The following is a 72,089-nucleotide window of genomic DNA, read 5'->3' as shown; positions in this document are numbered from 1 at the left end:
CTCCCTATCACTATGGGTGTCCTCGCGTATGGGTACACGTAGTGATAGTGAGCGTACAGGCGTGTGTATGGCCCGTACCACTACGAGTACGCATACGCGAGGACACCCATAGTGATAGTGAACATAGGCACGCGTGTACGGGCCGTTGCTATGCATTTGGGGTGCCCTAGGGCCCCGGAACGCACCGTACCTATGTGTGAAGCTCCAAATTACATAGGGGACACATGAGGGACAAGTATTAAGGCCTACATGCATGCTGGTTGTCATGGAGACCAAGTTCAAATTTTGATTTTGTTCAGGAAGGTGCACAGCAGAAGTCAGTTGGAATGAATCTACATTGCTGCAATGTGTTTGTGGGGCTGACATCATGCAGGAGAAAAAAACTGATTCAGAACCCACAGACTGCTAGGTTTGAAGGGATTGGAGGAAACATAGGATGCATATGTGAGTGACCAATCACTCTGTACTCCTGTGCATGAGATGGGCCAGCAAGGCAGATATAAGGCAGCCAGGTCCCATGAGGGAGCACTTGCCTGCACATCTCTGTATTCCACGACCCAGCTGCTGCTACTGATTCCCTGGAATCATGTCAAGGGCTGTGGAGAGGTCACAGCCATTCACCCTGGACGAGAACATGGCTTTGGTGGATGTGATCCTCCCACGGTACCCCATGCTGTATGGGCGACCAGGTTATCAGGTGAGTTCAGTGTCCACTGGCACAGACTGTGTCCCTTTTTTGTGACTGTGACTTCTGCCATTGTGTCCAGGTGTGACACACATGCTATGTACTGTAGGGGGGTCCCAGGGGGGGGAATGCCTGATGTCTCCCAGCAGTGCCCAGAGACAGGAGGGGTGGGTGCAGAGTCCTCCCAGCAGTGCCCTGAGACAGGAGGGGTGGGGGCCTATCACTCCCAGCATTGCCCAGAGACAGGAGGGGTGGGTGTGATGCACAGTGTGAGCCTGGAGCATTGCTTGTGTAGTTGCCCTCATTCCACCTGTGTCCTTTAAATGGCACGTACTGCTTTTGGCCTTCCCCCAGAGGATCATGTCCCTATGACAAAGGTGCAATGCGTTGGATGCATACTATGCCTTGTTGGAAACAGCTAATGTGTTATGATCTGTGTCCCTGTGACATGTGCCAGGTGTATTGAGGTTGTGTCACTTGTCCATCCTCACAGGTAGACGCCTCTGCCAAGGAGAAGATATGGCTGGACGCCGTCAGCGCCGTGAGGAGTGCGGATGGTCGGAAGCGGTGCCTGCCCCAGGTGAGGAAACGCTGACAGGATATCCGGTGCTGGATGCGGAGGATCGCACGGGTCCTGCTGGGGGACTCACCTGAGAGCCATAAGAACCGCGGGCGCCGCCGTCTCTCCCACATCCAGAAACGTGTGCTGGCAGTGGTCTTTCCTGACTTGGACAGGTGCCTACAGGAGATGCAGCAGCCGGAAGGGGGTAGGTACATGTGTGTGTTTGTTGTGTTTCACCAGCATTTGTAAGTGCACTGTTCCATGGATACACTTCCAGGGTTTATGGTGCTGTGCAGATCCTGTTACCCACAGTGTTGCAGGCCTCTCCTGCCTCCCTTCCCCACCTTGCAATGTGTTCACTGGTCTCTGTGTAGTCACTCCATCACAAAGTTATGTAGCCTGACACATTCTCCAAGTGTACAATGCCTGCAGCATCATGTGTGGGGGTGGTGTGTAACAGGTTTAGTGACCTTGCCTGTGCCCTGTCCAGTTCTGGACTTGTGGGTTCCATGTCAGTTGGCACTAATGCTGATTTCAGACATGGGAGTTAATCTCTTGAGTGCGAGGCCTTCCAGCAGGCATGTCCCATGTGGTGGCCTGTGACATGATGTGCATGAGTGTGCGTTACGCATAGTGCAGGGATGTTAGCGTGTGTTGCAGTCATTTCCATTCAGGAGCATGGAGTTGTGTGGCCACTACTGTCCCCAGGGGCATCTTTTCCTAGGTATCATGTGTGTAATCCGAGAATGTCGACAATCTCTGTGTCTACAGCATAGGTTGTGCTCTGTGCCATTGTCCCCTGGCACCATGTTTATTGACGTGAGATGTATTACAAGTGTCCACTGTCCAGCCTGACCTGATTTTCAAAGTACATACTCACAGTGGCCATTGCCTGTGTGTCTTGTAGCAATCATCTGATGATGCCCATTTGTACATGATTCTTTGGACAGGCGCACCTTGGGTATTTGGTGTGCAATCTTGAATTATTGCATCCCATGTGTATTTCACCCAGACTAAGAGATGTAAGTGCTTCCTGTGTCTCCACAGATTTGTCTCATGTACGGGGTGGGTGGGGCGGCCATGGCCTACATGTCAAGACCTGTCATCTCCTTGCTCGGACTGGCCAGTGTGTGATGTTTGTCTAGACATACACTCAAGGTGCAGCGTGCCAGTCAGGGTGGGCATGTTATCAGTATTACCTATGCTGCATGTGCCTCTAGTTCCTGGATTTGGTCCCTGCTCATCCCAATTTCCTGCCACGCTGTGTGGTGCAGATGCAGTGCTGTATTGTCCCCAGGGCCTTGCTCCTCAGTCAGAATACCATGTCATCTCATTTGCTATTGTGTCATGCTCTCCATAGTTTTTCCATGGCATGGTGGGTCACACAACTGTGTCTTGCAGGGCCTACGTATGTACCTTGTTTTGTAGTTGTAACTCATCCTTTGTTTCAGGCTATGCACTGTAACCTACGTAGATTTGACTCATGTGACATATGTTTCATTTTCATTTTTCCAATCTTTATTTCGACCATTTGGTCATAAAAGATACACATACATTAAAATCACAAAAATTCTGTCACATTTGATAAAACATCAGTGCGTGATTTAAAAATCCACTTAAAACATCAGTGCGTGATTTAAAAATCCACTGTGACATATGTATACAGGTGTATGATTAATTTCTGTCTCTTCACCCTGCCCTCAGCATCGTCGGGGGACACGGAGGGAGACATGGACACAGACGGCGCGGAGGGACCGAGCACCAGTGCCAGCGGTGACATCGGGGCTGGCACTTCGAGTGGGACTGAGGCGGAGGAGAGTGAACCCGGGGACCTGTCGACTGGCACCACAGAGTATGAAGCTGACGGGTCCGAGGATGATCTCTCCGAGTGGGCGGTGGCTGCACCACCATCTGACAGCAGCCCTACATCTGGCACCGCCCCCTCCATTGGCATCAGCCGCCTCTTACGTGCTCGTGTCCCTTCCCAACGTGACCGGTCACCACATGTCTCCTTCCTGCCAGGCACCGCACCCCCTGCCCCTGTCTCCACTGCTGCCGCCAATGCTGAGTCTGTGGACATCCAGCGGCAGTTGCAGATTGGTCAGACTGCGATCCTTAATGTCCTCCATGGCCACAGCCAGGTCCTCAACAACATGGAGGCATACTTGGAGGGCATTCATTCATCGCAGGCTGACCAACGCAACTTGCTGAGGTCCATAGACTCCACACTGACTGCAGCAGTGGGTCTCCTGCAGCGCTATGTCCCACCCCCTACCCCTGCTCCTTCCACAATTCCCACTCCCATGCCTGTCCCACATACACCCAGACGTAAGCATGCATCCACCACAACAGACACAGGCACCACACCAGCAGGGAAGGTCCGCCGCACACCTCCTGACACGCACACACAGGGTGCAGTAGGCACACCCACTGGGTCGGGGGGCAAACGTGTGACACAGCCAGAGTGGGAGTCCGCATTCCACCCAATCCACTCCCTCCATATCCCCTCCCCTCAGCTCTCCTGGCCACATCTCCCCCAAAGACTCCTTCATGGCCGCTCTGTCCCTGAGCCCCACAGTGACACCACCCCGCAAGCGGTCAAGGAGGTCCCCGGTCAGGGTGCTTGAGTCCCCCCCCCTGTCCACACCCTCCCCCAGTGGCGCTGCGACCCATCCCTCTGCCCCCCCCCCTCCTTGGGGCCTGTGGTTCCTTCGGGTGCAGGGGAGTCCCTGGAGGACCTTGCTAAGGTGTGCAGCGAGATCCTGGCCTCCGCCTTTGGCCCTCCCCCACCCCGTGTGGTGGAGTCCTCCATCCCTGCACCCACGATGCCTACCCTTCACCCTCCTGTCCCTGCGGTGCCTGTTTCTTCCCCCCCACATGATGCCCTCACCCCTGTGGAAGACAACGGATTGTAACTGTGCAGGCAAGCTAGGGGACACGCATCCCACTGTGTCCCCCATCCAGCTGGGACTCCTGGACTGCCCTATGGCCTGTGTTAATATTGGACTTACGTCATACTAGTTTTTTGCTCATGCTGAATAAAGCTATTTATTTTTTGCCCTTGGAACACTCCTGCATTGCTGGCATTGCTGTTGGTGGGGCTGCTACGTGGTTGTGGGTGTTGGTCATGTGTTGGGTGTGTGGGAAATGTAGTAGTGTGCTGCTCATAGGGGGGACCCTGGGATCTGTGTGCCATCACACAGTGTTAGCTACCTTTCTCCATTCATGTAAGCAGTTGCTGCATGTTGCAATTGTCCCAAGGTGTATTCCTTCCTCTGTGTACCCTGACTTTTTCCCTGCAGGGTGTCCCCTGACTTTAGCGCAGAGCTGTGTGTCCATTAGCTGGGTGTGTGACGTAGTCCTTCACCTTTGCACATGCATGCTGAGCGATGTCTCCACCTGCATCATTCGTGGCATCCTTGGTAGTCATTGTACTTGTGTATGTGGCCTATTGACATGACTTCATGTGTACATGTTTTCTTTTCTGCGCTATGCATGCGTATACTCCCAGCCTCGCACACATGTGGTACATGTACTGCAGGGTCTTTGTGCACCTGACTGACATTTGTGGGCATGGTATCTGTGGCTACTCCACCCTTTGCTTTCCATGGGCACTGCTGGGAGTGATGGGCACCCACACCTCCTGTCTCTGGGCACTGCTGGGAGGACTCTGCACACACCACTCTTGTGACTGGGCACTGCTGAGAGTGTTAGGCCCCCACCCCTCCTGTCTCTGGGCACTGCTGGGAGGACTCTGCACACACCACTCTTGTGACTGGGCACTGCTGGGAGTATTAGGCCCCCACCCCTCCTGTCTCAGGGCACTGCTGGGAGGACTCTGCACCCACCCCTCCTGTCTCTGGGCACTGCTGGGAGTGTTAGGCCCCCACCCCTCCTGTCTCAGGGCACTGCTGGGAGGACTCTGCACCCACCCCTCCTGTCTCTGGGCACTGCCAGGAGTGTTAGGCCCCCACCCCTCCTGTCTCTAGGCACTGCTGGGAGAACTCTGCACACACCACTCGTGTGACTGGGCACTGCTGGGAGTCTTAGACCCCCACCCCTCCTGTCTCAGGGCACTGCTGGGAGGACTCTGCACCCACCCCTCCTGTCTCTGGGCACTGCTGGGAGTGTTAGGCCCCCACCCCTCCTGTCTCAGGGCACTGCTGGGAGGACTCTGCACACACCCCTCCTGTCTCTGGGCACTGCTGGGAGGACTCTGCACACACCCCTCCTGCGTCTGGGCACTGCTGGGAGGACTCTGCACACACCCCTCCTGTCTCTGGGCACTGCTGGGAGGACTCTGCACACACCACTCTTGTGACTGGGCACTGCTGGGAGGACTCTGCACACACCCCTCCTGTCTCTGGGCACTGCTGGGAGGACTCTGCACACACCACTCTTGTGACTGGGCACTGCTTGGAGGACTCTGCACACACCCCTCCTGTCTCTGGGCACTGCTGGGAGGACTCTGCACACACCACTCTTGTGACTGGGCACTGCTGGGAGGACTCTGCACTCACCCCTCCTGTCTCTGGGCACTGCTGGGAGGACTCTGCACACACCCCTCCTGTCTCTGGGCACTGCTGGGAGTGATAGGCACCCACCCCTCCTGTGTCTGGGCACTGCTGGGAGGACTCTGCACACACCCCTCCTATTTCACAATATGTACGCTCATGGCATACACGGATGTGGGTACGCTCCATGCATTCGAGGTGGGGGTACGTGTCGTACTTACACTGTTGGGGTGGGGGTACGCTCCATGCATTCGAGGTGAGGGTACGGGTCGTACTTACACTGTTGGGGTGGGGGTACGCTCCATACATATGCGGGTGGGGGTACGTGTCGTACTTACACTGTTGGGGTGGGGGTACGCTCCATACGTACGCGGGTGGGGGTACGGGTCGTACTTACACTGTTGGGGTGGGGGTACGCTCCATACGTACGCGGGTGGGGGTACGGGTCGTACATACACTGTTGGGGTGGGGGTACGCTCCATTCGTACGCGGGTGGGGGTACGTGTCGTACTTACACTGTTGGGGTGGGGGTACGCTCCATACGTACGCGGGTGGGGGTACGGGTCGTACTTACACTGTTGGGGTGGGGGTACGCTCCATACGTACGCGGGTGGGGGTACGGGTCGTACTTACACTGTTGGGGTGGGGGTACGCTCCATATGTACGCGGGTGGGGGTACGTGTCATACTTACACTGTTGGGGTGGGGGTACGCTCCATACGTACGCGGGTGGGGGTACGGGTCGTACTTACACTTGGGGTGGGGGTATGCTCCATACGTACGCGGGTGGGGGTACGGGTCGTACATACACTGTTGGGGTGGGGGTACGCTCCATATGTACGCGGGTGGGGGTACGTGTCGTACTGACACTGTTGGGGTGGGGGTACGCTCCATGCATACGGGGTGGGGGTAGGGTCCGTACATATCCGTCCCCACGCTATGTGATGCTTGTGCGGCCCGTACCCAGGCCTTTGCCACGTGGGTACGAGCCGTCCCGCCATTGTTGGGGTGACATGGGTGTGGCGTGGGTACGAGACGTACCTGTCTGGTTGTGTTGCCGGTTCGCGTCGTGACGGACTTCCGTTGTGGCGGTCGCTGGCTTAGCTGGACACGCCCCCACCCCCTCGTAGTGACCAGGGCCTGGGAGTCAGGTATGTCCAGGGCATGTGTGCTGTTTGACTTTGGTGGGGGGTTTGTGGCCTGCCCTGGTCCTGCCACCCCCACCCCACCCCACTTTTCCCCCTCCCTTAGTTGTTCTGACCTTCTGCGGCGTCTGCGTCCGAACCTGTAAAGGAGGTCGACTGCTATGAGGGCCGGGATGACACGTAGGTTCGGGTCCATGTCTGTCCGTCGCGTACGGGTCCTCCTTGTTCGCGTCGTCCTGTCTGTCCGTCGCGTACTGGTACTCCTTGTTCACGTCGTCCTGTCTGTCTGTCGCGTACTGGTCCTCCTTGTTCGCGTCGTCCTGTCTGTCCTTCGCGTACTGGTAGTCCTTGTTCGCGTCGTCCTGATTTCCCGGCAGTTTTTGGCAGCCGGAAAATATTCACCGTGCGGGATGACGTCGGTGCGAATCGTAATTCCTGGTTCGTGAATGGCAGGCTGCGAGCGTCCCGACGTCAGGTCGGCGCTTTCCCGGATCGCATTTCTAGGTTTATTTTGTTCGGTCAGGGTTTTTTACGATTCGTACGGAAATGGTGTTCCCGTGCGAATCGTAATTCCATGTTTGTATATTTCGACGACCGGGTACGCGTCGGACGGAGAATATGCTCCGTCCGACGGTTCGTACCCGGTTTTTACAGGATCGTGATCGGCGCCTATGCGTGTCTATAACTTTCCAAAATTGCCATTTTCAAAATTGTAACTTACAATCCGACTTTACCATTAAAGATGTTTTTAAATTACAATTCTTTTATGACCAAACGGGACATTTCTACCTACTTTTAATCAAAATATATTACTTATTAAATTTAATAAGATAACCCAATGTTATCCTAAGGGAGATGGAGGACTTACAGTAGTGAAAAAGGAATTTAAATATTTTGCACTTCCCGGACCTGTAAAACTTAACGTAAATGTGCAACCTTTCATATACGCGGGACCCTGCCCTAACGGCTTTCGAGGGCCTACCTTAGTGGTGACATATGCATTAAAAAGGAAGGTCTAAGCCTAGCAAAGGAGTTTAAAACTCCACACAGGCTGCAACGGAAGGCCTGTGACATGTTTTGAAGGTCTTCCTATGCGGGTGGCACAACAGGTGCTGCAGGCCCACTAGTGGCATTTAATTTGAAGGCCATGGGTACATGTAGTACGACTCTACTAGGGACTAAGTAAATTAAAAGTGCAAATTGGGTGTAAGCCAATATTAGCATGCTTTGGGGATAGAGCACATGCCCTTTAGCAGTGGTAAAGTGACCTAAGGCCAACAAAAATAGATTTCTGAAAACAGAAGCAATGTAAGCAACAAGCTTGGGGGAAGACCACCCTAAGGCTGACAGGTCCAACAAAGGGGCAGATTTATGTTTCCTGGCGCATCCCTGCATCTCAGCAGGGATGCACCAGGAAAGATGCGTCGCGCAAGTTTACCCTTGCGCCACCACAGATGCGCCGCATTTACAATGCAGCACATCGTGGCGCAAGGATAAACAGATGCGTGACGCATCTGATGGCATAAGGGTGGCGCATTGCTGGTCGTGTCGCAAGCACGAAGCAACTCCAGCAATGCTCAGGGGCTGCCCATACCAAACATGCTACGTCATGCCTTACGCCTGCTTCAAGCAGGCGCAGGGTTTTGACGCAGCAGCGTCGGAAAAGTGACTCAGTGAAATCTTGCAGATTTCACTGCGTCACTTTTCCGAGACTTCTTCCGACGGAACGCCCACCCTGCATACATTAAACCTGATGCAGGTTTAATGTAGCGCAGGGCTTTACAACGTGACGCAAATGTCTCGCAAGGGGCTTGTAAATCTGCCCCAAAGTATATACTGTAAAGTAAGTCTGTTAGAACTGCCTAATTTAATCAATTTCTCACAAAGGTGCATAGACATTCTTAAATGTTTGTGTATATCAAACTCATTAACACATTTTAACATAAAAAGGGCTCGTACTGACACAAATAATTACCCCCTTGTGCGCAGCCCCACAATTGCTCACAGGTAACCTGGCACAGAGGGGATTTTGAAAGAATTACAGAAGGAGTGAAGACTACTTCCATTTAGCTAGATGTTTAGATGATCACAGCAGCAGTTTTAATCTCGCTCCAGAGAAAGGTTTTTAGGGAGGCCATGGATAAGGGCAGTTTTCCTTATTATTACAACAGAACATTAACCTCCCTGATCTCCAAGCCTGGAAACCATCCATTAATCTGAGAGAACTATAGATCGATATCATTGATCAGTGATGATAGTGGGGGCACGAAAATGTCGATTGAGAAAGGTTAGCAATTATTTATGTGATTATTAACTTTTTTCTTTGAATTGTGTCGAATTTGACTTTCTAGGAACAGAGATTGGGCAATTCAACATATAGAGAATTGTAAACACAAGCATTTCAGGCACAAATGCTCAGCTCACACATAAACCATAATTTATGCACCTACAGTTTTACACAGAGCATCCTGGCTGACACACATGACCGACAAGATAAATGCACTGAAAAATGCAAGCACCCTTAAAGCACGTGGATGCCTTCTATTTAAGAAAGCATCTCCTAATGTTCCCCCATTCCCACAATCGACATAGATTCACACACTAATACAACAAATATTTGTGTACAGCGCCTCGTAGAGGGCTAAGGAAAGCTGTAAGAGCATAAATAATAGAAATAATAAAAAAAAGAAAGAGGTGAAATATATAATTAAAATCACACACAAAATAAATGCGTAATCCCAAATATATTACGCAGGTGGCTGGATGCATCAACACTCAGAATAGTCTCTTTAGTCATACACGTGTGTTTCCCAGTTGATTTGTTTTACTTTAAATCAACCATCTTCGCCTCTTCACCTCGATGTGGATTCCTGGGCAAATCACTTTTTCCTTTGCCCCATTCACTTCATCACCTAATAAGAAATTATTACCACCCATGCGTGTCCCTACTTAAATTGACATGCACAAATATTAAATTCACCTTTCATTAGATAAAAATTCCCTAAATCTCCTCACATTGCATTATTGCTGCATGCCTATGTGAAAGTTGGGAAGAGTAGAAATGATTGGACAGGGTTGGGAATGTGTGAGTGTGCTGAAGGTCAGGACTGAGGTACATAGACAAAGCAGCAAGTAGTACAAGCATGGAACAGATGGAATTAAATTGATTCAGTACTCAGATGAAGTGGCAGTGTACATACAGTGCTGGCAATGGCAGTGCTCATGGCGGATATTATAAAACTATTTTGCAGCAAGGCACTCACTAATAGTTTACAAATTAAAACTTAAGCCAGGTGTCACAAGGACAGTGTGGGGTACCAAATGGCAAACCAGTGGTAGCATTTGGTGTCCCTGGCAACTCTTAATTAACATTCACGGCGAGTACGGAGGAATTTGAAAATTTGCTTTAACATCTCTTAAAGAAGCAGAGGGATAGTGATACACCCGCAGGGAGCTGGCCCTAAAGACATGAAAGCAGATGGACAGTCCATCATTAGACAGACTGAATGGCTATTCCACTACTGGTGACAACAGCACATATTGCGAATCCTACATATTCCTTAATTGGGAATCGCAAATTGCGATTCGCAATTAAGGAATACCTCCCTATTCATTCCTATGGGTGTAGAGTAACCCTGCGCACTACGCGAGCTACGCGTAGCACTTCGCGAACTGCGTAGTACCTTGTTCGCACTGTGCCAGATGTCGTTTTCAATGATTGCACAGTGCGGACAAGCAACCGGCACTGTGCAATCATTGAAAATGGCATCCTGCACAGTGCGAGCTGTAGTTTTCTGCTGCTTGAGTAGATTTTTACTCGAGAGGCAGCTTTCTCAACGCGAACTGGTAGTTTCTCATCGCGAGCGGTCGCGAGCATACGCGACCACTCGCAATGAGAAACCTGACCTCCTCGCGTTGGGAATCTCGCCGGGAGGTTTATTTTCCATGCTCGCGATCGCCAACTTGATGTTGCTGATCGCGAACAAGGAAAAAGTCTCGCCGGGATGTCATTTTGCTTGCTCGCGGTCGCCAACTTGACGTTGAGGACCGCGAGCATGCAAAAAATGACTGCAGCACTACGCAACACTACGCTACGCGTGTTCGCACTGTGCTACGTGCAGTTCGCTTAGTGCGAAGTAGCGCGAACTTTGCAAACTAGGCGAGCGTAGCGCAGTGCTTTGCCCAGGCTTAGTCTAGAGGCCCGTAGGAATGAATGGGAAGACCTTCTCAAATTGTGATTCGCAATTAGAAAATCGCAAATTGAGAATGCAATTTCAAGGGTGCCAGGGTGTCAAAAGGACACCCTGTTGCACCCCTGAAATGTGCATGTGTGCACATGTGGCACACATACATGCCCTAAGGGCATGTATGTGGGTCACATGGCACTTTGAAAAATGTAAAAAAGTGAATTTTTCAAAGACATCGCAAATTACCACCAACTTGAAGTTGGTGGTAATTTGCGATTCCTTACGGCCAAATCGCACTTTTATTGTGCTTCTTACATTGCATTTAAGGAATTGCAATTTGCGATTCCTTAAATGCAATTGCAAAATAGAGAATCGCAACATTTGCGATTCCTTATTTTGCGAGGGGTGTTTTGTGTCATACATTGGACACTGCTGATTTGCGATCGCAAACGCCGAAATTCTGCGAATATCGGCGTTTGCGTTCGCAAAATTGCCTTCATACATATGGCCCATAGTCATTAGGATTCTGAACTTTTAGGCCTTTATGACAACTTCAGGGCTTAATTTGGATCCCTGTCCAAACATTACGAGATGTGTGAAAATGTATTCACCTGTGTGACATACCTCACTCTATTCCACCTAACATGTAATGACGGCATTATAAATCAATATATCAATCAATAAATCAATCAGGGGGTTGTAAAGCATGGCTACTCACCTGTGAGGGTCTTAAGGCGCTGCAGTTCAATGTCTTTAGTATAACACCATCTGCTTTCATATGTTTTCCTATAGTCAAGAAATCCATTGGTAAGAAGTAGATCTGTTTCAATATAAATACTCAAGGAACGAGATTGCACCCGATTTCAACCTTCCATGTGACAGCGATATATTTTTATAGATTACCAGCTAGCAGCTATTCTGGAGTGTTCCTCATCTTACCCATGACAGCAACCTGTGCTCTGTTAAATACTAGGCTGCTGGAGGCAGAGAAAAACTTTGCTTCAGATATCTCCTCTGTATTCAAGCTTGTGACTCTTGACAATCCAAGGTGCTGCCACAGCACAGAAAGAGCACTCTACCGTAAAGAATAACAGACCACAACTACTGAAGTATAGATGACTACTGGTCAGGGTGGTCAGGAAAAATATCGAGTAAAAAATATCGCCTTACCAAAATATCTAGTAATAAATATTGTGATATGGTAATTTCGTCAGCAAGAATATTGTTGTTAGGAATATTGAATTTAAGGTTAGCAGTATCGTTTTTTTCAAATGTCAAGGTCATTAACATCGTTTACAAAAATATAGTTGGTTATAATTTTGTTTTTTTAATTATTGTTATGTATTTTAGTATATATTTTAAATGTATATGATGTAAACATTTTGAATAATTATTGTTTATGTTTTTTAATATAGTTGTTGAATGTTTAGTAGTTATTAAATACAATGTAATTAATTTTTGTGACTTTTAGTACCGCAGCGGGTAGTGGGTTTATAGGGGTACAGGGTGGGAAGTAATATAATTATAATAAATTAATACTTATTTTTACATCACTATTATTTATTTAATTGATAAGTTATTATTTTAATTGTGTAATTATTTTTTTTAATGTAATTTTGATGTGTGGCATGTGGGGTTGATAGGGGTACAGGATTTGGAATCAATTGATTCAGACTAATTACTAATTAGTTGCTAATTGATAATTTATTATTTTAAATGTGTAATTTTCTTAGGTGTGGGTTGTGGAGTTTATAGGAATACAGGGTGGGAAGTATATTCATTCTAAGTAATTAATATTGATATGTTTAATTATTAACAAGTATTTAATAGATAATTTTGTTAATTGTGCAATTCAATTTTTTCTTTAAATTTTAGGTGTGGGTTGTGGGTTTTGTAGGGGTATATGGTGGGAGGAAAATTAACTTTTATAAGGTCATAATTCATTTTTTATTTGATAATAATTATTAAATAGATAACTAATTTTCTTAATTGTTTTAATTTAGTTTCTGTAAATTTAAGTGAGTGTGTTTTGTGGGGGTATATTGCGGGAAGTAAATTATGTATATTAAATTAATAATTAATATTTTATTAATGATAATTAGTTTATTGATTAATATATATATATATACTTTTTTTTTAGCAGATAGTGTAAATAATTAGCTTTTAAAAGTTAGGTTTTAGGTGCAGAATGTGAGTTTTGTAGGGGTATAAGGTGGGAAGTAACTACATTAAAATTATTTAATTCATATTTGCTGCTAATAAATAATTTATAAATAAAAATATTTATTTGCTTGAAGAATAAAAAATATTTTTTTATTTCAATTATAATAATATTTGTAGCTATTTCTGATATGAATTTCACATTATAATAGGTATTTATTTTATTTCATTTTTAATATAAAATATATTTTTATTTTTTAACATTTGCATTTTTATTTGTTTACTATGTTTTGAAAATTATTTTATTGTGTTGAAGAGAATTTGTTTGTTTCAATTTTTGTACTGACTGCAGTGAGAATAGTACATTTTACCCCTCCTCAATCCAACACTTCCCCTACTGTTGCACTGACTGGAGTGGGAAAAGTATATTTTACCCTTCCTCAATCCAACATTTTCCCTATTGTTGAACTGTAATGTATTTTACAATGTATACCCCTTCTTCACATATATTGTCCCATCTACACGACAATAACAATTCTAAACAGGTGACCTGTTACCTAGAAGCTTGCCCCTGTCTCCTCAACACAAGGCTCTAAGAGCCATATTTACAAGGATGTATCGCCAAGTCAACGGCACTTTACCGCAGACAAAGTTGCGATAAACTTATAGTCCCAATCACAAGCTGGTGTTAACAGCCCACAGCACCAGTTTACCCGCGATAGCAGCTGCAAAAAACATTGCCACAGATGAACCCCGCAAATATCGCTAATGAGATGCAGAATAGGCGTTTCCGTGCCAAAAGTAGCAACAACACCACTCCACAACATTTACAACGAACAGCCAGAACTGCGATAAGAACACGAAACAGGCAATAAAGCACGTTAGCACCAGGAAAATAACACCTGCTCCGACCTGGTGCTAAGTCGGATCACAGCCTGGCCCACAAAAGGGAGACCATCCCAGAGCCACACCTGAAGAACAACAGATGGACCCGGGCAACTGATCACGTGCAGCCCGGAGGGCCGAAAGGGAAACAACACCCGCCATAACCACCCCCAGGACCCCCCCTACCCGGCACCCCCCAACCAAAGACAATGCCACATCAGCTACACCCAATCACGTACAAAATTATCCGCATGATGTCGCAGAATCACAACTGGTGACATGCATGTGTCGTCACAAAAATGAGCATCACAAATTCATTTCCGAAGCAACAAATGAAACTTTATTAAAATGAATACTGAAAAGAAATGAAGACACATTGAGGCTCCCCTCGGGCCAATCCGTAGGTCACAGCCTGCAAGACAAAATTCATGATGAGAATGTGTGTCCTGCGCATATCAAAGGACAGAGAGAGAGCGAAGGGGAGAGAGAGGAAGAGAGGGAGAGAGAGAGAGAGAGAGAGAAGAAGAGAGGTGAAGAGAGAGAGAAGAAGAGAGGGGAGAGAGAGAGAGAGAAGAAGAGAGGGAGAGAGAGAGAGAGTGAAGAAGAGAGGGGGAGAGAGAGAGAAGAAGAGGGAAAGAGAGAGAGAGAGAGAGAGAGAGAGAGAGCGCTGCCCCAGCACACCCAGGCCACACTGCTCACCTGCTGCCAAAGGTGTGTCTCCAACCACTTGCTGGCATGTAGTGCAGTTCATTGGGTCACACATCTGAGACAGACCCGTCATCTGAAAACAGAGTCCAGATACATTATTGGCCACAGTACACACAATTGCACAAGACAACATCGCCTGCCCGCTCATGCACACCCAGATAGAGGCACCTCAACCTCTCCCGCCGCCCATCGGAGCATGCCCGTCCATGCACACCCAGGCCGCACTGCTCACCTTCCACCACCGGTGTGCAGACAGGAGGTCCAACCACATGCTGCTGCAAGCCACAAGCCCGGGGCCTGCGGACATGGCACACTCCACACCATGCCGCCCCGCACCACAGGCCACCAGGTCTCACGTTTGGTGCTGGGTCTTGATTACTCCATTGCAGAGGACATACCAGTGCACCCGGCCTCATCGCAGGCTGCACACCCGCTCAGCCCAATAGGTGCCGCCAACTCTGTGATCACGGAAGTGACGCCATGTGGCGGTAGGCCCATGCTGCCCGCTGGCGCTGGCCTACACTGATGTCCAGCAGGGCACACAAAACCTGAGTTGTCCGTACCACCGGGACGGGGCATCATCGCATGCTGCACACCCTCTCAGCAGCTCAAGGTGCCCATAACTCAGTGCACCCAAAGTCACCATCCCGTGGCGGGGTGCCTGTGCCGGCTGCAATGCTCCAGGTGCCACTAACCCTGTGCAACCCCAGTCAGCATCACGTGGTGGTAGGCCCTTGACGGCCGCAAGGCCTTTGGTGCCATTAACCCTGTGCTACCCCAGTCAGCGCCATGTGGGTGTAGGCCTGTGATGGCCACAAGGCCTCGGGTGCCACTAACCCTGTGCGCAACAACTCATGGGCCCTTTATGGTTGAGAACCGTGGAGTTTCCATCATACAGTCACCACCCGTAGAGGGGAATGTGAAGTTGTCGGCCCCTTATGTTGGCAGAGTCACGGGGCCTGTGACGCCTGTGCCGGTTGGGTGTGGTGTGCGTGCAAACCTGCCCTCAGGGAGTGGCTGTGACATGCTGGCAACTAGCCCAGTGACCTGCAGACCACCAGCGAGTACGCCTGCGACAGGTAGCAATGAGGGCCCCCCTCGGAGCGTAAGAGGAGGGGTCTGGCCTGCCATACACTGGACCAGCGCAGGGCTTGCAGCAATGACTTGTGGGATCTGGGCGTGGTTCAGTCCATGTACAGACATGGAAGTGACCGATGCGTGTGTCCCTGTTGTAGGGTTCACGGGACCCGGTACACAATATGCAATATAGCGCCCTCTGACTGACATCCCACAGGATGAGCATCATTGACGCAAGGGACATCACTGTCCCTACATTCACCCACACATTCATACATGAATGATAGAAGACATAACACAGCAGTGAGTCACTGGATGTTTATTGCACATCCAGTGCAGTCCTGCAGCTGGAGTGGTAAAGGGAAATGCTGAGCACACTACACAATATGTGCCCGTGGTGGGCCAGCCAGAATCCATCCGGGGATGACAAGTACTGTGGAAGAGGATGGGTACAGTCCGTAGTCTGGTCGCCGTGTCATTGGTCATCAAATAGGATATGGCAGTCCATGTCGCTGTCCAAGGTGAGTGCATCGGAGTGTATCAGGGGTCAGTGGAAGGTCATGAGGCCATGTGCAGCACCAAGCAGAAACAGGCCAGGTGGCGGAAATGAATGCTAGTGCCTCCTGATCACAAACCCATCCACGTCCTCGTCCTCGTCCTCGTCCTCGGATATGTGCTCTGCTCCTCCAGTGGGTGTTGCAGTACCGACTGGGGCATTGTGTGCCACTGACACATGATGGGCTGGAGGAGGGTTGTCGGCCGCACTGTGTGGCAGTGACACATCAGGTGTCAGAGTGGATACGCCTGCTGCACTGTGGGGCACTGCCACACCAGGGGGCGGAGATGTGGATGGTGTGGGGTCAGCAGCATTCATCTGCGCCACACCTTGTGGCAGCAATGCCATGATGATGATCTGCAGTTCATAGTAGATCCCAACTACATTTCGCTGGCGTGCAGCAGTGGCTGCCATCCTTTCTGACTCCATACGCACCATGCCCACCATGAGCCTTCGCATGTGCGCCAGCTCACGGCTGCTATTGCTGGAGCCCCTCTGAGAGGACAGGTGTTCTTCTCTATGCGTCAGGACCCCAGTGATGTTAGTCATGGCTCGTTGGAGGCCATGGACCGTGTCTAGACACCCATGGATGGCATCCAGTTTGGTAGCCATGAGGTCGAACCCCACCCCACCTGCTCAGCCGTCTCCCTCTGGGCCTCCAGCACATGGCGTTGGAAGGCCATGTGTTGTTCCTGGGGGTCTTGGGATACTGGCGGGCCATGGATGCCTCCTGCTGGGTGGTTTGGGTGGTCGGTGGGTTTCTCCTCGATGCAGCTGGTCAGCCCTGATCCTGGAGGTGAGTCGCAGATGATGTCAATGATGTCTAGGAGGGCTTGGGTGTCGATGCTGGGGTTGTCCTCATCATCATCAGTGAAGAGTGGTTGGGACTGCTCTGCAGGGGGTGTTGACACTGGCCCTGCAATGTGAAGGGGAGATGGTGTATTGCAATGTGTCCACATGTATGTAGCCGCATGGGACATGTTGACATTCAGACAGCATGGCATTGTACATTGTGACAGTCTATGGATCTGGGCGATGACCCAGAGTCATTAAGGGTGTGCACTGTGCTATCTTTGAAAAGCGAGTGTTGATTTACACGCTGCGAAATTGGTGGAAACGTTTAGACGGATACTCGGAACACGCTAGCGGTCCCTAGTAATGTTACCTGATGGCGTCTCCATATCTTTGAAAAGCGAGTGTTGATCTACACGCTGCGAAAACGGTGGAAAACGATTAGACGACGGATACCCGGAACACGCTAGCGTTCACTAACTTGCTGGAAAGGATTGTGATGAGGTAGCGAAAAAGAAAATATTCTGCAGTATAATTTCAGCTCGTATCCACGAACCCAAATTTTGAGTGCTAGATTGACAATAATAAGGAGTTAAGAATTTATGGCTACCTGAGGAAGGCGGAACGCCGAAACGCGCGTAGACCGAACAATAGCCATTTTCAATAATCACCCCCCCTTTTTTTGTATTGTTTGAATGTAAATTGTAATGCATTTGTCTGACCAAATATACAGTGACATAATATTTATAACAGTAAATGTTTATAAAGAAAGACTTAGGGGAATGTACAGTGAAATAGTACAAGTTTTTGAAATATAAGAGTACTGACAATGAAATGATCTTCTATTTGCAAAAAAATAAAACAACGAGAAATAAAGAAATGAATAGAAATTAGGTCTTTCTGTGGTCAAACTTGGTCAATGGGGCTATAAAGTTTTTTGTATGTTTGTATATTACCTCACTTTTCTATGAATTGTTTCCTATATATTCATTCATAAATATTTGCTTTAAAACCCTGATATAGGAAACTAAGTTAGGGGTACCCTTGTTATATTGCAATATATATACATCTCCACCCATCCCCCCAGTGCCTGGTGGTCACTCACCCTGTTGCGGTTGTGTTTTGTCATGTCGAGCAGCGTCCGGTCCCCCGATTCCAGCCACAGTATCCACACCAATGACTGTCGACACCAGCTCCTCCATGTCATCCAGCTCGAGCTGTGGCGCTGGGCCCCCACCTCCAGTCTACATTGCTGCCTTCTGGTTAGCTGCGAGTTTCTCCTTGGTCTTCCACTTGATGTCATTCCATCGCCTCTTGACCTCGTCCATTGTCCTCTTGTGCTCTCCGACAGCATTCACCTTGTCCATGATGTCCCACCATATTCCAGTTTTGGTGCCCAATGACACTTTGGAGGTGATGAACAGTTGTTGATGGTGTTCCATCACCTCCGTGACTATGATCCTGTTCGCCTGAGGACTGAACTTCGGCTTGCCCTTCGTGTCCCTGAGGTCCCGGGCTGGTCGTCAGGGGTGCTTGTGGGGTTGCGCTCGTCCTCTGCACCTGCTGTTTCGGCTGCCTCCATAATGCTTGGGTGTTGGTCAGTTTGTGTTGGGTGTTTTTTCTACTTTTATGGTGATTTTTCTCACCGGCCAGGTGAGCGTTGCAGGCCTGGCGCTGCTTATCGTTGAGTTCCTCATCGCGCTTTGGCCCATCGCAGGATTTTTGGTGTTGTGGTTTGTGTTTTTATGTCCATCGAGGTGGTTGTATCGTGGACATTGTCCGCGGTTTCTGCAGACTATCGCTTGGTACCGCCTTGTTGTGAATTCCACGTTGACACAGGGTTATTTTCCCGCGATAGGCTGCGCTGTGTAAAGTTGTGTTAACATTTTTTGATGATGCTTAGCACACATTCTTGTGACTATACCCCTCAGTATTTTATCATAATCCCTGTACCTAACATATATAAACATGTCCCCAGGCACGGCAGATTTATTCTGTATAAGGGTCACCACTTGTTTTCATCCTTGGACAACAGTCAGCTGGTCATGATCGCACTTGTTTAGAAAAGCATCGGTGATTGCTTTCAAAATATTTATGATTGTTTTCAAAACATCCATGGTTGTTTTGAAAACAGATCGATTCTAGAAATAACCCTGGAGTGACCACTTTAGTATAAAATATCCTCACTCCTTCCTACAAATTAGAGGAGAATTCCTTCCAGGCGGGACGGGGGTCCTGCATGCCGCATCTTCGACACAAAGCGGTCAGACATGCCCTGCGGGTTGTCATCCTCAATGTTGAGATGGAGTCCTTCATTCTAAACCATCAGATGAGGGGCTGGTTCATCCTAGGGGTTTTCTTGGCTACAGATACACATAGCGATATGTATACACATCTACATATACAGGTTAGGCTATGTACATTTTACAAATTACTTAAGATGCGCATTTTAGGAATATGCAAGTGCTACTGTCTTTATCTGAACTGTTTCTGTTCATCTTATTAGCACTATGGTAGAAACGTATCTACTTTCACAACATTGGTACTAGCAATCTCTTCTGTATGCTTCTGTCTCCTGACGGTCGCAGCACATATGTTTTAAACCAGGCTGTCACTGGACCAGTAAATTCTTATTGAAACATCCCAATTGCCATCCTGTGTGTTTTCTGAGACAAAGCAAGCACGAGTGTCTGAGCGAAATGTACAATTCCGTTTTCCACGATCCCTAAGGAGTCAGGGTTGTCATGTTCAGTTGTTGCCAGAGACTAGCTACAACACTGTAGAATACAAGGATGTGGTAGTGGCACTGTAGAGCTATCTGGTCTAAAGGCTGATATATCCTGTGGGGGTGTCCAGAAGCGGTTGGGACACCAAGCCCTCAGTTTAGGTCATCCAAAACGTGCAGGTCTTGGGGGACTACTAGGAACTACAGACAGAACAGAGTGGAGTGGGAATAGTTAATTTTACCTCTCCTTGCAATCCAACACTTTCTCTACTGTTGAATTGAGTGGAGTGGGACTTGTAAATTTTACACCTCCTAAGTATGATACTTTGGCCCAAATTAGGATTTCCATACGTTTTCAGAACCAACTGACCTGGGGTCAGCGGTCTGAAACCGCAATTATGATGCGACCACACATGGTGCGTTCAAAGACTCCCATTTCACTATGGGAGCTTGTGCGGTGGTTGGAAGCCGGCCCCAGCACAAACTCCCATAGAGAAATGAGAGTCACTGATGTCAGAAACTGACATCATAATCCTGACGGAGGAAACGCCGTCCATAGGGGGCTATGTTTGGTTTACGACAGGCCAACGGGTATCTTGATCCCCTCTGAAGATGGCCAGATTGACCGGCCGGTTTGAATTCTGACCGCCAGAATTGTAATATGGCAGTTGGAATTCAAACCAAGGATGTTGGTCAGTAAACCTCCGTTGAGCAGTCGGACACTTACAGAATGACATCCTAATTAGATCCTTGTTCTACTCTTGTATAAATTGTAGTGGAAATAGTTCCTGTATTAATTTAAAAATGTTGTAATTTACTTTATATTGTTTAAATGTATATTAATCCGGTTTTAGTTGTTTAAAAATTATAATATTTATAATTACTAATATTTTTAATATTTTATTCATTTTTAGTAAATTCAAATTTTTTATTTTGTGCAATTTTTAATGTGTAATAAAAATGGTTTGTTTAAAAAAATATATGTTATTGGATATATGGTTTTAAATTATTATATAAATTAGAAATATTACGTCAAAAATATGAAATTCGATATATGTAAATATATATATATATGTTTGTTTTAATTTTTTTAATGAATAATGATCTTTTTCAAAACAATTATGAAATATATTTTATTTTAATTTTATTAGTATTATTATTTTATTTAATTCATGTTAACTATTTAAATGTATATATTTAAAAATTGATATTTTAGACAACTATATTAGTGACAACAATATTTTTTTTTCAATATTTTTGTAAATTTTATTTTAAGTGTAGGAAGTCAATATTTTTTACCCAATATTTTTGTATGTAGATATTTTGATAGTCAATATGTTGTCAGTGAACCACTTTTGGGTTCCAATCTCTAGGATTCAGTGACAAATTCACAGGTCTCAATGGCAGCACAGAATGTGAGTGTGGGTTGCAGTGAAAGGTAGGTTTGGTGAGGTGTTTTTTTTTATTTACCCATGATGTAAAACTCTTGGTAAGAAGGCCATCTCCCCTGGATAAAGCATGGGCACATGCACTGGCCAGTGATGTAACTAACGCACTGGTGATGCATGATGCAGCACACACCACATGAGAACTATGGTGGTGATGGTAACGGTGAAACCAATTGGTAGTCATTGTGAACAATATGTTGTATTACAGTTTGATGAAAAGGCAGTCATGAAAATATCTCAACAGAGAGTTTGTACTCACAAATAATAAAGCAATTACTTTTTTAGAGCGAGAGGGAACTTGTACTGAAGATTGAATACTATTGATTACATAGATATTATTTATGTTCAATTTTGCTGGAATCCCATTGTTCCACAACAATACAGAGTCTGAATCACAGAGATATTCTGGGGGGATTTCTGTTCCACAGAAAGTAATCATTGGTGAGATGATAAATATTTTGTGATAGGATTGGTGTGGCACTGCATGAGAGCTGTCATTGTGGTGTGGGGGATGAAACATGGAGTGGGGAGCGTGGAGTTAGTGGGGTTGGTTAATAGTGCATGTTAGGTGGGGTCTGGGTACGTGAGATGAGAATAGGCTAAGTTTGTTAGGGGTTAAGGTCCATGGGGTGTGTGTGAGGTGAGGTATTGGTGATGTGGGGTGAGCATGGTAGAAGAGAGTGGGAGGGTAAGAGGGAACAGCAGCTGTCTGAGAGGACAGTCAATGTGTTAGGAGATTTCTTTTTCTACTTTAGATTGGGGGAATAGACAGTGGTGTGAGCGAGTAACAGAACGGGTTGGAGGGTATAGTCATAGGTGTGACTTGTCAATTGTAAGTGAGAGTTATGAAAGGAGGGTAAAGTAGACCAGGATGGATGGAAGTGGTGCATACTTCGTGATATGATAGAGGTGGGGAAAAGTTGCAGTTGTTGAGAGTCAAGAGTGAGTGGGCTGAGATAGAGAGATAGGAAAAGTGTGTGTGGTGTGCAAGGGGGTGTTAAGAAGTCCCAGAGGGAATTCATAATAAAGGGAGAAAATATTGTTGTGTGGAGGAGTGGCTGTTTTTATGAGTCAAAAGCAATTGGGCCAAGGGGGTGAAGCAAGAAGGGGCAAGCGGATTAACGTCAGAGAGGTTGGGGGCTGAGCAGCATTGTGTGATGATAATTAAGTGAGTGTGATTGAGCCAGAGGAGAAGTGGTGGGTATGGAGAGTACTTCTTGTGTGGTAGAACGAGGAGGGGAAGTTGTTGTTGGAGGAAGTTATGTCACAATTTTGTGAGTGTTGTGAGTGGAGGGGTTGTTCGGCCATGTAAGCATGGTGTGTAGGTGGCAGAATTGATCTGGAGGGTTCTCAATGTATGCAGTCTCTGTAGAGAGGATGGTCTCACAGATGTTACAGATGTTCCAGGATTGTGCTTGGTGTGTGATAACAGTGCCGGCTCGTCGGAGTGGTGGACTGAAGGGAGGGGCTATGAGCATTACAGGGTTTGAGGGAAATGTTTGCAATGGAGATTGAGTAGTGTATGGTCTGTTGGTAGGTGTGTTGAGAGGGGAGGCAGGTTTACATCCTATGAAAGCATTGAGCAAGGAAGGAAACAGATGATCGAATAATGAGAGACAAGAGACACTGGATTGAATCATAATCATCCCACTATTGTATAGTGAAAAAGGTGGTTGTTCTGTTGAAGTGGGGTGAGGGAGCAATTCTGAGCTTGTAGCCATGTGGGATGTTACAAGATGATGTGAAAGTTAGGGCCCTATTATGAGCCTGGTGGTCCGAGGACTGCAGACTTGTGGTTGCACGGCAGTGGCAGATTCAGCCACAACCACAATGGTGGTCCGACCACCTGCTTATGACCTGGGCAGTCGCTCCACCAGGGAATATCTGTTCCCTGGCATTGGAGTGGCAATCAGAGGCCGCAGTATACTTAGCGCCACCGTCCTGCCACCGTCCTGCCAAGCATATTACGGGTTTCCTCTCTGACAGGGTTTTCATGGTGGAAAACCCTGGTGGAGAGGAAACAACCTCCACCTCATGTGGATGTACACAGGACATAACATGTGACCCCCAGTGTGCATGGACATAGGTTCCTGCATGGCATGGATGTTCGAGTCCATGCCGTGCAGGAACCTTGTAGTGAGGTCACATTGCGTGGCCTTTTGCACAGGCACCGCTGCCTTTAAATGCGGCACCACCATGGGACTGCCATGCTGCCTGCCTGCCAGACCACATAAAAGTTGTAATCTGGCGGGTTGGTAGCAGGGACCTTTATCGGAGCTGTGCCACCACATCACTGCCCTGCCAAAAAGTTGCAATTAGGGCCTAAGTGTATTATGTAAGATGTCTTCCTGGATGAGATTTTCCGGGAGAAGAAAAGGAGGTCGGTATGGAGCTTCCCATGTCTGCCACTGTGGGACTGATCAGCAAACAGGGTGTCTAGAAACTTTTCTAGGGTATTGTGTTTGTGCATATTAAAAGGATGCTTTTGAAAGATTTGGAGAGTTAAAAAATATTACACGCATTGACTCCTACTTTCTCCAGATTAGTTGGCAATATTGATTGAGTTTGGGGTTGTGGGGTGAATGAAAGAAGGGCATGTAGTTTGAGGACTTGGAAAAGTATGTGGATGCAAGTTCTCAATATTGAAGAGATTCGCTCCCAGGCTTCAGGATGGTTGATTTGAGTGTCATTCAAACAAGCGCTTAGGAATAATTAAAGGGTCCCACTGTCTATTACCAGGATCAACAATGTTAATTACATTTTTAAAAGGGTGAAGCGTTTCACGTCTCCAGAGCAAGAGTAATTTGCAGCAACCTTGTCTGTTATTTCCATTCATGATATTTTCCATTAGGCAAATTGTAAAAAGGGATGAAAGTGTTTCACCTCTCCAAAGCAAGACTCACTTGAAGCTGTTTTATTTGTTATTCCCCATTTGTGGCTCTCTCCAAACATCTAGAATTGTAGTCACATTAGTTGGATCAATAGGTACGTTGTGAAAGATTACCTAAAGCCAATATTGTTTCCCCTTCTCAGTACAACCTTTGAACTATGTTCTAGAGATGCCCTATTGGCCCCTGTCTGATAATTAGACAGTAAGGCTATTTTAGGAATGAATACAGACAATTTTAAATCAAGGTCTCCTTTAGAACCATTCCCAGGCTTTTTGCAGAATGTTAAAGTGTGAACCGATGCTCAGTGTTTTCCTCTGGCATTGGTGGCAACTCGAGCCCAGCCCTCTTTCTATTTCCATCTCTCGAGAATACATGGCAAGCAGGCCACAGCCTTCCAGAATGTAAGGAGTGGTAACAGCTTTATAGAGTAAATAACTCTCTTACTATCTCGATTCGATGCATTGAGGATCAGGAGCATGGTTCTTCTTTCAATGTCTATGGTCTGTGCCAAGGGTGAGTCTTTCTTTTTGTCTATGATCGATACATTTCAGCATTAGCTGTCTCCAAAATGTCTATCTTCACTGCCTTGAGGAAAAGGATCAGAGAGAGATAGAAGGGGAGTGGGGAAGGGCCATGGAGGCATGTTTCGAGATGGGCTCTCCGGTCCCACAGTCAAAAAGGCAGGCCCATTTTCTGAGCTAAAAACTTAAGGAAATGAAAGAGAAACAACTTCTATAAGGGGTTTATTTTCTCTGAAAAAGCTGTTTGGGGAGATTTTGATGTTGCTCAAGGAGAGAATCTTCCCCAGATTGCAGCCGCGGTAGATCCTGCGTGTTTGGGATTGCGTACAGCAGAGAAGTTCCACCGGAAGCCGCTGGTTCCCCCGAATGACGTGTTAACGAATGTAAAATCTGGCAGGAACATGCAGCAGGCTAGCAAATCTCACTGCGCCCGCAAACCTCCCTGAATATCTTGTAGGTGATCACAAGTGCCTGGCAAGTTAACAGTAACTCCGTGTTCTCCTCGGAATGAACGCACAATTTCTGAATTCCGCAAACTCCGCAAACCAAGCAAAGTTTTATGCCTGGGCTTAGTAAGTAGAAAAATATCAGAAAAAAAGTGTTTTACACTAATATTGAAATAATATTGCTTTTTAACATATTGGTGCCGGTTCCGATCCTGTAAAACCCGTGTACGAATCGTCGTACGGAGCGTATTCTCCGTACGACTCGCAATCCACCTTACAATCCAGCAAGTACGATTCGTACAGAAATACCATTTCCGTACGAATCGTACAAAACTACGTACAGCTAAAAAATACCAAAGATTATGATCCGGGACAGCGCGTACGTGACGTCCGTACCGAGTCAGGCAGCGTTTTACGGACCAGCAAGTACGATTCGTGCCTACGTCACTCCGCACAGCTTATTTTTTACGGCAGCCAAAAACTCCCGAGAAATTGAGTACGAAGCGAATAAGGAGCCCCGGTACGTGATGAACAGCCATGGACCCCATCCTACTTGTCATCCCGGCCCTCCTAGCCAATGACCTAGTGCACCGAAACCGCCGCGCACGCCGCAGAAGGTCAGAACAACACCCAGGGGCAAAGGGGGGGCGAGGGGCAGGAAACATAACCCCTACACAATTTAAAAACTACTATATTCTGTACATACATTACCTTCAGGGTCTGGTCACTTCGGGGGGGCGTGTCCAACAATCCCTGCATCCCGCAACAATGGAAGTGGACGTGTATGCGTACCCCTATGTCACCACTAGATTATTGATACGCACCGTACCCACACATCCATAGCGTGGGTACGGTCCGTATCACTATTGTAGTGGTGACGTAGGGGTATGCGTGGTACGGGACGTACACACGCTCTCAGAGCGGGTGTACGGCCCGTACCACGCGTACTTCTACATCACCTCTACAATAGTGATACGAACCGTACCCACACATCCATAGCATGGGTACGGTGCGTATCACTATTGTAGTGGTGACTTAGGAGTACGCGTGGCACGGGTACACACACTCTCAGAGTGGGTCTACGGCCGGTACCACTATTGGATTGGGGCCTTAGGGGTACGCGTGCTACGGTCTGTACACACCCTCTGAATGCGGGGGTACGGTCCGTATCACATGTACCCCTACGGCACCAGTACACTTGGGATACAAGGCGTACACACGCCACGAATGGTGTTGTATGGCCTGGTGCAGCATATCACTATTATATTGGTGTGTGTGGCGGTCAAGTAGAGCAGTGTACAGCACCAAGGGGGTGGGTGGGTGGGAGTGTGGCTGCATAGGATTCTCAGCAGTGGACAGAGACATGGGGGTGGGTGCAGATCACTCCCAGCAGTGGACAGACATATATGGGTGGGTGCACCTCACTCCCAGCAGTGGACAGACATATATGGGTGGGTGCAGAGGACTCCCAGCAGTGAACAGACATGTGAGGGCTGGGTGTATATGACTCCCAGCAGTGGCCTGCAATATGAGGGGTGGGTGCAAAGGACTCCCAGCAGTGGACAGACATGTGAGGGGTGGGTGTATATGACTCCCAGCAGTGGCCTGCAATAAGAGGGGTGGGTGCAGAGGACTCCCAGCAGTGGACAGACATATATGGGTGGGTGTATATGACTCCCAGCAGTGGATAGACATATATGGGTGGGTGCACCTCACTCCCAGCAGTGGACAGACATATATGGGTGGGTGCAGAGGACTCCCAGCAGTGGACAGACATGTGAGGGGTGGGTGTATTTGACTCCCAGCAGTGGGCTGCAGTATGAGGGGTGGGTGCAGAGGACTCCCAGCAGTGGACAGACATGTGAGGGGTGGGTGTATATGACTCCCAGCAGTGTCCTGCAATATGAGGGGTGGGTGCAGAGGACTCCCAGCAGTGGACAGACATATGTGGGTGGGTGCACATCACTACCAGCAGTGGACAGAGACATGGGGGTGGGTGCATATCACTACCAGCAGTGGACAGACATATATGGGTGGGTGTATATGACTCCCAGCAGTGGCCTGCAATATGAGGGGTGGGTGCAGAGGACTCCCAGCAGTGGACAGACATATGTGGGTGGGTGCACATCACCACCAGCAGTGGACAGAGACATGGGGGTGGGTGCATATCACTACCAGCAGTGGACAGACATATATGGGTGGGTGTATATGACTCCCAGCAGTGGCCTGCAATATGAGGGGTGGGTGCAGAGGACTTCCAGCAGTGGACAGACATATGTGGGTGGGTGTATATGACTCCCAGCAGTGGGCTGCAATATGAGGGGTGGGTGCAGAGGACTCCCAGCAGTGGACAGACATGTGAGGGGTGGGTGTACATGACTCCCAGCAGTGTCCTGCAATATGAGGGGTGGGTGCAGACGACTCCCAGCAGTGGACAGACATATGTGGGTGGTTGCACATCACTACCAGCAGTGGACAGAGACATGGGGGTGGGTGCATATCACTACCAGCAGTGGACAGACATATGTGGGTGGGTGTATATGACTCCCAGCAGTGGGCTGCAATATGAGGGGTGGGTGCAGAGGACTTCCAGCAGTGGACAGACATATGTGGGTGGGTGTATATGACTCCCAGCAGTGGGCTGCAGTATGAGGGGTGGGTGCAGAGGTCTCCCAGCAGTGGACAGACATATATGGGTGGGTACACCTCACTCCCAGCAGTGGACAGACATATATGGGTGGGTGCAGAGGACTCCCAGCAGTGGACATAGACATGGGGGTGTTAACATCATTAGCATATGCCCACGACTCCATGGGTGTATGTACGCATCCCTGAGTTTTGACTATGATGATAGTGCCATAACAACACATCACTGACAGCAGTGTCCCACTCCCAGGAGGATGGCTGTCTTTCCCCCACTGCATGACACACCACATGTGGGTGTGAGGACAAAGGACACATGCATACCCACCCCTGGCAGATGCAGCACAATACACACACTGAGATCATGCCACAAGACTGTATAGTCATGTCACTGCCTACTAAAGTAAGAGAGCCAAACGGAACACACATTGTCACGCACATCCCAGGAATGATAGGAATTTACAGGTGCTGGGCCAGCCACCAAGATGTCGTCTCTCATGGAAGAAATAGGGTGGAGTTTCCACAGATACAATGCCCACAATTGTGAGTCACGTACCCAAATACCCTGCAGAACAAGTACCAGATGTGTGCTAGGCCTAGATTACACACATGCATAGTACTGAAAAGGGAGGATTTCCACATGAAGGCATTTCAACATACTCAATACACAAGTACAGTGACTAGCAAGGATGGCACAGACGATGCAGCCGGAGACATTGCTGAGCAGGCATGGCCATAGTTGAAGGGATCCGTCACCAATAAAGGAAATGTAGACACAGGTCAGCACAACAATTGGGCAACTCTTTGCAGGGAAGATGTCAGGTGCCACAGAGGAAGGAACACTCCTTGGGACAATGTCTCAAAACCATCATAACACACACTACAAATGATACTTGGCATAGACCTTGTGATGGCACGCAGATACCATAGTCAACCTCATCTCCATCAGACTCGAACATTTCTCAGAACAATAACACATTACCACAACGCCAACTCCTGGAGCCTCAGCATCAACATCAATACCTGAAATGCAATAGTGTTCAAAGGAAAAATAATATGCTTTATTCAGCATTAAACAAAAGGAAGTAATAAGACTATATACAAAGGCCAATGGCCAGTCCATCATATAAGTCCTTGGGGGACACTGGGGCACATGTCTCCCCTAGCTTGCCTGCACACTGGAACCCTTAGGTTCATTGACCGGGGGGGCATCATGTGGGGAAGGACCAGGCACCGCAGGGACAGGAAGGGGAAGGGTGGGTGCAGGGGTGGACGTGTCCACCACAGGGGGTGGGGCAGCGCCAAAGGTGGTGGTGAGCTTGGCGCTGCACACTTCTGCAAGGGCGGACAGAGTAACCCCTGCCCTGGAAGTAACCCCAGGGACAACGGAGGGGGGGGGTGCAGGGATGTGTTTCAGCGCTCCTGGGGGAGGGGGTGGACATGGGGGTGGACTCAACTCCCCTGCCCGGGGACTTCCTTGACAGCTTGCGGGTTGGTGACACAGTGGGGGCAGGGAAGCCAAGGGGAGTGCTGGTGGAGGGACTGGGTTGTGAGGCATGCATACTCAGACTGTAGCTGCATGTATGGCTTTGTGCCCCAGACCCAGTGGGTGTGCCTATCTCCCCCTGAGTGTGCGTGTCAGGATGTGTGCGCTTGCCCTTTCTTGGTGGTGTGCTGGATGTGTCTGGTGTGCTGCATGCGTGGAAAGGTCTGTGTGTGCATGGGACAGGTATGGGAGAGGGAATTGTGGATGGGGCTGGGGTAGGGGGGGGGCGAAGCGCTGCAGGAGAGACACTGCTACCATCAGTGAAGAGTCCATGGACTGCAGAAACTGGCATTGCTCAGACATCGCTGATGACATGCCCTCCATGAACGACACCATCTGTGTCAGCAGTCTGGTGTGGCCATGGAGGACATTCAGCATCGATGCCTGGCCAACCTGCAACTGCCGCTGTATGTCCACAGACTCAGCACTGAGGGCAGCAGGGGTGACAGGGGGTGCGGTGCCTGGACCGAAGGAGACATGGTGGTGGTCAGCACGGACAGAAGGGACCGGAGCAACTGCGAGGGCGGTGATGGGAATGGAGGAGGCGGGACCAGATGTTGGGCTGCTGCAAGGTTTAGTGGCAGCCTCCGCCCCCTCGATGAGGTCAGCCTCGGACCCGTCTGCGTCGTAGTTGGTGTCGCCACCAGACAGGTCCTCTGACTGACTTCCCTCGCCCTCCGTGCCACTGGCTCCCGATGACTCACCAGCACTGGTGCCACTGGTGCTGGGTCCCTCCTCAAGGTCCGTGTTGGTGTCTCCCTCGGTTACCGTTGATGATGCTGTGGGCAAGGTGAACATACAGAAAAACATCAGTCACCTGTATACATCTGACACATGAGTACCAAAACAATAGGTCACAGTGCATATCAGGCAATGCTTAATGAGTAACAGCTAGATTACTCCGCACATATGTAAGCCCTGTACTCCCCTGTTGGTAGACCCACCATGCCACTTGGACACAAGGAAAAATAGGACACACCATCCCAAAACTAGACTGAGAAATATACTGAGAATCTAGTGATTGGGAGCAGGTGAGCACAGCAATACAAGGAAGTCATGCCACCTCTTGTTTACCCTGAAAGAAACACAAGTGGTTCCACCCAAGGCAAACTAACACACCTCAATACTGAAGGTGTCCCCACCCTCAGAGCCTTGTAAGTAATTTCAAACAGTAACCCCAAAAACGTAAGTCCCTTGGGAATAACAATACTTCACACAATCGACATGTCAATAATGTGGGAATGTTCCATTTTGAGAACAGAACACACATGTGCCTGTATAAAAGATGTCTCCAAAGGAGGTGCACACCAAACTACATTTACCCAGTCATTGAAGAAGCTGGCAGACTTATCCACAGGACCAACTGTCCAAAAGAAATGGTGTTGCAGAAAGTACATATTCATGGGCCCACAGAGGTCCTGATGACTTGACACTTGTAAGTTGGTATCACCAACAACCAAGCACTTACCCAAATTCCACAACACTCTGGGAACAAGTATGTATAATCTGCAAAACAGTCTGATGAGAACAGTGGCTTCTTTTAAAAAGTGCCAGCGTGTTCCATGAAAGTGTAAAGGTGGTTTGTTGTGCACTTCCTTGTGAGAAATCTGTCATGCATGCACATTATTGTTCTTCACACAAAAACATCAAACTAAAGCATTGAAAACTGGAAGACATGTTGACAAGTGTAGTGAGTGCCAAGGTACAAGACTCTTTTGACTAACAACTTTAATTATGCCAGTTGTCACATGGCCATCCGTTCCCTGATGACACAGTTGGCAACACATCTGACCCACTGCCTGTCATGTGGAGTGGCACACATGTCCAAACACAGGACAATGCAAAAGCTGCGGGGCCTGCAATTGGGTCGTAAAAAGGCACACCTGCACTGAGCAGACACCCTCATGACAAGCCAGAATGTCCACACAGATGTCAGCACACAAAGACAAAACTACGTAGCATCTGGACCACACAATGGTGCCAAAAATGTATGACCAGGAATCACGTATTTAAACTATTGACACATGCTGCAATGCACAAACATTAAACACCACACAACATGACTGGGTCACTGCACGTTGAGTCTCTGTCAAGACAATTATTGCACACAGGTCAGAGCTGGCAAGGAGACATAAGGATTGGCCATGTAGGCCTCGCCCACACAAACCCCCCATACCTGAGACAATGTGATTGAGACAGATCAAGAACTGACACCTCTTAATCAGTGTTTTCTAAACTTTGCTCAAATTCTCCCAAAATTTACTCCACATCACCTTGTGAGGCTGCCAACACATATATGTGACAAACAACAATCAACAGATAGTTGTGAGTAGCCACACAGGCACTGCTCAGTGTGAGTATGCTCAAGCCAAATGGGGTCTCCCTGTCCAGTGAACTCATGTAGCACACTTCGGATAAATAATAATAAGGCCAGGGAACAATGCCACAGAGGCAAACCAATGCTGAACACATAGAGAATGGGCACAGTGTTGGATGACACACCTGATGATGAGGCAAGGGTGTCTCAGGGGACTGTAGTGGGCACACTGCTCCTTGTTCCTGGAATGATCTGACTGTAACATGAGCAACCGTCCTGGCACCATGCATATCTCCCACTCATGCACATCATGTCTGAAGCCACAACATCGGTCATGCATGCTGCAAGTGTGTTCACTGGAAACCTCACACTCCTATGGTGAGACTCATCATCAGTGCAAACCAATATGGACCCCCAACTGAGTGAAGAGGACAGGGCACAAGTAAGATACCAACACATGTCACAGACCACCCTCACACATGATGCATAAAGCAATGTGCACTTGGATTAACTGGCAGCCCAGATGACCATGTGCAATAGTGATTACACACAGACCAGGGTACACATGTCAAGGAGGGGAAGGGATGAATAAGAGCACCGTTTGACTTTGGGGAACTGAATATGCACTGCACATATGAACCCTGGCAGTGTATCCAGGCGACAAATCACTTTGAAAGGCTGGTTACACACAACACAACAAACACACATGTACCTACCCCCTCCTTGCTGCTGTAACTCCTGCAACTGCCTATCCAGGTCAGGGAAGACCACTGCCAGGACACGCTGCATGTGGGGGGTCATGCGTCGGCGCCCGCCGTGTTTGCGTGGAGGTGATAGTTTCAGCTGGACCCGGGCGATCCGCTGGGTCCAGCACCGGATGTCCTGCCAGCGTTTCCGGATTTGGGCCAGGTGCCGCCTGCGATCCCCCGTCGTCCTCACGGCCCTGATGATCCTCTTCCAGATGACCCCCTTCTCGTAGGCAGTTACCTGTGAGGATGACAAAGTGAGACAACATCACTACACATGCTCCATGTCACAGAGACACACATTTGAACATCTTTGACATGTTGGACAGGGCATCGGATGCTGCCAATGAATTTATTCTTTCTCATATGTCCATTGGCCTCTGTGGAATCCCCAATGCACTACATGCCATTGAAAGTACACAGGTGGCAGGAGGGGTGCGACACACTCCCTGATCATGGCACACACTGTGCATCACATGCAACACCAGGCTGATGGACAGCACCTCTAAGCAGTTGCGTGCCCTAGGCCACTGACGCAACCTCAGCAGAGTACACAGACACACACAGGCACAGAATAATCACCTGCCATTGGCAACAGCGGATACATACATCTCTCTGCACATGTGCCACTTGCCTGTGGGGTGTCACAGGTGTCGGGCTACCTCATCAAGTCAGACACACAGCACGGCTTACTTCTCACATCAGGGGGCCGATTCCGATCCTGGAAAAATATTCCCCGTACAAATCGTATCTGGAGTTTTTTCCGACCGAATCGTACAAGTCCCGTACAAACTGGCAAGTACGATTCGTATGGGAAAAAGTCCATACGAATCGCATTGGGAAAATTCCCCCACACGTCCTCGGGTCGGGAAAAGTCTCCGACACGTCCCCGGACATTTTTACGTACAAATGGGAAAACTGAAGTCCGAATGCGCAAGTACGATCCGTCCCATCCGTCCGATTGAACAACTGTATGGAAAAAAGACCGTCCAGAGCGAACTCCCATAGCAACCATGGAGATGTCCAAACAGGTGCCCGGTACACGCCGAACACCCCCCCAGACCCCCCCGTGTGTACGCGCCATACCCCAAGCCCCCCGTATGTACGGAGCGTACCCCCAGCCCCCTGTATGTACGGAGCGTACCCCCAGCCCCCCGTATGTACGGAGCGTACCCCCAGCCCCCCGTATGTACGGAGCGTACCCCCAGCCCCCCGTATGTACGGAGCGTACCCCCTCCCCCGTATGTACGGTGCAGACCCCCAGCGCTGGAGGTCCGCACCGTACATATGGGGGTGGGGGTACGCTCCATACATATGGGGGGCTGGGGGTATGCTCCGTACATACGGGGGGCTGGGGGTACGCTCTGTACATACGGGGGGGCTGGGGGTACGCTCCATACATACGGTGGTGGGGGTACGCTCCGTACATACGGGGGGCTGGGTGTATGCTCCGTACATACGGGGGGCTGGGGGTACGCTCTGAACATACGGGGGTGGGGGTACGCTCCGTACATACGGGGGCTGGGGGTACGCTCCGTACATACGGGGGGCTGGGGGTACAGCGCGGTCCGGGCCTTCTTTTCCTCACGCTTCGCGGCGTACTTTGCTTTTCCGGCACTTTTTGGGTGCCATAAAAATATTGCCGTCCGGAGTGCTGTCGGTACGAATCGTACTTGCTGGTACGTAAAAAGCTGCCAAACTCCGTCCGGACGTCACGTCCGCGGTGTCCCGGATCACATTTGTATGTATTTTTCTGTTGGTCGGTCTTTTTGTTCTGATTCGTACGGGAATGGTGTTTCCGTACGAATCGTACTTGCAAGTTTGTAGGGTTTTTTTCCCGGGTACGAGTCGGACGGAGAAAACGCTCCGACCGACGGTTTGTACCCGGTTTTTCCAGGATCGGAATCTGCCCCCAGATGGGTAGAGCTGTTGCCTCCTCCATGCAGCTGTGGTGCAACACTTCACATACACACTCACCCACATGACAAGGAACATTCACACACCTCAATGTCCATGGGGCATACACATCACTTGGACACTCTCACCACAGCTCCACTCAACTCACACACATCTGTGGGTACAGTCACCTGTCACACCGGGGGGACCACTGAATCACCTCAGGACAATAGACAAAATAGGGAACAAAGGATTTGCCAGGCTGAATGTGTCATGCACTATGCAGTGAATGTCACAGTAAGCACAATGCAAGTGAGGAGTGCACACCAGAACTACATCATGCTCAGCATGAGAGACATAAGCCTTTCCCCCCCCCCCTGGGACCCACTGTAAACAACATTGCATGTCTGTCACACCTGCACACAATGGCAGAAGTGACTGTCACAAAAAAGGTGCACAGTCAAAGGTAGTGGAGTCAGCACTCACCTGTTGCCCTGGTCTCCCATACAGGCTGGGGTACTGTGGGAGGAGCACATCCAGCAGGGCCTCATTCTCCTCCAGGGTGAATGGCTGTGCCCTCTCCACAGTCCTTGACATGGTGCCAGAGCAAACACACACAGCAGCAGTGGTCGACAGGAAAGTTGTGCAGGCAAGTGCCCTCTCATGGGTTCAGCCTGACTTATATCTGTCTTGCTGGGGGCTTTCATTTACAGAAGTACAGAGTGATTGGTCAGACTCATTTGCATCCTACGTTTCCTCCAATCCCTTTAAACATACACCAATGACAGGATTTTGCATGGTTCAAAATATGAGCATCATAGAAAGGCTAACACCACTTTGCAACATTGTAATTTTTGGCCCAACTGACTTTTCCAGCCCACATGATGTGCACATTGCAACAGAAATCTCGGTATCCATGACAACCTGCATGCATTTTGGGCCTAATACTTCTCCACTATGTATTTTTTCCGTCAACTACATCTGCTGTTGCTGCATCCAACATGTGTCTGTGTGGAGATGGGCATGGCAGACATCTGTTCACACCATGCCACATGTGGATTCCCACGTAAGCATGGTCTGTATGCATTGGACATGACATTTTCACATGAGGATCTGCGTCGTATAAATGTCTGTGGTTTCTGTTTTCACGTGTACCCCTTCATTTCAATGTGTTGGATCTGTACATTTGACATTCGTGTGACCTGTGCGTCGAGCTTGCCATCAGCTGTCTGTATGAGATGACATCCTTTAAATGCAGCTATGTGGATGTATGTCACTCCTGTGATGTCTCTGGCTGTTCACTCAGACTGGCCCCCATCTCGTTTCAGGGCATGTCATGTCGACTTGCCAATCAAGGGATGTATCTTGGTTTTTGTAGGAGTCTCACCAAGCTGGCATACGTGTCCTGGATGTATTGCACAGACCAGACTCTGTTTTCATCTGATGTGTAGTAGCAGTTTAGCATGTGCTCTGTTCATTGACATTGATGATGTCATTCTCAAAATCTTCGGTATTCAATTCAATTTTCTGCAGGGCACCGCCTGTCCCCCGACCAATGCCAGACTTGGGTGCCATGAGGGAATGTGACTGCATCTGATGGTACAGAATCACACCACAGTTGATTGAGGACTCGACTGCCAAGCTGGAACCACACCTCCAACCGCGACACAGGTATCCTACTGCGCTGACCCCCAAGATGAAGGTGATGGCAGCCCTACATTTTTTTGCCACTGGTACATTTCAATTCACCATAGCTGATGTTGGTGGCATGTCCCAGACAATGTTCAGTCGTGTCCTGCGTGATGTTTTGGCAGCCATGTTGGTGCACCTTGATGAATTCATCCATTTCCATACTCCTGAAGAGTTGACAGTTGTCAAGGGTGATTTCTATGCCCTGGGAGGGATGCCCCATGTCATTGGGCCCATTGATGGGACACATGTAGCTTTGGTACCACCACAGGCACAGGAGGTAGCCTATCACAACCATAAACATTACCACTCTATTAATGCCCTTGTGGTGTGTCTTGCTAACATGCTGATTTCCCATGTCTGTGCACGGTTTCCAGGGTCAGCACACGATGCCTACATCATGAGGCATAGCAGGGTGCCACAAATGATGCTGCTGCTGCACAACGAACGAGCATGTCTTGTTGGTGGATATACTCTGTTTGGCCTGTGTGTTGCAGTATCTTTTTCACTTACGGCATCCCCTGACCCACTTTTTTACATGATGTTTCCATGTAGGTGACTCAGGATATCCCAACATGCCATGGCTGATGACACCTTTCCGCAACCCAAGATCAGCTGCAGGTCACCGCTACAACAATGCACACGGGCAGACAAGGCGAGTGAGTGAGAGAAATTTTGGCCTCCTGAAGAGCCGATTCCGGTGTCTTCACAAGACAGGCGGGTCCCTCCCATATGCACCGGTGAAGGTCTGCAATATCTTCCTCGTGTGCTGCAGGCTCCACAACATGGCAGTGGAGAAGGCAGTGCCACTCATCCTGGATCCTGATGCGCAGGAACATCCACCCGTGGAGGATGAAGGGCTTGGTCACAAGGCAAGTGACGAGGAGGAGGAGGAGGATATCCGGAGTCAGCTCATACGCAACTTCTTCTCATAATGGTGAGCCACTGGGTCTGAGGGTGCACGCTTGTATCCTTGGGTGGCATGTGTTGCAATGTGTGTGTCCAGCTGACTGTATGCTAAGTGACTTAGATGTGTGTTCTGATGTGTAACTCGAGTGAGGATGTCATTCCACACATTTTCCCAGAGACATTAGCATGGGGACAACATTGTTCAGGTTTAGTAAATGACCATGTATGCGTAGAAAACTCTTTGCGCTGACTTCTTGTGTGTCTGTCATTCCCAGGTACTTGCGCATGTTGTCTGCTCGTGTCATCGTTGTCCTCCTACTATTCCTCATGAGTATTGCAACGTGTGGTGAATCTGCGTTCCATGCACAGACACTGGGAAAGGTCATTTTGGGTAAGGATTGAAGCAAGGCAATTTTTGGGGTGGTATGTGTTTGGAATGTGTGGGTACTGCTCCTGTGCATGTTGTGTTCCCATGCATATATGTCGACTCACCATGGGGCACATAACATGTAGCATGACTCCCATGAATTGATAGTCACCCTCCCTGACAGTCATCTGTAATGGGTGTAGGATTCAGGTGAAGGTATCAATGTGTGTAAAAATTCCCTCTGAAACCTATGAGATGCTACGGGTGGACATAGTGTGGGACATCCCCATGACAGGATCAATGGGGAATTGCAGCCTCTCCGTGTGCAGCAGAAGGTGTTTGGCTCATCCCCTTAACTTGTGTGCCAGTTCATTTGGATTTACAACACCAGTGTTGTGAAGGGGGTGTCCAGCGTAGGTCCCACATGTTCAGTCAATTGACCTGTGAATCTGTTCACATAGATGCAATTCCCTTAGTGTGAGTTTGAGTAATAAAGGTGTTCCGCACACTCATAAGTGCCTCATCTCTGTCAATGCAGGTCTCTTGCCACTTTGCATGCGTCATCTCTGGCATAGTTGTCAAAGATTGTGCCTAGGAGTGTATGTGTATTTCGTCAACATGCATGCATTTCTTCATGGATAATGATATCTATTGTGCATGAGGTCCATGGGTGTGTATGTTTTTGTCCAGGTTGCTCACCCCAACAGGCCGGACACGCCTGCTGAGGGTGTGTCTCCCGTGCGCAGATCAGCATTCTGTTCCCTGATCCTGTGTCAGTCATCTTTGGGGATTGTTCAGCCATTTTCTCTGGGTGAGCCATGACTAACCTGACACTCCTTCCTTTACGTATGCCTGTTGCAATTGTTGACCTTTCTGACCTCCTTGTCTTTGTGTGCTACTTTCGGCCTAGTTTCCAGTACATGCCGCCTGCTGCTGTGGCCCCTGCGGTATGGGCCCACCAAGTTCCCGGATTCTGCAACGCACACGCCTCCAAGATGCTCCTCCCTTCCTCCCTCCACCCATTAATTGGGCTGGCATCAGCTTGTCTGTGCCACTGTTGCCGCCACGCGGTGCCAAAAACAGGACCGTCAGCGCATGCAACGTGCACATTGCATGACACTCATGTCCTTGCATGACCCACATCACACAACAGTCTCATGTTGCAGCCACCCCCCAAGCAATGTGCAACCAAAAACCAACCACATGCTCTCAGCCATACCCTAAGCACGCACATGACCCCTTCGCATGCTGAGTGTGCAACTCCAACTGCCTACACAGTGCTGCCCTGCCTTCCAGGCCCGGGCAAACCAACCAGGTCATGTCCCTCCTACTCTACACCAGCTCCGTCCAACAGCACGCCATTGGACTCTGTTACATCCTCAACACAACAGGACCACACATCACCTTCATGACAGTGACGTGGATAAAAGCATCCGCAGCACACAACTTCTTAATTGCCATCTCAGACGGCTACAAGAGCAGCCGCAGGGACAACACTAACAATCCCAGGGGATGAATTGATATCTATTCCCAAGTACGGACTCAGGGTCACTAATCGGGTTTGGCACAAACCCCCTGCAAACCCTCAGAGTAACACTCATCTACAGATCTCCAAGCCTACATCCATAATTCAACAAAGCCATCAACATGTCTATCTTCACTCACGCACTCACATCCACAGGATACATGTGGCTGTGGGCCCAGAACTTCTGGCTGGATGAGAACCACACCAGCAACCATCATTGGTCCATCCACATTGGCATCCACGTTTCTGACAAGCAACACACTGCCACACACCTGCTACCAAACCCCCACAGATGCTTGATGTAAGTCAACACAGACATGCTGTGTGGGACACTGGAACCAACACCACCGCCACACCCTGCAACCTCACACACTGGATCAGCAACTGATCCACCAATCTAGCCATGTTGGCGGACTTTCCTGTGACGCACATCAAAAATTACGCCACCTGTGACCAGGCACAGCTAGTGGACTCATACACGTCTAGCAGGACTATTGTGCACAGCTTGCAACACAAATAACCATCAGTGGCCTTACAAGCAGGGCAAACGGCACACACAGCCATCACCATGTCATCATCAAGGACAATTGGAGATCCTTCAGAAGGTGCAGAGGCAAACACAGCGCACAACATCAAAGAGCTCTTCTGCATTGTGAGTGCACTGACATCAGCTCTCCATCCACAAGACAGCCCACCCCTGCAAGGCTGAGCCAATCCCTTTCTACTTTCTACCACTGCAAGCAAATGGACATACACGCAAGCCTTGGCACACAGAGGCAGAACGCACTATTATACGCGGGACCAACCCCCCTCAGGTTTAGCACTTCCATCATCAGGAGATACAACACCCGGCTCATGTGCAACATCCACTGGGGATCTCCATCAGGCCCCTTCCCATACAACATCTCAACCACATCATTCCCCATCCTTGTAGCCCCCGTCCAGCACGTCATGTATGTATCATTGGAGTTAGCCACATTCCATGTTAGATAGATGCATGCAGTGACCCAGGCCCTTCTTAGACAACGGACGGCAGGAACGCAGGCTCTCAAGGAACATCACCGTGCTTCCCTAGCCAGCAAATGTCATCAGGAAGACAGGCAACGAGCAACTGACAAACTTCCTTCACGCAAAGAGCTCCAGGCAACCTGCACAAGGCCATCTTCCACTGTAATCACCACACTGCAAACGTCATCATTACCACCAACAACAACAACTTTGCCCTGCTCCACAATGGTGAGGCCACCCCCCTTGACCACTCCACAGCATTAGACATGATGTGCTCACACACTGTCAGCTCACACATCTCCAACACTGGTATCCCGGGTATGGACCCTGATGAAATCACCTAGTAGCTCACCAGCAAGGCCATGGGAGTGGGACTCAAGCCTTCAGCATGTAGTACAGTGGCCTCATCTGGAACATGGCCAAGGGCTCATCTCTCAGCGTGTCAATCTTCAATGTGTCCATGACCCCCCTCTCCACCATCACATGCGCACACAACCTCATCATCATCTCGTATGCCATTGACAGCCAGCTGCTCCTCACCCTCACCAAAGACACAGCCATTGCCGGTTCCAACCTTCAAGTAGGCATGAGGTCCGTTGATGAATGTGTGAGCATCAGCCACATGAGGCTGGACTTGGCCAGGACTGAGGTGAAAATCTGAGGATTGTCCCCTTACAGCTGGGTCAACTCCTTGTGTCCCACCCGCCAGGGCACTGCACCAGCACCCAGTGACCACACACACAAGATGGTGTGCATCCTGTACTCGACTCTCACAATTGCCATGCTACTCACCAGCATCTGTACCTCATGCTGCAACACTCTCCGCATGATGCACATGATCCACTCCAAGGCAAGACAGACCATCCCCAAGGTCCACGACACCAGCTGTGTCAACTACAGCCCCGCACCCTACAGAGCAAGTACAGCCAAACTCCCGGCAAACTTGTCCACATCCAGGGTGCATCTGCACACCTCAGCTTCAACATCCCATGCACAAGCCACATCAACGTCCACCTGAGATAGCTGCAAGGGATCACTGTGTGCTGCAGGATGACCTTCACACTCCTCACACACACTCAGGAGGCAGTCAACAACCCCAGACCCCAAAATTAACCTTGTACGTCTGTCATCCAAGACACCGTTGGGCCAACTCTATGCATCCAAACTTGCCCTGGCCACCTTCTTCACATCTCCAAAACTCCAGCATGAAGGAGATGGTTCTCCCACCTGGCCAAACATACCTGGGACTCCCTCCCTGGGAACCTCCACATGAGCCATGACCTCTAGGCCTTCATCATCCTCTTCCTGATTGGTCTGTCCGCACAGTATTGCAAGCCCCCCCTCAGCAGCTTGAGGCCATCACGGGTGAGTATTGGGCTCCCAGTCTGTATCGGATGATACATTGTGACCCATGTGTGTCCTGTACCGGACTCAGATCCCAGGGTATAGATGGCTGGAGTTAGTTCAACACTCAGGCATAGTTTGACATTTACCCAAACGTATGTTGTGGACTAATGCAAAATGACTGCAACATCTAATAATAAAAATTTAGTTTTATTCTCGGTGGGGTGTGTGTTTTGTTAGAAACAAATAAGGTGCTCTACCGGGTGCATAGAATCCAAAGTTCACAGGGGGAGATGGGATCCTTGGCATTTGAAGTCATCAGAGTCCAGACCACAGTGTTGGTCATCATTGGTCAGACTGTGACCAGCAAGTCCATGTGGCAGAGAATGTCAGTGAATGAGGTGATGCTGTTGCGCATCAAGGCCAGGTGCTAGGCCAGGTGACCTGGGAGATGTGGATGGTCCGCTGCCTCTCACAGTCTTTTCCGAGGACGACCCATCTTTCTCCGGGGACCCTCAGATGCAGGCCTTAACGATGCTTGGGACGCTCCGTCGGACGAATCCTCCTTCCTCCTCCTCCTCCTCCTCCCTCCCTGTGGCTGGTGGTGGTCTTCGCCTGGTGGCACAGGGAGGGTTGCCCATGTTGTCGGCGATCCGACGGAGTGAATGGCTTATGTCCGTTTGCACCACGAGGAGCTCAGCCAGTCTTGCCTCCATCCGTCCTTGGTGTTGTTGTTGACTGGCGTGTTGCTCGGCCTGCTGATTCTTAATGTCTGTGAGGGTCGCCACTACCTGACTGATGGCCCTGGTGTCACGCCGGTATGCCTCCATGATGTTGCGTACGTGTGACATACCGGTCCCTTCAGCTGGCTGGTCAGGTTCTCGCCTCCGCCTGCCTCCACTCCCACCACCCCTGCCCACACGAGCCTGGCCTGCCTTTGTGGGCACATCGGGTCTACGGGACCCCTGAGGGATGGCAGTTGCGGTGTTGTCTGCCTCCTCCTGGGTGCCTGGCGAACCTTGTCCCTCCAGGTCAGACTGGCTCAGTTGTTCAGTGTGGGCAGGGCTCCTGGGTGTCTCCTGGGATGTGGCAGTAATGGGGGTGGTGGTTGGCACAGATGTACCTGAAGCAGGTGCTGCAGGGGCTTGGACACCAGAGGGGCCAGGTGGGTTGCGGTCATCCGCGGAGTGTTGTGAGGTGTCGCTGCCGGTGGGATCAGGTTCCTCCCGAGCCTGGGACTGTGGTACTTCCCCCCCATTGTTGGGGGGAGATCCATGACGTTGCCCTGTGTGTGAGAGGGAGACAATGTTAATGCTGTTTAATGCAACATCCATGTTTCATACATATTCTAGTTGCCACAGTTCCTCCAGGTAGTTGTATGTGCCTAGCATTCACATCAATGTTCACTTGTGGATGGGTATGTTGCAGGGGACTGATTGAATTGTTCTCCAGAGTGTTTGACATGTCGAATTTGGGCTTGGATGCTTCTTTGGCTGTGGCTTGATCTTGTTGTGTCACATGTCCATTGTGAGAGTGGGTAACTCCATTGGCTGCCCCGGGGGTGTGTGCTTGTGTAAGGGGTGTGTGATCATCCCTCAGCCCGACACTGTTCAACATCCACATGGCCCCCCTCACACAAGTGGCCCGCCACCACAACCTCAACATCCGACGACACCCAGCTCATCCTCTCCCTCACAAAGGACCCTCACACCACCAAAACAAACATCCACAAGGGTATGAAGGCCATCACCGACTGGATGAGGAGCAGCCGTCTGAAACTGAACGTGGACAAGACGGAGGTCCTCATCCTCGGACCCACACCCTCAGCCTGGGACTACTCCTGGTGGCCGACTGCTCTGGGGACAGCACCGACACCCACCGACAACGCACGCAACCTAGGATTGATCCTCGCATCCTCCCTCTCCATGTCCAAGCAGGTCAACGCCGTCTCCTCCTCCTGCCACAACACCCTACGCACGCTCCGCCGGATCTACAGGTGGATCCCGACCGAAAAAAGTAGAACAGTGACACAGGCCCACGTCAGCAGCAGACTGGACTACGGCAACACACTCTACGCAGGGCTCCCATCCAAACACCAACGGAGGCTACAACGCTTCCAAAACGCCTCCGCATGACTGATCATCAACGCCCCCTGCCACAGCCACATCACCCCCCTCCTGAGAGACCTGCACTGGCTCCCCATCGACAAGAGGATCACCTTCAAGCTCCTCACCCACGCACACAAGGCACTCCACAACGCCGGACCAGCCTACCTGAACATCAGACGCAGCTTCTACACCCCCACCCGCCAGCTCCACTCCGGCAGCCTCGCCCTCGCAGCTGTCCCCCGCATCCAACGTATGACCGCCTGCGGCAGATCCTTCTCCTACCTCGCTGCCAAGACCTGGAACGCCCATCCCAACCCACCTACGACTAACCCAAGTCCTACTTGCCTTCAGAAGACTCCTCAAGACCTGGCTCTTCGAGCAGTAGTGGCCCCCCCAGCACCTTCAGTGAGACCCTCACGGGTAAGTAGCGCGCCTTACAAGTACCCTGATCGATTGATTGATTGATTGACGGTGCCTGCTGGTGGGTGTAGTGCGATTTGGCAGTGGGTCTCCCAGGTGATGTATCTGTCCCCTCATGGAGCATGCCGCCATGTCAGTGAGTGTGAGTTCCTGTCCTAGATATCTGAGCTTGTTGTGTTTGTGTTTGAGTTTGCAGTAGGCCTGGGCTAAAATTCCGTTCCGCTCGCGGAAATTGCGATAATTTGACATTTTCGCGTTCCGCGGAGAGCGCGAACATGTCAAAAATTCCGCAATCCGCATTTTACCGGAAATTTTTTGCTTGCTCGCGCTGTAAAATAATACATTCTCGTGTGCGCGCGATCGCCTTACCTGAATCCCCGCGTTCGCCGACAAGTTTTCCCGATCCGGTCGCGTTCTCCACGAGATGTTGGATTGTTGGTAGCAATTTGCGCTGTCTCGCGACAGTTCGCGCCCGCAGTAATGTCATTCGTCGCGCGATCACGTCTTTCTTCTCGCGATCATGCACCGCGAGACAAGTGAAAACAAGATGGCCGCGCCCGCGAGCAACCGCATGGGTAAGTTGGCGAGCCGCGACCACGCAGAAAATACCGCGAACGGGCGGGGAAAAAACTTCCACATCTTTGCGATATTGCCACGTGTTTGCGGAGATTTTTAATATTTTCGCGATAATTTGCGAAAGTGAATTTCGCAAATTCCGCCCACCCCTAGTTTGCAGTGGTCACAGGAGAGCCTTGTGCTGCCTACAGCAGAGCCAAGTGTCAGCTACCTTGTCAGTATTTTGCCAGTCCCTGTGCATTGAGCATGGTGCATGGCTATGTACCTGGGCCATAGGGGCTGAGGGCAATGGTGTCTGTTTCTGAGTTGTACAATGTGTTTTGTGATCCCCACACTCCCAGCATCCCGGACATCCAGTCTTTGGGTTTGTGGTTTGTGTAGCCTGGGACATGGCATGGCCTTGCTTTGTGAATGGGGCATACACATGTTAGTGGCATGAGCATTGTTTTTGAGTGTGGTTGTGTCCGGTGAGGGCTTGGGGGTAGGTGAGTGCATTTGTTGTAGTTGGGGTGTGGATGCCATTACCCCCATGTTACGTAAGTTGTTTGTGTACTCACCAGGCTCGACAACTCCTTCGACTCCGTGTACTCCCACTGGCGGAAGCAGGGCCATCACCTTCTCCTCCCAGGGATGGTAATGTACCGGTCTGCGGGGCAGCCCACCTCCAGTGATGTTGCTATGGGCGTAGTCCTCGTTCATTTTGCGCTTGACTGCCCTCCGCAGATCGTACCACCTTGCTTGGCATTCATTCCTGGTCCTTCTTATGGGTGCAACAGCATTCACCCGAGTGACGATCCTCTGCCACATGCGTGTTTTTTCGGCTATGCTGGTCTGTCTGACCAATGTTCCAAAGAGCTGTGGCTCGACTCTGATGACTTATTTGACAAGGATGTCCAGCTCCTCCCTTGTGAACTTTGGATTCTTGTCTGTGGGCATGGTGTGGGGTGAGGGTGTGGATGGTTGTGGGTGTGTGGGTGTGAATGTGAAGGTGTGTGTGGGAATGTGGAGAGGGGGAATGTGTGAAGGAGTGTGTTTGAAGGTGAATATGTAAAGGTGTATAGGTGCAGTTGTTGTGGTGTGGTCTGTATCTGCAGTGAGTCTGTTGGTAAGGCTCATGGTTTGTGTGTGAGGGCCCTTTTTATTGCTCCATTTGTGGGTGTGACCGAGTTTGAAATTTGGGTGGGTGTGTTATAAGAGGTGGTTGTGAGTTTGGGCCTCTGTTTGCCTGTTTGGATGTGCCAGGTCAGTCATTTTGATGTATTTTCTCCTGTAGACGTGTTTTGTGGTGTTGTGCGAGTCAAATTGACCCTCCTTGTGCTGTTTTACAGAGTCCTGGTTCAGTATGAGTCGTTTTAGCGTATGTACGGTGCGTACAGAGGCGATGCTGGTGTACGGGGCTGGGGTACGGTGCGTCCAAGTACGGGGCTGGGGTACGGCGTGTCCAAGTATGGGGCTGGGGTACAGGGCTGGGGTACGGTGCGTCCAAGTACGGGGCTGGGGTACGGGGCTGGGGTACGGCACATCCAAGTACGGGGCTGGGGTACGGCACGCCCAAGTACGGGGCTGGGGTACGGCATATCCAAGTACGGGGCTGGGGTACGGGGCTGGGGTACGGCACGTCCAAGTACGGGGCTGGGGTACGGTGCGTCCAAGTACGGGGCTGGGGTACGGGGCTGGGGTACAGCGCGTACAAGTAGGAGGCTGGGGTACAGGGCTGGGGTACCGCGCATCCAAGTACGGGGCTGGGGTACGGGGCTGGGGTACCACGCGTCCAAGTACGGGGCTGGGGTACGGCGCATCCAAGTACGGAGCTGGGGTACGGGGCTGGGGTATGGCGCGTACAAGTAGGGGGCTGGGGTACGGGGCTGGGTTACGGCGCGTCCAAGTACGGGGCTGGGGTACGGCATGTACAAGTAGGGGGCTGGTGTAAGGGGCTGGAGTATGGGGCTGGGGTACGGCATGTACAAGTACGGGGCTGGGGTACGGGGCTGGGGTATGGCGTGTCCAAGTACGGAGCTGGGGTACGGCGCGTACAAGTAGGGGGCTGGTGTACAGGGCTGGGGTACGGGGCTGGGGTACGGCGCGTCCAAGTACGGGGCTGGGGTATGGCGCGTACAAGTAGGGGGCTGGTGTACGGGGCTGGGGTACGGCGCGTCCATGTACAGGGCTGGGGTCCGGTGCAGTAATGGGGGGGTACGGTGCTGACATACGGGGGTATGGTGCAGACATAAGGGGTATTGGGAAGGGCGGTACGGATCGTACTTGTGCGCTCGCATTTCATTTTTACGAGTTGTACGTAAAACATTACGACGACGTCTCGTAGACATTTTCCCGATACGAGTCGTATGTATTTTACACGTACGAATCGTACTTCACCGGTGGGACGGCACTTGTACGATTCGTACGTAAAAAAATACGGATACGAGTTGTACGGTAATTTTTTTTAATGGATCGGAATCGGCACCATTATAGTTAAGAGTAGTAAATCTTAAATATTTTTACATCTGACATTAATATAATGTACATTAAATATGTTTTAACTATTACTTAAACATATACTAATTTAAACAAACACACTCATATAAATGTATGTGTGCATGTTTATATACACATACATCGTGTAAAACAATTTAAAACATATTTTATTTATATTATAATTGTTATATATATACACACACACATATTTATATATATTTAAATACACATACAAAAAAAGTAACAAACCAACTACAACAGCATTTAATATATTGACAATTTATTTATACATACAATGTAAACAATTAACATAATGACTTTTTACTGAAATAATCTCAATAATTCCATAAATGTGTATATATAAAACTATATATTTAACCCCTTCGGTGCTCATGACGGAACGGTTCCGTCATGAGCGTCGGTTGAGCTGTGCTCATGACGGAACCGTTCCGTCATGACCACGCCCGCGCAAGCAGCGCTCAGCACAGCGGGGGAATCCGCCCCGCATGGAAGGGGTTAAATACACAAGCACATGATAATAGTAAATATTTAAACAATGTTAACAAAACTATTAAACTCTAGGAATAGTAAATAACCTATTCCCACTCCATTCGATACAACAGTAGGGTAAACGTTGGACTCAGGAGGAGTCAAATGTACTACTCCCAGTTCAGCAGGTGCAACAGTAGGGAAAGCGTTGGACACCTGAGGGGTAAAACTTTCTAACCCCACTCCAGTCTGTGCAACAGTAGGGAAAGCTTTGGAATACAGAGGGGTAAAATGTACTATTCCCACTCCAGCCTGTGCAACAGTAGAGAGAGATTAGTTCACTTCAAGCAAATAAAATCTTTTATCTATTAAATAACTCAAAATTAAAGATTCTTAAAATAAAAATTAAATGTCTAAATCTTAACAAACACATAATTATTCAATTTTTAATAATTGTCAATTAAACAAATATTAATAATTTCATTAAAATAGCACACTTTATTCCCACAAACATCACAACAAACAGCAGTTAGACACACGAGGGGTACAATTTACTATTCACACTCTAGTAGGTGCAAGAATAGTGAATTACGTGACAGCAGAGGGGTAAAATGTACTATTCCCACTCCATACGGGGAAACAGTAGGGAAAGTGTTGGACATTGGAGGGGTAAAAACTACTATTCCCATTCCAATAGATGCAACAGTAGGGACAACGTTGGACTCAGGAGGGGTAAAATTTACTATTCCATCTCCAGTCTGTGCAACAGTAGGAGAAGTGTTGGACACTGGAGGGGTCAAATGAACTATTCCCACTCCAGTAGGTGCACCAGTTTATCAGCTTATAAGCAATGTGCCACCAGACAAAATGATTTTTATGGAGTCCTAAAAATCCTTACACTGTTTGTTAGCAGTCACATTGCTTAAACATGACAAATGACTCTGTGGGTCATTATGATGGTGAGCAGATCGCCAGCGCGCAGCCGGCGGTGGTGATCCGCCCGGCATCACAACATGATTTACCCCTCGCCATATTATCATGGCGGGGGTACCGCTGCTGACAGAAAGTCTGTCTGCCGCTTTTCCGCCGGTCCGCAATCATTACGATTGCAGGCCGGGCGGAGCTGGGGCATAACATGGTGGCAGCGCCTAGAACCATATTATGTTGACGGGTTGATAAGGCCTTTTCATGGCTGCAATGCTGCCATGAAAAGGCTAGCAGGAATTGCTTTGGAGGCCCGTTGCGGGCCCCCGGGGGATGTGAGGTGGTGGGGGGCTGCACTTGGGGGTAACCTATGGTACCCCCTTTCATTTCCATGCACAAGGCGGCAGGCACCGCGCAGTGCCTGTCACGTTGTGCTTGGCAATGCACAGCATGCCTCTTTGGCATTGGGGCGGGTGCTGCTGCAATGTTAAAGATGGGGAATGCAACCGCCAGGGTGGCGGTCGCATCCTAAATGGCGGTGCGGGATTGCCGCACTGCTGCCGGCCGGTGCCAGCACCGCTAGGGTGGCGGGCGGAAGTCCACCCGCCATACTAATAAGCCCCTCTGGTTTTTTTTTAGACACATTTAAAACAAAAAATCGTTGCTTACTGACCAATAGACTCCCCCTAATACTGTTACAGAGACTGGGCACTGGGTGCTAGCTGGAGAAAAAGATGGATAGCAGTATGCTTATTTTGGAAATAACAACATTTCTGATCTGTTTACCTAAACAGTTTGGAAAGAAAGTGAATTCTACAATTAAGGAGCTGCAGATATTTTCCTTCAATAAAAAAATACAATTGGCGAGTATAATCAGCTCATATATTTTCGATGGCGAAAGATACACTGTATTTCATTCCCTTGAATTAGCGTGTTTTATAAATATATTCTGTTGACTTTGACCGCCTATACATCTATTTTTCTCACATTCAGGATAGAAATACTGAATGTTATTTTAAGTGGAAGAACTGCATTCTTGGCCGATGTGCTGCAAAGCACATTTACTGGCTTTATTAGTTAAAAGTCACATTTTTATAGTGCCCCAGATCATACTTGGAAGATGCTTTGTGTAGCTCCAACTGTGCAGCCCTTTCTTATGACATGCCTGGCAATCTGTTGGCATTTGTTCGATGATGTCATGAGCAGGCAGTTCCCAGCTTGAATTTTATTATCTCATTCACTATGCAGCAATTCTTGCACATCAAAGAGATTCTAAATAGTCGACTGAGTGCAAATGGTCTGGAAAGGAAGCGGCTCGCAGGAACGCAGCGGTGGGACCTTGTTCTCTCAGAGTGTAATTTCCATTGCAAAGAGCACCCCGGTATGTCCAGAACATGCCAGCCAAATGTTAGATCACAGACCCAAAGGCAGGGCCCATTATTTGGAAGAATGCACATTATCATTGAGCTCCACAGAGAGCACGAACATGTGCCAAATGATGCCCAGAATATATGCTAATTGTGCTGTTGTTGGAGATGCGCTGATTTGATTATTATTATCATCTCTGTCCCCAAACCAGTGGTAGACGATCTTCGGAAATGGCAATAACAAAAGCTGAATGCGCCTTGCGACACCGCGGCTGAGTTAAATATAAATGTACTTTTCAATTTAAAAAGACAACAACAAGACTGGGTATTAAGAGAGTAAGATTTAGCAGCCTCCATTCCCTACCAGCCACTGTTATCAAAGGCCAGTCAGAAACAGTGTACTTGTTTATTCTAGTAACGTTGCTTAACTATCTCCTTGGAAAAGAGTTGTGACATTAAGGTGACCTTTCCTCTGCTCCCTTCTCCAAAAGCCAATTGGAGTTTTCTTCTCCAAAATAAAATAAAGCAAGCATGGCCTACATGAACAAATCCAGGGCATGTGATCTGACAAAATTCACCTGGAGAATGGGGGAGGAGGCACATCCTCTTGACGTACATATTAAACATTAAACCCTACATAGGGAAACCATACATTCCTGGTATACATACAGGTGGCACACTCACCATTCAAAGAGGCGATGACTTGCTCCAAGACGTTGAAATGGTCTAACTATGGGACAATGAGAAACATGTCCCTTTGTGTGTTTTATGCAAAATATTACATTTCCACAATGAGCAATGTGCTTTGATGAATGAGGACAATTTCTGCTAAAGGTACGCCAAACCCCAGACTGGTTATATCTGGTTACCATACCCTTGGTAGATATGTTGCATTTCAATGTCACAAGTGTAAAATAAGATGAAACGGCTAATGTTAATTGGATGATTTACAAAATAGTTCAAAGCTATTCTCTGCACACAAACTATATAACTCTTGTATTTCCAAGCTGAGAGCTGCCACGTTCAGAAGGTAGTCCTCGACCTGCCATTCTAGTATTGGAACACAACCCTCCAACCCAAATCCACTGCTTTGTCCCTGCTGTTGACGAGCTCCTTGTAACCTTTGCCTGTAGCTGTCAATCAGGTAAAAAGCCATAAAAGTCAATAAACACATATAAACAAATAAATAAATTCCAGTTAAAATAATAGGTACACAGGGCGAAAAAAGCAGCATAAAACATGGATCAATAAATAGAATCATGCATCAAGGACTTCATACCGTTTTCTATTGGCTAGAGCCCTTCTTATAGAATATAGCACTGCATAACAAGCCTCTATCAAAAAAAGAGTATATAAAAACATCAGGCCTTCCTAGTGCACTCTCAATTTTGATCTATGTAAAACGGGCATCAAACATTAGCACTTAGGTGCTTTGTGTAACCACATAATTACAGCAACATGCGGGTAGATCACGCAACCATGCACATTGCTGAGGGAAGGCAACCTTAAAATGTATCATACTAAATCTAAAACGATTTTAGGTAGCAGCGATGAATGGGGTTTAAAATCTAAAATAGGTAAGGTACTAGATTGTAGTTGATATCGGTACATATCTAACAACTGACCCCAACGACTGAGCCCTCTGTAGCCTTAGATCCGAACTGTGCTTAAGGAAACATTGTTTAAATTCCACTTTACTTTTTAAAGTTATCACCTGAAGATAATCAAACAGTTCTTTCAGGCCTATTATCTCAAAGGATTTCTTCAGGTATGCAGTCTAAGGAATCCGGGCAACCTCATTCAGAGATAATTAATCGGAAACACAGGATCCAACCAAGGCTACTTCGGATTTCCCCAGATCTTGATCCACAACAAAAGCGGGTAAAGACCCATCTGATCCCCCAAAAAAGGGAGGCCAAATTCCTCAAGACAAATCAGATTGGTGCTCCCCGAGAGAACTGCAAATAATCCCGGAATAAAGCGGTTTAGTACCTGTTGGAGTACTGTCGTGTTTGTTTACCCCCACAAACCCACTCCATAAAACCCCTCAAAAATAAATGTACTTTTATACAAGTTGATCATCTCTCCAATAGGTTTCTATGCCAACCTATTGGTGAATATAAAAATTGCCTCAGTATTCCTACTAAGGGGCCGCTTACGATGCGGCTTGGAGGGCCGCCTAATGGCATTTGCTCGGTCCAAACCGGATCGGGAACATGTCTTTCCGACCGAATTGGAAAGGTTTCGACCGACCAATTACTATGCAAGTTAGGTGTTAGAAATATCCTAATCCAAACCCAATGGAATTTGGAATGACTGAGCCCTACGGAGCAGACTTGTACATATCCACGGGCCTAATTTCCGAACCACCGATTACGATGCTGGATTCAGACAGCCTTTCCAAATCGTGTCATCTGACTCGAATCGGCAGTCGGAATCAGACTTGGGGGGCCTGTAGCTGGCCCCCCTGCTCCTGAGCCTTCCCAATCGGGCTTGTGGGGTACCCATGGGTCCTCCTTTACCTGCCATGCACAGTGTGGCAAGCACCAGGGGGTGCCCGCCACAGGGTGCCCGATTTCCCCCAGCCACCCCTTTCTTCAATGGGAGCCTATGCATTCAGTCGGAACATAGGCTCCCATTGAAGTCAATGGGAGTCCGACCGAATTGTATCTGGAAGCATCCGGATGCATCGTAACCGGTCAGTCGGACTCACCCGATCCAAGTCGGTCGGAAACAATTCCCAATCCGATTCTGTCGGAATGATTTCCGAACCGCATCATAATCAGGCCCTAAGTTGTTGTGCCCTTGCAGTTAAAAGTAAAATCCATTCAAAAGAAGAACTAACAATGAGAGCTGATTTCCCCACAGGAAAGGATTTTGATCTCATACTTATAAATGATTTGGAATGATTGACCATTAGATGCAATTCTTCCATGTTTGAAAAGAAAGAGTCAAATAAGACCTGTAGGCCATTGCTGTGCGGACAATCAACAAAGCATCACCTGCATACAGCAAAATTAGGATTGATTTCCTACGAATTCATAGAGTGACCTTTCCAACATCGGATAGATGTTTAGCAATTCCATTTATGCAAATGATAAAAAGAAAAAGAGCTAGGATACAACCCTTGTGTTGATCTAATTTGGGTGGTAGTTTTGCCCTGCGCGCCACAGCAAACCCTGACTGTTAGGTCCCGATGTACGCATTTAATTAGGGCGAGGAGTTCCAGCTCCACACTCATACTTTCCATCAAGGCCTAGAGTTTCGAATGATTGACCAGGTCAAATGCGCTAGATAATTCAATAAACGCTAGGTGCAGGGTTCCATATTTAGCTATTATATATTTCCCTGATATCATAGAAAGGTTTAAACACTGGTCAATAGTGCCTATTCCTGGTCTAAAAAGTATCTTATTTTCAATAGTCTATAATTCCAAGCAGGACAATAGCACTCTACCTAACATCTTCATGCTAGGCAATAAATGGCGGCACAATTGGTCTATAGCACCGGTACTCATAGTACAGCCCGCGGGCCGCCAACGGCCCGGCAAGCCTTCCTTGGCGGCCCGCGGACCTTGCAGACATCCTACCTCTGTTTTCTAAAAAAAATCAATAATGTTAGCAAACACTGCCGGTTGCAGCAGCCGGGCCTCTGAGACTCTGCTCTGTGGGGGCCGGGGATTCCAGTGATTGTCAAAGTGGAGATGCAGGGGGCTAAGAGGTGAAATACAACAAAGCTTTATTAACATGTAAATGGTCTTTTAAAGACCTGTGAAGTACTCGGGTGCGGCTGTGTGTGCGCGCGCTGGGAAGCAACCAAACTAAAAGTCATTCTCTCAATTATAATAACAAATATTTCCCCATTTTTTAAAAATCATGTTAAGGGTACTTTTGAGTGCTCTTGTGAAACGAGACACTTCAGACTGGCACAAGATCACGGCTGGCAGGATTGCTGGCATTGTTAGTGACAATAAAGCGCTCTTATCTATAAACCGCACACTGCTCCACTTTAAACTTCCGGATATTTGATAGCACTAACTTTAGTTCTGGCGGAAAGATACAGTGACGGTGATGCTTTGTCCTCGGTCAATGATAAGTCTTCGAGCCCCTGAATAACTTTATAGCTCTGGTGACTTGACTGATGTTAACGTTTAGGGCAGGTCTGTCGCCCGGAGGGGCAGGTAAATGATACCCATGGGCAGGGCTCAAGACGGGCAGGTTCACAGGGCCTCTTGTTCTGTCCGCGAGGTTGAGATCATCTGTCCTTGACACACCCTGAGACTACCATGTTTAAGATGGGGCCTGCCTGGAGATGAGGAACAGCCATGGACCGCTTGGTGTGCATGCAGGCGGTGGAAGCCAAGAGTGAAGGCGTGGCTCCAATACCGTGGGGTTCGAAGGGCATCAGAGATTGCAGAGACGCTACTTTAAGTTCAAGTAGTAATGCACTTATTTCCTTTTTATTCATTGTTTTCTACTTTTTGAACGTGGGCCTTGCTTAACGGCATAAACAATGTGAATCGCACGTTTGTCAGCCTTCAGAGTACAATCACATAAAGATGAATGCGGTACGGTAAGGCACCAAAGGCTGGATCACAACACAGTTTTGACTGGTACAAGTTTATGTCCGTGGTATTAAAGGCAAGGCTTGTTACAAACACCTTCTACCACCTTATTATGAAAGCACATTTGCGGAGGTGGCGATGTGTGACAAGAATATTTGTGCATATGTGTTGGGGTGCTTTTTTTTGGTGTTAAAAATGAGATTTTTTGGTGTCATTTTGTTTTTATGTTGTATTTAGATTGTTGTGTTGCCTTCGGTTGTGGCTGTTTATTGTGTTGCGCCTTATTATGTTTTGTTATGTTGCTATTTTGCTTTCTGTTATTTTCTTTCGTTGTGTTGTGCTCTGTAGTTCCTCTGGCGATGTCAACAGATGCTGCTATATTTCTAGTATAAAGCAGCACAGTCTGCTAAAGTTTCAATATGCAAGAAACATGGGCATTAGAACCCCAATATAGATCTGGGTATCTTCATTTTGCAGTAGCTGCAACTAAAACAAATAAAGGTAGACCTAAGGGGGGACTGACCACTTGGATAAAACAGGATGATAGATTCTCAATTACACAACTAGCAATTAATTCAAGGGATATTCTGGGGGTTAAGTTAAAATCTCCCTCATTTGGTGAACTCATTATTTTTAATGTTTACGCCAGGGGCAAGCCGGGAGGGAAACCGTCAGAAGTTGTTGTGGCATTGGGACATTATCTAAGTATCTGGAGGGGAGGTGCCAATATATTAATCTGTGGTGATTTCAATTGCTCCTATGAGCCTCTGGACCATATGTATCTAGAGCTCACGGAGGCTGAGGATATCTGTTGGCAAATTCCCCCCTTAGCATACCCCCTATTAAACGGTGGACCCAGGCAGCCCTCCAATTTAAGACCTTTAGTTTAGAAAATGGGCTGAGAGCAGCGAATGGTAGGACACGAGGGGATGAGTTGGGCAATCCAACTTTTAATAATGGACTGAGTACTAGCAGAATTGACTATATTCTGGTCAATCTTGAATTTTGGACTTCAATACGAGATATGACTGTCATCCATCGTATTGAAAGTGACCAAAATCCTCTCAGTCTCGAGCTAAAGCTTTATAAAGGGCTGGGGCTAGCATTAGATGATGTAACAGATGATATCGTCATGGCAAATGACACTCGGCGGGTTAGATGGGCCGAGTGCCTGGGCAAACCTGAAACCATTAGTGAAATGAATGACTTGGTAAAAGAAGCAATCACTGAAATACAGGGGGAGTCAGATCATGAGGATTACTGTAGTAGGGTAGTCCATATTCACTCGACCCCTTTCTTAAATTAAGCAAATATTTTAGTATTCAGAGGAAGAGGAACCCCGGTAAGGGGAAAAGAAAATCGGTTTCATGGTATGATAAAAACTGCAGGTCTGCATATAAATCATTAGCTGATGCAGTGCGATCTACTGATAGGGAGGCTATTCGGGTGGCAAGGCACCATTATAAATGGACACAAAACACCGCGAAAAAAGCGTGGGACACTAAATACTGGGAGGAGTTACTGGCAGCCAGTAAGTCCAGAGATTCGACGGACTTCTGGCATCTTGTGAGATGGGGCTCGGGGAATCAAAAACCAATCCCGGTTAACTATGTCCCGCCAGAACACTGGGTCAAGCACTTTAAGTCCCAGTTTGCTAATATAAACATTGTCCCAATACCTGCCCCAGCCTTTTTATGCCGTCCCTTATCAGTAACCACGCTAGTGTTTACCAAGAAAGATGTTGAAGATGCCCTCAATTTAATACCTATGGGCAGGGCCCCGGGCTTAGATAAAATCCCTGCAGATTTGTTTCTGCACAGCAAATCAGTCTGGGTCCCTTACATCAAATTATTGGCAAACACTATTGCCAAAGGTAACACTGTGCCGGATATTTGGCGGGGAGCAGAAATCATACCAATTTTTAAGAAGGGTGACCGAGCGGACCCGGGAAACTACAGGCCAATTAGTTTAATAGCCTGTATTCAGAAGGTCGTGGCAAGAATGGTACTTCTTAGGGTCCAGAATTGGATCGAGGACTCGGGAGTCATGTCTACCTTCCAGGCTGGCTTTCGACCCATGACCAGCACGGTAGACAAAGTTTTTAGATTCTCCACTATATACTGGAAATGGGTGGTTCTGGGGGGTGGTACACTTTATGCAGCCTTTGTTGATCTAAAGGCTGCATTTGACCTAGTCCCAAGAGATAGGCTGTGGAGAGCGCTCCACGAGCAGGGTATCCCACCGGAACTGCTTGTGGTCTTGATAAAATTACATGAAAATAACTACGCGCAGGTCAGATGGGGTAACCAGAGCCAGGTGACCGCCAGTTTCCCAACGGAAAGGGGTGTGCGGCAAGGGTGTGTGCTGGCTCCCACATTATTTACACTATATATAAACAGAGTCATGGATTATTACAGGGACTCTACTACTGATCCACCTAAACAGAATGGTATCCCCGTTCCCCTGTTAATGTTTGCCGACGATACCCTCCTATTGTCAAAGACCCAGGAAGGGCTTCAGAAGGCAATAGATTGTTTTGAAAAATTTTGTAATGACTACGGCCTCTCTGTTAATGTTTCTAAAACTAAATTTATGACTATGCATAGGTATAGGAACATCAGGGGCAGAGTCTTTATGAACGGGGAATCATTAGAGCAGACAGATAGCTTCAGCTACCTGGGTATCACACTGGGCTCTAGGTTACAGTGGAAGCCGCATGTGGCCCATCTAATCTCTAAGCACGCACAACTATCCGGTGCCCTATTAAGAGAATTCAAGTTGTCAGCCACTAAACCTGTAGCCCCAGTATTAAGAATTTACGATTCTAAAGTAAGATCCTCCATGTTATATGGAGCGGAACTGTGGGGGTCGTCTAACATTGCAGGTTTACAAAAAGCACATAACAAATTTCTCCGCTGTATAACTGGGCTTCCACCTTCCACACCACTCGTACCCCTGCGTATGGATCTGGGCTGTCAGAGTCTAGAAAATATTTGCAGATTCAGACCAGTTGCATACTGGAGAAGACTGTGGGTGACCCCAGAATTGCATCACTATGCCTTAGCACTTCTGGAAACGCGTGATATGGATACTGGGGGGAACATTCTATGGTTTAGAAAGGTTAAAACCCTCCTTAAGTCTTTAGGTTTGGGAGATCTTTGGGATAACCCTCAGGAGACATTATTTCCAACAAAACAACAGTTAAAAGAGGTTTATTGGTCATTCATATCCCAGGAGGAGTTTCAGTCACATACTGCTCCATCGTATACAAAAGTTTTTATGGAGCTGAAACATACTCCTAGGTATGAGTTGTACTGGGATTTGATCACAATGCCCTATGACAGGAAACTATTCCACCAGTTTAGGGTAGGTACCCTTCCGCTGAATACGGTTACCTGTAAATGGGCATCTAGTAAAAATGACCAAATGTGTCCTTTCTGTATAACACTTCGGGAAACCATAGCTCACGTTCTGTTTATCTGCCCAGAATACAAGGTCCCCCATTATAAATGGTTAAGAGCAGTCTGCATTCAAAAGGGTATTATGACAGGGATCACTGCATTGAGAATATTTCAAACTGACTGTTCTGAAATAATGGTGATAGCGATAGCTAAATTCTTGAAATGGATGTGGATAATAAGAGCTGGGAAACTGAAAGCTCTCCAGTCGCCCTAAAATTAATTCCAGTATAATTGTGGCATTCTTATTTTTAACTACTAAAGTTTTAGTATGTTTTTATGGAAGACAGATATTTATTTTTTTAAATGGCCGAGTAGGAATATTAATTATGTAGTGAACTCCCGTGGTTCCTGGTTTAAGTGATATGCTTCTGTGTCCAACTTAAATGTGTAGCTCTAACGGTTGTACTTGATGTTGTACCGTGCTTCTCTTTTTTCTTTTTTTATGTATTTGATGATGAAATGTGTGTTTTTAATTTGTCTTTTATGACAATATGTCGAAATAAAGACTTAAATGTGATGCCAGTCTTGCTACTGTGAGAAACTGGTTGGGGGTCCAGTTCTCTGTAAGGACATGTAAAAGCCTTAACTACATATGACCTGCTTTTAAATATTATGCATCCTGCCTTAAGGCTGGTATGGCCTTCTTTAGGGGTGCTTACCAGTACTTAAAAGGAAGATTTAGGCCAGTTGAAAGGTTGATTTTAACAGGTCAAGATGACAGTTTTAAAATGAAGATTTAGGCCAGTTAAAAGATTGATTTGAGCAGGTCAAAATGGCAGTTTTAAAACTGCCCAGCTAGGCTGCTGTAGCATGCTTAGAGTGGTAGCACAATATGTGCTGTAATCCACTAGTGATATTTAACTTACAGGTCCACATACTAGGTACCCAGTACAGGTAAATTAAGTATTTCAACCAAGGGATGAGACAATTGTACACATGGTTTAGGCAATGGAGCACATGCACTGGGGCCTGATTAGCAGGGCCTCATTGCAATACGCTAAAAAAGCAGCAGCATCAGTCAAAAATTGGGGATAATCATGCAAAAAGATGCATTTCCTTACACATCACATTTTTATATAATTCAGATTGAAACTTGTTTTTTTAAAACCTTGAATATGAGGATTTAAATCAAATGGAGGCTCATTCTACTTTGATTTTATTGATTTTTATCTCCTGAAATATGCCTTTATACTACTTTATGTTTAGAACATACACTTAAAAAATTATGTACTTGAAATATTTGTTATGAACATTATATACTTGTAGTCGAGTTAATGCAAACACAACTGAAATGGGTACGGTATCACATACACGAAAACAGAGGATATAGCAGAGCAATTTAGGATTTTTTATGATAGCTTATATAAACAATCTGGCAGTTTTTATCAGCTGATAGCTATGAAGTATTTAGAAGAAAGTGGTTTACCATCTTTGGAGTTACCCCAATCTTTGAATTTGGAGAAAAGTGCATATCTGGAGGAGCTGAATTTAGCAGTTAGCTCTTTGTCTAATGGCAAGGCGGCTGGCGAGGACATAATTCCTCTTGAGTTTTATAAAATCTTTAGGGATCCGTTGATGCCACTCCTTCTCGAGCTGATTAATGATATACTTCAGGGAGGGGTGGCTCCTCTTTCTTGGAACCAAACTAATATCATGGTTTTTCTTAAAAAGGGCAAACCGGCAGAAGAACTGGGATCATATCGACCGATTTCTCTTATTAACTTGGACGCGAAAATCTTTGCGAAACTTCTCGCTTCTCGTCTTTCTTTGTATATTCCCCGGCTGGTTTCAGATGAACAACATGGTTTTGTTCCAGGTAGAGATACGGTAACCCATATAAATACTGCGTATGCGGCTTTTGATATTGTCAGCCAAGAGGGTCATCAGATAGGTATGTTAATGCTGGACGCTGAGAAGGCTTTCGATCGAGTAGCTTGGGGGTTTCTCTGGAGTACTATGTTCTCTTTAGGCCTCGGTCGAGGATTTGTCTCAGCGGTCCAGCAACTCTACTTTAGTCCATCTGCTGTTATTAAAGTTAATGGATTCACATCTAGCTCTGTTCAGATTCAGAGGGGTACGCGTCAGGGATGTCCGCTCTCTACATTACTGTTTGCCCTATATATTGAGCCTTTTATTAGACAACTACTACAGAATATCTTCATAGCACCGGTAATACTCAACGGAATAACATTAAAAGTTACGGCCTATGCAGATGATATTGCTGTGTTTACTACTAATCCCGAAATAGCAATTACTGCAATAACGCAGTCGGCTGAACTTTTTGGCTCCTTTTCGGGATATAAGCTTAATATTAATAAAACACAATTGATCCTAAATTATGAGACTTTATCTCCAATACCACATTTGGGGTTAACTAATTCGGCTACGTATTTGGGGGTCTGCATCAGCGACCGTATTAAGGATTTTCTGCTCCTAAATTATGAACCGTTACTTAAGAAAACTATAGCGGATTTACGTAAATGGCATAGATTACCATTAACCATTATTGGAAGATGTAATGTTGTAAAAATGAATATTCTGCCGAATTTCTTATATCTTTTCCGATCCATTCCTGGAGTTCCAATGTCTTTTTTTAAGCGGCTTGATTCAGCCATTGGCAGTTTCATTTGGGGTTTTCGAAAATCCAGAAGAGCACTTAAATACATAAAGTTGGCATATGAGCAAGGTGGCTTCCTTCTTCCTGATTTTAAAACTTACTTTTGGTCAGCTTTCCTTAATCGGATTCAGAGCTTACTTTTGGGACCTTATGTAGCTAAAACATGGCTAGCGTATCAGCTTGCCGTTGGTTTCAATACAGGTTTTCTTTTACATAGTATGTCGGATCCTAACTACTTCAAAAGAGTTCGTTTTAAGACAGTCAAACATATTTACTATATCTGGCAAGATATTGTTAAAAATTTTGCCTTACCAGAGTTACATGAATTTATTGTTTTATGGGGAAATCCTCGATTTCCGGATATATTTTCAGACTCAGTGTTCCGGCTGTGGTTACAATCGGGTATAATATGGCTTGGGCAGTTATATGATGGCTGTGGGTTTAGACCATTTTCTTCTCTACAAGCGGAGTTTGGATTATCCCATAAGATGTTTTTTAAATATTTACAAATCAGGGATTACTTTGTACAAGGGAAGGGTTTACTTACGCTACCTGATACTACAGAGGTTATGCGGGCTGTTTATAGGATCTCTGGACGGGGTCAGATCGGGAAAATTTATAAGAGTTTTCGATCTGTAAGTGAAAGCGACGGTTTGTTGATAGCGACTAAACTCTCTTCTATGTTTCGTGCAGATAGTAATATAGAAGAAGTTACTGACTCTATGGCCATAATTAACTTGGCTGTTATCTCAATTAATCTAAAATTGCAACATCATCGTACTATGTTTATGCTATATTACACTCCGAAGGTTATCTCTAAATGGGATACAGTGCAGGCTTCATTAAAGTCATTTTGTCCTAAATGTAAGGAATATGCGGCGGATCTTAGACATATGTTTATAAAATGTCCTGCTCTTACTTTATTTTGGCATGATGTTAGAAATGCTATCAGTCAGCTCGCTGGCAAGGAAATACAATTAACGGAGAAGGAAATTGTCTTGGGTATGGTATTGGATCCAGGCCTTCTCTCGACTTCTCTGGTGTCAATATGTATTAGTACTGCTCGGTTGTGTATTGCTAGGGCTTGGATTGATCCAGCATGTCCCAAGATTACCGATTTCTGGGTATTATTGAGAGGGGTGTATTAAATGGAATCTGCAGTTGCTAAAGCTCGGGGAATACGTTTTAAGGTTAAATTTGGAAGGATTTGGTCAAGTCTTCAGTGGGACTAATGCAGGAGGAAGGGACGGGGGGATTCCCTTCTCTGGGGTCCTCTTGTATGTCTCTCTGGATTTATTGTTATATGCATTACTGCGCCTACAATCAAAATTATGTATTTCTAATTCTTTAATTTTATGATTGTTATTTCCTGCTCTTCATCTATGAGTGGTTGTTTTCTATGTGCTGTATATGCTACTCAGATGTGTGCTGATATCTGTGACATAAAAATTAATAAAATATGTATAAAAAACAAAAAAACAACTGAAATGGGTGAAATAAAGATTTACATAACAACAGTTACCTTAGCACTTCAGAATGTTTAGAATCCATTTAAATGGGTAAAGGTAGCAGAAAGAAAAGTTGCAGTCTAATTACAAATGTGAATTTGCATGACTCTTGTTCCATTTACATACTAATATGCTTTTGAAGAATTAACTCCTATAGATAAACCAACATCGTAATCCTGAGGCTGGCTGCTCCGTCATTCAGGGGATTACAATTCGGCTCCTCTTCTGACGTGCTCTGAAGAAGAGCGGAATCCCCCTCTCATCATAATACAGCGGTCGGAATGAAACCCTGGATGTTGGCCGGAAAGCTTCTGACAGACTGTTGGATGAAATTTCACCCGACATCCAAATCAGGCCCATTGGTTCGCCTTCCCCATTTAGATGTGGAGAAGTGACAGGTTTCCAATCGTGAAGCTGCATCTTGATTCACTGGTGGAATTGTTTTACCAATGGTCCATCTGCTGTTGGTCATTGTATGTCAGAACATCCACCCTCTCTAGGGTTGTTAACACAACCAGAGAAAGTCTGTCTGTTCCAAAAATGAAGGACCTTCACCTGCTTGAAAAACTCCCAGGACATCTGTTTTTTTTTCGATTAAAAAAACCTTCCATTTTGGGATTCTGTTATTGAAAAAGAAAACATTTTTTCGAGCGGGCACATCAAACTTGGCACCTGCTTGACAAAGCTTTGGCACCTTCAGTGTATCCGCTGAAGGCATAGAGATCCCTGCCTGCCCTTCGGGGATCTCGAAATCTGCCAGGGCAGTCGAGGCCATAACCTCAGCAGATTTCGCCGTCTGGAAGACCGTTTGTCAGTCTCTATATTAGTGCTTAACAATTATAGTTTTCATTAGGACTTGACATGTGAATATGCCTGACAGTGCTTTATTTCATTGATGAACAGAGGCATTTCCCAGTCTATGCTAGTGAGTTGGATTGGAAACCATATGTGACTAATAAAAGTATTAAGCTCGAACCTTTGGTTAGAAACTCATCTTTTGCTATTACTATTACTCGCTCTTTTGTTTCTGATTTGTAGAGTTCTTATTACAAGCAATGAGGGCTTTGTGTTTCTATAATTTGAGGTGCAGGTGTCTACAAGGCAAGATTACTTAATATTATGAAACACTGAATAAGTGAGAGTGAAGAAAGATGAAGTGTTCCCATAAGAGAAAATTGTTGTTTTCTCAATTCCATAAATGCCATCTATTGCTTTTAAGATCATGACTTGTTTGTGTGCAAAGGAGGATGTGTTAGGTGGGGCAAAAACCATCTTTATGTCTATTCTTTTAAGGCTTCCCATCTTCTGAACTAGACTAAGGTGGTAAACATGTAGAGATTAGGTTTGTAATTGTCACTACCAGTAGCGGCTCGTGGAGGGAGTTCGGTGGAGCAGTGAGGTGGGGCGGGGAAATGTAAACACCGGAATATGGATGAACGGAGGTAAGTACACATTTAAATTAATAAAACGAATTTCGTTGCACGCGCTGCATCGCAAAATGCTGGTGGAAGGACCAGAGCGAGCCAGAATTATTGTTTTGTGCTTCATGCCCATGCTGCTGGCTGAAAACAAGAGATGAATGTAGTTATGCTGGAGAAGACGCACAGCAGCCACTATATATTTGTATTGTTTATTGTTTATGTAAAAACACGTGGTTGCTGCCCATCAGTTAATTATTTAATGGGTCTCATGGGTGTACCCAAAGCCCCTAGTCACTAGTCACCATTGTAACAGAAGCGTTTGGGGTGTTAGGGGAAAATCCCTCTCAGGAAAAATAGGGAACTCCTATTACTGCCTTTAGGCTGTTCAAGCTTGAACCTTTCAAAGGATCTATCCACTATAGTTTACCTTTTCTGAAATCCATTAATTCAAATGGCTGATACAGTACCAGTGGTTATATCACTAAAATGCTGACAGGAAGTAATATTGATGTTACAACACCATGGGCTCATTCTTATAGGAGGGGATGTTACCTTTGTGGTAGAGACCAATGAAGCATATAAAACAGAGGTATTCTATTCATGGATACATTTACGGCAGCAGATGCCAACACTGAAAATACATACACGGAGGCAGTAATTCCTAACAATTACAGAACTGATGAAGATTTAGAAATTGCACTTTCATTTCAGGAACACACAAACTGGCTCCAATGAGTCTTACCGCATCCATTAGCAAACTTCAGACTCGGTCCCCTCAGCAATGATGGGGCAACATGGCCAGTTTTGGCCAGCTATACCCCATATCCACAAATAGCAGCACTAACAGTAGCAGGTCTAGTTAGGTTAAACAGATGTATGACACAGTTCGTTATGCACAAGAAATCTTGGCATCATCTTGGACTCCTCGCTCACCATGAACCGCCAGATCAACACAGTCTCATCATCTTGCTTCCACATGCTATGTCTGCTCTGAAAGATCTTCAAGTGGATCCCGACAAAGTCCAGAAAGACAGTCACCCACGTACTCATCAGTAGCACACTCAACTACGTCAACGCACTCTATGCTGGCATCACCCAGAAACTCCTCGAGAAATTGCAAAACATCCAGAATGCATCCGCCAGACTCATCCTCAACATCTCCCGCTGCAGCCACATCACCAGCCACCTGAAAGACCTCCACTGGCTCCCAGTTAACAGAAAGATCACCTTCAAGCTCCTCACACACGCCTACAAAGCCCTACATGACACAGGACCTGCATAGCTCAACTACCGCCTCTCGTTCCCCGCACCCACCAGAGACCACCGCTCTACTCAACAGGATAACAAGAAAAATAAAGAAAAAGTTAAATCACTGGGTGGATCTCCTCAACAAGAATTCTCTGAAAAGTTCTACATTTTGCAGAACTGTGAAATTATAGCACAGCCTGATCAGTATCAATTTATTGATACATCTTCTTCTCATTTCTTTCAGGAATTATTCGAAAAACACTCATAGAGAACACGACAATCAGAGCACAGTTTGGAGGGTACGTGAAACTGAAGGACTCACAATGCTCGTTTAGCATCTCTATATAAAATGAACAAAATCTTTCACAAGATAAACCTCAATTCAAAATGAAAAAGGTGGCTTGTTGTTGGAAAGTGGATTATTTGTAGTGGAAAGTTGTAACTTACCACTAGTAATAAGGCCATAAACACAATAAAAGGTGCAATTAAAGTTTCAATAAACTATTCCCTTGCTCAACCCTTGATATCTGGCAATGAGAAGGTAAGCTTAACTTAGGAGACAGACGTGTAAAGAATTAAAAAACATCAATACACTGAATAAATAAGATACAACACACAATAAAAATCCAACTCCGATTTATAAAAATATAATATATTTTCATGAACAGATAGGACACCAAAATTACAAATATTCAATGTAGTGAACCTCAGATATGAATTCTAAAATGATAACAACTTCCTAGTGCTTAAAAACATATAGCAAAACTTTGGGACATCTGGTTGTGCTTGACCAGTACAAAGTTTGAGGCTGACCACGATGAGGCCCTGGTTGGATACACTAAGCCGGAGGGCTTGGTAAAAATTTTAACTTCAGACTTAGAAATGTTTCTGAAGTATTTATCTCTCAACATCAAGCAGTCCCCTCCAGCAGGCCAATTTCGATGAGACGTTGTCGGATTGTTCTCCACGAGACCTCAGTCAAATCCTGGAAGCCTGGTGCTCCAGAGCTTTCAGCAGGACCAACCTTAACTCCAGGCCTGGTCATGGTTAAAGGTAGCCGGCTTGAATCTCGACATCAAGTCAGTCCCCTTATGGAGCATTTTACCAAGAAAGTTTCGAAAACTTCACCAAGCTTCTAGAACTTCTTACCGAAGTTCCTCTTGAGGGTTCGAAGAGTGCAACATACAAATCCAAAGTTCTGGAATCACCTAGACGGTTCAAGGGATGTCTGGACTACAATTCCCACAATGCACCTGGCCAAATCCATAAAAGTCCACTGGGCGCACTCCATGATGGAGACTCTTGGTGGAGATGATGCAAGTGGGCTCTGTTAACCTGCAGCTTGCAGGGAGTCCACTCCTTAATCATTCTTGAAGCAAGGCAATGTCCTTAGGGCTGCAGAACCAGATTGTGTAGCAGGTGCCATCTTTTAGGTGCAGATCCATTTTCCAGAAGTGCAGTCCTTCTTCTCCTTGTAGTTTCGGTCAGCAGATAGGAGGAGCTAGGCAGCTCTCCCCTATTTATTCACTGTTCCTGTGCGTCAAGCAGGGGGGCACCCCTGACCAATCGGATTCAGGGTGCCACCCTCCGGAAAGCCTACTTCCTTCAAAGTGTAGCATATTCTTGTCCCAGCAAGCAGTGTTTTCATAAAAATCCAGAATGGAGAATGCCTCTCCTTGACGGTCAGATCAGGCTATGGCAACCCACTGGACTGGCTAAGTTTCACACCCCTTCCAAACCCCTGCTTAATCTAATTGTGGAGTGGGGTGCAGGATGTGGGGGTCAATCTTTGCTTGTCCCAAACTGTCAATCACCCTTTGGAGAACAGTTTGGTTCCTCCACCCTCTTCCTGGCTTTTGGCTTCTGCAGCTACAATTTTCCACCCACAGGAAAAGCATTGTCTACTCTGATAGGACACTTCACACCTCATCAAGCAGCTCCGGCTCAGCCTGGGATAAGCTGACCAATCAGGAGAGGGCATATGGAAAAGCTGGATTTTGGCTCACAGAAAAGAAAGATTAATAACCACTATTAATGTGATACCTTGAAGTATATTTTTAGGTGGTTCCTGTCAATATTTATGCTTGTATAAAATATATCAATTTTAGCCTATGAACCTATTCACTACAATGGGGTAAAACGGAATTGGCAGTTGTTCCATCAGCAGGGCTTATAGAACATGTTTTATGATGTCCTTGTTTACAGTTACACAGCACACTACCCTTGGGGCACCTAGGGGAGATCTTAGGGGTTACTCATATATAAAAATAAGGTAGTTTGAGACTTTGCAAGTACCTTTAAATCCAAAGTTATATTTGCATATAAATGTAGGTAAAGGCAGCCTGAAAGACAGTGCTGCCTTTAAAATGACAGCAGGCACCACAGTAGTGAACATCTAAGTACATTAAGTTTACTGGGTCTCTAAGCCTACATGTCGTATTATATACTAGGGACTTACAGCTAGGTTGTTAGTACCAATTATAATTATACCTAATTTGCATAACCTTATAATCATTGCACTGGTCCTGGAAAGCAGTGCCCAGGGCACAGTCAGAGTCAGTTACCACCAGTACAAAGCAATAAATGAGGGTGATTAGGGCAAAAATGACGACTTTCTCACACTCATATTGCACTTAAATATGCCACACACATTGAGGATGCTGCTTCTGAACAAGGAGTGGGGTCTGACTCTGCCAAACAGCGCAGCACAGGTCATAATAGTTTACCAGAATCTTCAAGAGTTTCTGGTGGCAAGAGCAAATAATGTGTTTGTTTAGGTGGAAACACCAGAGCAGAGAGTTAGTTCACCAGGCAGATTGTATAACTTGCAACTTCAAACTGATGGTGTTATGCCCCGTACTATTAAAGTTTCCTTTAGGAGAACCTAACATTTGACTATTACATTCTTTTGGCTTAAAAAGAATGGCCACCTGGGTTTGTGCGGAAAGTCTCACCAGGGGTAAATGTGATAGTACCATCCTTCTCAGTCCTTGTTCCTGAAGCAGTTAATCACACGTTTGCCAAGCAGTGGGTTTTAGCACAATCCCAGGCATTACATAACAACCATTTGGGCTGGGGTGAAGATGCACCCTATCATATAAAACCCATAATGTCCAGCCTGCAAGTGCAACCACAATACCCAATGGAACATAAAGCTAAACACCCAGTTAGAGAAATTATTGTGCAACTTGAATATCAAGGCATATTTGAGCATTGTATCTCAACAATGAACAATCCTTTGTTTTTGGCAGTGAAACAAGACCATTCATACTGTTCAGTCCTAGACTACAGACAATTAAACAGTCACACTTGTACATTTACAGTACATAATTCACACAGTGCAACACTAATGATCAATATTGTGCGCAAAAAATGCAAAACAATATTAGACATGTCAGAGGCTTTTTCTGCCAGAACATAGCACCTGAGAGCAGGTATTTGACTTAATTTTCCACACTTGAGTCACAAAAACAATATTGTTGATTGCCTCAAGGGTGCATGAACAGTCCAGGTTTGTTCTCTGCCCCTGTAGCAGGACTGTTAGAACATTTTGACCAAGAAGCATTGTCTAATGTCAATGGCATATACCTTATGGATGATGACTCAGAAACACACCTAGCCAGAGTAGATCACATTGTGTAGTGGGATTTGCTCAAATAGGCTACAAATTCAATATCCAGAAATCAAAAATTGGCTTTCTCAGTGTCTTGGGATACAAGTTATCAAATGAAGGCTAAAGCTTATCACCACATTTCCTTACAACCACCCAACACAATCAAAAAGCTACAATCACTATGGGCTTTCTAAATTTCTAAATTTTGATAGAACAAATACACCAGATTATGCATAACAGGTAAAACTGTGCTATGAATTAATATGTGTGGACCTTTCAAGCACTGGTTTGGCATCACAACATACACATATCTTGCATTCAGTGCAAACTGACATGCTAGCTTCAAAACACTTACACCTGTGTGTTAACATCACTAATTTGGTGATCCGCATAATCACGGGGACTACAAGTGACTTTCAATGAGGGTGAGACTGTATCAATTGCATGTAAATCACTTTAATATTCCAATGCAGAGATGTGTTTTACACCTACAGAAAAAATACTGACTGCAGTTCAGAGAGCTGCTGTGAAGGAAAGATATTCGACTGAGTGGAAACACATTATTGTCATGACTCCCATCCGAGCCTCAGAGGCTGTCACAAAGGGCAGCATCCAGAATGTGAAAGCTTTAAATCCTAGATCGATGCAGTGGGTCCCTTTACTAACAGCATCAAACGTAGACCATGTCTATGACTCTACATTACAAACACAAGCATACCTAGAATATGAACCAGAATACTCAGTAAAGGTATGCCTTTAGATCAGTACAACTTCATAGTCTACTCTGATGGTTCATCCCAGCCAACAGTTGGAACAAAACGGCAATACTTTCACTCCATGAACAACCTGCTTGACAAAATGGCCCCATTACAACTGAAAAGAACCTCCTCAAAAGAATCTAAACCATGGTATGATGGGAGGCTAAATGATGACAGACGCTCGCTTAGATTAATTGAACGCCGATGGAGAGATACTCCCTCAACGGACCTCCTCCAAACTCTGAGAACATCCAGAAACGCCTATTTTAGAAAGATCCAAAAATCTAAAACTGATTTCTTCAGGTCTCAATTAGACCTTGCCAAGAACCGCCCCAAAAAGCTATTCAACCTTATCAAAACCCAAACAAAAAGCCTACCTAATGCCCTCAACACCAGCCCACTCTCTCTACCCAACTGTGAGGAGTTTGCTTCCTTCTTCGCCTCCAAGACAGAATCCATTAAATCAGACCTACTCAAGGACCTTAGATCCTTATCAGATTTGACTAAGAGCCCTTCACTCCCCCTTGATGGTGCTTTAGCTAATATCCGCCCATTATTTAAACTAAAAAACAATGCAACTTGGTTCCATTTTGACATTTACTCTGAAGACTCCATATTAAAAACACTCAACACTCTGAAGCCCTCCAATCACTTCACTGACCCGCTCCCTGCGAACTACCTAAAAGACTTCATTCCTCTCATACTACCCAGCTGGACCAAGATCATTAACACTTCCCTCCTTCAAGGCTCCATCCCTGACATCCTGAAAACTGGGCAGGTCTCACCTATCCTTAAGAAAACCACAGCGGACCCCTCGGACCCCAACAACTATCGTCCGATATCTAATATCCCTATGTTAGCCAAACTCCTGGAAAAATGTGTTAACTTACAGCTGAACAGTCACATTGATCGATACAACTTGCTGAACCAATTTCAATCAGGCTTCAGAGCAGGTCACAGCACCGAATCAGCCATGGCTCATGTTGTAGACGACGCGATCAAAATCCTAGACCAAAATGAAGCTTGTCTACTAATCCTACTCGACCTGTCATCAGCTTTTGACACCGTCAAACACGACAACCTACTTGACCTCCTAAAACACAGAATGGGAATATCTGGAAATGTATTGAACTGGTTCACCTCCTTCCTCCAAAATTGATCCCAAAGAGTCAAGGTCAACCAATCCCTGTCCAACCCTATGCCAGTCACATTAGGAGTCCCTCAAGGCTCCTCTCTCTCACCCACCTTGTTCAACCTCTTCATGGATCCTCTCACAGATCTCCTAAGCCTTACCAAGATACACTTCCACATGTACGCAGATGACACACAAATATACATCAAGATACTCTCACTAGAGGACATCAAATCGCTCATCACCACACTTCAAAAAACCCAAACATGGTTGGCAGAAAACCATCTGAAACTTAATTCTCTCAAAATGGAATTCCTTTTAATCGCCCCCCCTAACAAAACCCACACTATCCTGGACTGGATGAAGCACCTAACAGCTCTAAATGTTCACACGCTCATAGTCGACTCAGCGAAATCTCTGGGGATAACGCTAGACAGTAACTTAAAGATGCAGAAACACATTAGCACCGCAACTAAAGGAGCTAACTTCCAACTAAAGACCCTGCGAAAACTGAAACCCTTTCTGCCTGCACACGATTTCAAACAAGCAGTTCAAACCCTAGTAATTCCCCGAGTGGAATACGGAGCAGTTACCCTATGCGGCCTCCCAAGATCCTCAACAGCACCGTTAAGAGCCACGATCAATTCAGCTGCGAGACTCATCACAGGATCAAAAAGAAACGCTCACATCTCCCCTGACTTGAGAGCCATCAACTGGCTTCCATTTGAAGCCAGAATTCACCTAAAAATTGCCTGCATGACGCACAAGGCCCTCTACCACAAAACCCCACAATACCTAGCACAAAAACTGGTTCTCTCTGCGGGCAACAGAGCCTCTAGGAGTGCCAAAACCCTTCTCCTACAACCTCAACGATTTGCCAAGAAAACTTTTTATAACCGTTCCTTCTCGGGTATGGCTCCGAAGATTTGGAACGCTTTGCCCAGTGAAACAAGAATGAACCCTTCCTATTCATCCTTCAAAAGAGAAGTGAAAGCTATCCTCATGGCTAAATTCACTTGAACTCTATATCTACTCATTGTTATTTTTCTTATTGTCTGTTGTCTATGTATACTATACTTTGCCTCCTTCCATTCTGTAAAGCGCTCTGATACTCGCAAGAGTCTTGTTCGCGCTATATAAAACCCTCAAAATAAATAAATAAAATAAACTCTGCTGCCTGCACAGCAGTAATGGGTAAAATGAGGCATGGAATATTCCAGCCACTAAAATGTTTACACAGTCTCTAGGTGATTGCACAGCTGGCTAACCTGAAAGCTCTAGATCTGGCACTAGAGAATACATTCCTGAATTCCCCACACTGATAGTGTGTGAGTCTTATTATTGTGTCCAGAATGGATTCAGACACTCTAAAGGGTATACTATCAAGCCCAAGTGTATTTGGGGAAAGATGGCAAATCTTAAAGCAAGTGTAACATGGGCTCATGTTATTAACACACTGAGTCACCAATTTGTAGTAATACACGTTGCAATGCATTTACTGGGTGATGAAGCCGCAAAGGTATCACTGCAAACTGCTGCCATAGATGCAATATCTTGGTCAGGGTCGATTGATTCATCATGATGGCTGCCACAGCCTTTCGTTTTGGCACTCCCTTACCAAAATAATATTCCTCAAAATGCTCCTAGCTACTGAGTGAAGAAAACATTCAATTTCCTCATCTTCCCGGAGTTTGGGATAGAGTCATTCCAAATTCAGATCGCAGACCTGAATTAATCATGGCAGCACATGAGGGGTTAGCTTCTGGGTGTCGTGGTGATAGTTTCACTACTACAGCACTGCTATTGGTGGCCAGATCTATACAAGCAGACTAAACAGTATGTCCTTAAATGTGACATTTGTCAACAAATAAAGGTTTCTACCACAGCAGGTCCACCGCAGACACCTCTCTTAATTTTGAACACACTTCTGGCTTGTGTGTATCTTGACCACTGTAGACCAATAAATAGAGATGGCTCCTTTAAATAAATTCCGTTAGCGGTGGATTCACGTTCTAGATTCCTATGGGTGTAGCCACAACAATCGGCTGATGCTCAAACTGTTATAAAAGATTTGCAAGTCTTCATCTGGACATATGCAGTAGTGGCATTCTATTCAG

This window comes from Triturus cristatus, chromosome 2_2 (genome assembly GCF_964204655.1).
Source record: "Triturus cristatus chromosome 2_2, aTriCri1.1, whole genome shotgun sequence".
NCBI lineage: Eukaryota > Metazoa > Chordata > Amphibia > Caudata > Salamandridae > Triturus > Triturus cristatus.
This window is presented reverse-complemented; position numbering follows the sequence as displayed.